The following is a 72,089-nucleotide window of genomic DNA, read 5'->3' on the forward strand; positions in this document are numbered from 1 at the left end:
TCAACAAAAATAACTTCTTAAATATTTGTGGAGGTGAATGGAGTCACACAACAACCACAGAACCATATTTTAATGAAGAAGCATACAAACAAAATCAAACAAACACAATTGCAATCCATAGCAGTGGACGAGGGTATGAAAAAATCAATAATACCATCATGGAACAAGAAACACTGCTTACAAAAGTATCCCCTGAAAACTCAGAATTACCTCTCCATTCGACTGAAGCAGACCGTGCAGTATACAGATGGCTGTGCATGTCATCATTATGTAACATTCCTAAAAAATCTTTCAAATCTTTACATCACTTCCTCAATAAGTATGTGAAAGGTAAAGACAAAATCAAAATGAAAGTGCTGCAAAATATGGATATGTGTCCAGTGCGCAAATACACAGGACTACAAGGACATTCATTAGCCTGCATTTCAGGACCTATTTGCAAAAGCACCTTCCATGATATCAAAAGGATATCAATACATCATTCAAATGTAAGAAATCTAGTGTATAAACTGTACCATGCTAAAAGTCCAGCTTTAGAATTAGCCAATTTAAATACCACTCTTCTGCATGGTACACCCAAATACCTACAAGAAGAAGTCGACCGTATCCAGAGAAAATATTTTGGAAGTGAAAGCCACTTACAAAATGCAATAGTTTTAAAACAGACTAGCAACAAATCTGCACATAGCAACCTTCTATTACACACATACAAAAAAGAAATACAAAAATTTAAAAGTACATCGGCTGAAGTACCAAACCATGTGTGTGGGTGTTGCCGCAGAATGTTTTACAAAAGGAACACAAAAACTATAGACATAACATACAAAAAAGAAGACAATGAAGATTCCAAATGGTTTGAATTAGTGCTCTACCTTTTAGCAGAAAACAAATACCAAATAAGTGAATCCCTAATATGTTGCAGTTACTGCACTACAAAACTGGACAACAACCAAACTCCTTCACGTGCTATCACAAATAATTTGGAATTATTCTCACTACCAAAACCCCTGCAACAACTGAATTTGTATGAGAGCATCATAATTCAAACAGTTTACCCATTTCAAGCAATAATACGCCTTCAACCAAAAACAGCAACATTACCTCCCTCTGAATTGGTGAAAGGCATTCATGGCAAAGTAGTTTATTTGCCATTAGATCTGACAGAAAATGTGCACACTCTAGGAGTGCAACGTCCAATACAGCATTCTTTAATTGTCTTAGTAAATGGTGTACCAACAAGAGAAAACATTTTTTGGCAACAACTGGTGGATTTACATACAGTTAGACAAGCCTTGCAATATCTGAAAGACAACAACAAATACTACAAAGAAATAAATATTGAAGAAAGCTTATGGGAAACAAATGAAATAATTCAAGAGTCATCAGAAACTGGTCAATTTGAACTTCTGGATCCTGCTGCAGTATCCACTCTTTTGGACCATTACACAATTCATCCATTGTACTTTAATGAGAGCATAGATGATGCACTAGAAACTTACCAAATGCGACAAACCAAAGGGTCACCAATGAGCATATGGGAAAAAAGTATAGAAGCACGTGCTTTTCCACTGCTATTTCCTACTGCAAAGGCGGAAGATACGATGATAGACCCACTCAGATTCCGGCATCAGAATACCGCTCATTACTAATGTATTCTCAAGATCCCAGATTTAGACAAAATGTGGAATACATATTCCACCTACTCTTTGAAAGTGAACTAGCAACCCTATGTTATGGAGTTGGACACATATTGAAAAATGGAACTCACTTTCAAAATATGTCAGCTATGCAATTAATACAAAAAGTGCAAGAAAAAGATGAGGTTTTACAATCAAGTATAACAAATCTGTTTGCAAACATGCGTGGTACAAAAGAATACTGGTTCCGACGGCATGGAGATGTACGCTGTATGATCAGAAACCTTGGACCACCCACTTGGTTTGTTACATTAAGTTGTGCAGAGCATGCATGGGAAGATTTACATGATTTCCTACGCATATCAATCAACAACAAAACCAACATAGATATACTAACACTTGGAGAACTTTGCTCTCTAGATCCTGTTAATGTGTCAATATATTTCCATCATCGTTTCATTGCTATGCTGCACTTTATTTGTAATAAAACTGTTCCTCCCCTCGGAGAAGTGCAACACTTCTTTTGGAGAAAAGAATACCAAGCCAGAGGAGCACCACATGTTCACATGCTTTTATGGATCAAAGGTGCACCTAAATTTGGTCAGGACAGTGATGCCACTGTTTTGCAGTTCATCCAAAAATATGTCACTTGTGAAATCCCTTCACAACGGACACATAGTGACCTTCATAGACAGATTTTACAATTTCAAAGACACAAATGTGGCAAATATTGTCATCGCAAATACAAAAGCAAAGGGAAATATTACACCAAATGCCGCTTTGTTTTCCCTAGACCAGTTACAGAAACAGGTGAAGTGAACAACTTCATGTCTTCAGTTCGACATAGTGTTAAAGGTAAATCACCTAAGAACACGTATTACATAAAAAGAACAGAAGAATCAAAATATATCAATGATTACAATGCAATCATTGCCCTCTTATGGAATGCAAACATGGATGTGCAGTACATTGCAGACAATTCCACTGCAGTTGCACGATATGTTACAGCCTATTTAACAAAAGCAGAAAAAACAGAGCTTCAAGACCTCTGGAATGACCTATCATCAGACAAAACATTATCTCAGAAATTGTACAGCCTACGCATAAAAATGCTCTCTAATAGAGAATGTGGCGCCTATGAAGCTGCAGATCGTTTAACCGGTACTGCTTTTTATGGAAAATCAGAAAACATAGTATGGCTAAGTCTTGGTCCTGCTAAATCTAGAAAACAAGTTCTGAAATCATATGACGACATAGACACAATTGCCAAAAATGATCCCAACAGCCAAGACATTTTAAAAAACTATTTACTGGACACACTGGACATACTACCTGAACAGGAGTACCACTTTGGAAACCATGTGTCTATACCACATAGCTCAAAACTTTACATACAAAAATAATATAAAACCCAATGAATGAAAAGGTAGATATAGAGTGACAGATTGTGAAGGCAGCTTAGTGAAACTTACCAAACAAATCTTAATTAATAATTTCAAATTATCATTAAAAACTCCTCAACAGAAAGAAATATATTACATGTCCCTGCTACAACTTTTTAAACCATGGAGAAAAGACGACGAGATACTAGATAACTATGACTGCTATGAAGATGCTTTCAAAGCAAATGAAAGCACTATCACCGATGTGAACCTTACGCAGTACAAAACAATGTTGCACAATGAACAGCAACACAAAGAAGAACTTCAATCCCAACTAGATAAGGACACTTCCAACAGTAGTCAGAATTCTGTAACAGGAAGTCAAGAACCACTAGGACAGCCACTAATAGCAAATGAGGCAGAATTAGCTATGACAGAAGTGGAAAACACCATGTGTCTCTATGAAGAAGATATAGAAGACTTAACTGTACTACAATCAAAACTTAACAAAGATCAGCGTACCATTTTTGAAGAAGTAACAAAAGAAATTGCACATGGTGTACAACACAAAAATAAAGAATGTACCTGCCAAAATTACAAATCTATACTGCTGTACGTCAGTGGTGAAGCTGGGTCAGGAAAAACATTCTTAATCAAAATCATCAGCAAGTTCCTTCAACAACTGACAAATGAAAAACTGTCAGCTGTTGTGGCTGCCCCCACAGGTTTAGCTGCCTCCAACATAGGCGGTGTCACTTTACAAAGATTACTACTCCTTCCAGTTGAACACCAAAATAAATTAGACTATTAAAAACTTTCTGCAGAAGCTGCAATGGAACTATGCAGAGTATTAAAACAAATGAGAATGCTACTAATAGATGAAGTGTGCATAGTCTCCAACCTAATGCTGGCTTTAATTCACCTCAGATTGCAAGAAGTACTTAAAACAAACTACGATGAACTCTTTGCAGGGAAACAGGGAAACACATTATCGTTTTCGGAGATCTTCTACAATTGACACCAGTGAAAGGTAAACCTATTTTTAAAACCTTAGGACACAAACTCTGCCGTAAAACTGTTGGGAGCATAGGAAATGTCAGCCTTTGGCAACATTTCCAATACAGAGAATTAACAGAAAACGCCAACATTTTAAAAAGTATTAGAGTTGGTGTACTATCTCAAGAAGCACAAGCAATATTGAAAAACCGGCACATTCATTCACTTTATGGTGATAACGCATGTGCTACTGATGTTATGGAACAATTAGCCCACAAAAATGTCAATTGTATGGCCTTAATGCCAACTCTTGCAAGCTGTTTTAAATTCAATTAAACAATGTTAAAAAAGAAATGCAACCAATAGTGGAAATTTGCACCACAGACAAACTGGACGTACATGGTATGACACTACTCATGTGTCAGCAAGCCACAACAAGACTAAATACCTTAGAACATTCAATCTCCAACACAGCTTGGTTGGAAAAAATATTACAATTATCCTTAAATTGTAGAGTAATGCTTAGATGTAACCTTGACATGGAGAAAGGGCTAGTTAATGGGGCACTGGGTACAGTTGTTGGCTTTCAAACATACCCACGTGACAACAACATTCAGTTTGTCAATATTTGCTTTGACAAACTTTCAGAAGTGAAAAGGATAGGGCGCTCAACAGCTCGATTCCTTCTCTTCAAAGACATGTATGTACGTAGAGAACAATTTTCGCTAACTCTTGCATATGCAGTCACCATTCATAAATCCCAAGGTCTTACCCTATACAAAGCATTGATAGAGATAGGAAACACAGGGGGTCATTCCGAGTAGGGCGGTAAGGGTTAACGGTCACCGGTAACGAGACCGGTGCCGTTAAACCCTTACCACCCTATTCCGAGTTCCCTTTGCGGGTTGGTACTTAACGCCTGCTTTTTGCAGGCGTTAAAAAACCAACCCCCAAAGGGACGTAGGAGCTAATTACGGCACCGTAATTTACGGTGCCGTAATTAGCGCCTTCCCCATTCCCATTGAGCCTTATGGGCCAAAAATGGGAATGGGGAAGGGCCCATGGTGAATGGGGAATTACCGCCAACCTTGGAATGGGGCGGTAATTCCGCCATTCACCATGGCGGAGTTAGAAAAATAACGGCGTCAACCAAGGCGCTAATAGCGCCTTGGTTAACGCCAGGGTCGGAATGAGGCCCACAGTCTTTAAAGAAGGCATGAGCTACATAGCACTATCACGCTTACGTACACTTGACGGTCTATTTCTAATCAACTTTGATGCAAGTAAAGTGAACCCTGATATTCCTTGCATTTTAGAATACAGTAGACTGCTTTTACTGTACACCCCCCATCTGAAATCATATCCTGTTCCAGAAAAAGGAAACCGTGGTAAAAGAAAACTAATTCAAACAGAAATGCAACAGAATCTGACGGCAAATCCTTCAAAGAAAACAAAAGAAGCTAAAACTTCATCAATTACCACAAGCAAAGAAGAACCTATTAGGGAAAGTAAATCAGGTACTTCTTCAAAGAAGGAACAGAAACTCTGAAGAAATCACTCAGAGACAAAACTAGCTGGTCCATTCAAATTTCAAATGAAACTGATGTAAGTTGCTATGCAAATGTAGCAATGAATATTCTATTTCAATTGCCACCAATTGTTAACAACATTTACTTACACAGTACAGACCAATTGTGTTTGGAAATGTTAGTCCTTCATAGAAACGCAACAAACAATCCTGACAACACGTATAGTGTTCACGGAATAGTGTTCACGGACTCTAGGCCCTCCCCACAACCACCTGATTGATGTTTGAGACTACAGGTGTATCTATAGTTGTGATATGCTGCAGTGGGTGTGGCCAGAGGCTAGAGTCTTGGGTGTAAGGCCATAGATATTTGAATGTATGGGTGTTCGGTATTTAAAAATCATAGTGGCTTATAAGTCCAGTGCTTATAACTTTGTTCTTGGGTGCATGGCCTAAGGCCATGCAACCAAGACTCTAGGCCCTCCCCACAACCACCTGATCGAGATGCGATACTACCGGTGTCTCTATAGCTGTCATATGCTGCGGTGGTTGTGGACAGAGCCTAGCGTCTTGGGAGTATGGCCTACGGCCTACGGCCTACGGCCATGCACCCAAGACTCTAGGCCCTGGACACAACCACCGCAGCATATCACACCCATGGCGGCGTATAAATCAGGAGCACACCCATAGAAACAAACATTTTAACTACGGCATGTGCTCAATTTTAATATTCGCTAACACCACGCGTGTCCTTAGAACAGTTTCAAGTTGCCTGCGCACAGCACGGACTGAAGTACTATCCTTATGAGACCCCTCATTTTCAGTACTTACAAACATCCTGGACAAGGCGGGCATAGGGAATACATCATTAACACCTGCCGCCTAAACAAATACAGTATTTCACCCATCTCTTACTCTCTGAACCTCCCCAAGCACTCTAACACACCAGAACAGTTTCCGAAACAGCAGTTCGCCTCTGGTTGCCGCCGCGCTGTCGGCGGATCCAAGATGTCGGGCGCATCCAAACAATCTGACGCACATCACGCCAGTCATGACGCCAGCCCCTTAGCCAATCGGTATCTTGTCCGCGGAGCGAACAGGGAAGTGTGACTGCGGAGCAGACATAGATATCACTAATTTCTTGAGACATACTTTTTGGTCGTTTTGAAGGAAACTACTGGACGGATTGTCACCATATTTACAAAAGCACTCTTTTGGGACCAAGCCCCTGCCGCAAATTTGGTGAAAATCCATCCAGCGGTTTGGCCTGTAGGCGTGCGCAAAGTTTTTCCCCCATTCAGTCTATGGGAAAAAAAGACGTTTGGGACCCACCCTATAACTTTCCCCCCCTGGACCAAACATCACCAAACTTTGCAGAACAATTCAGAGTGGCCCATATACTTTTTTTGCACAGTTCCGTGAGGATTCGTCCAGGGGGAGCGGAGTTATAAGCTGCCCAAAAAGTGCTCTTCCTATGGAAACAGCAACTTAACCATACATATATATATATATATATATATATATATATATATATATATATATATATATATATATATATATATATATATCTGAAAGTGTGTTCGTATGTTGGGGGTTGGCTCCAGCCCCACACCAGTTGGTAGGCTGTCATATTGTCCCAAGGTCGGCATACCAGTCTGGGGTGTACTGGCGATAGTGAAATCTGACCAACCCCACCCACTCGCCCTGCATAGGGCGGGGTCCGGCCCTGTTCTATCAGCATAGGCGATTTCGGGAGGATGGCGATTTTGCGACTATTCTAAAAATAGGAAGTAAGGACACAAGGTCGGCATACCAGTCCGGGAGGCACTGGCGATAGTGAAATTTGACCAACCCCACCCATTCGCCCTGCACACGACCGGGTCCGACCCTGTGCTATCAGTATAGGCTGTTTTCAGGAGATTGCTGATTTTGCGATTGTTGGCTCCAGCTCCAAAACAGTTGGTGGGCCAAAATGTTGGCCCGAGGTCAGCATACCAGTCTGGGGTGCACTGGCAATAGTGAAATTTGACCAACCCCACCCACTCGCCCTGCACAGGGTGGGGACCGGCCCTGTGCTATCAGTAGAGGCGATTTCGGGAGGTTGCCAATTTTGCAACTATTCTAACAATAGGAAGTAAAGACAGAAGGTCGGCATACCAGTCTGGGGTGTACTGGTGATAGTGAAATCTGACCAACCCCACCCACTCGCCCTGCACAGGGCAGGGTCCGGCCCTGTGCTATCAGTTTAGGCGATTTCTGGATAGTTGCCGATTTTCCGACTATTCAAAAATAGGAAGTTAAACAAGCTCGGCATACCAGTCTGGGATGTACTGAAAATAGTGAAATTTGACCAACCCCACCCATTCGCTCTGCACAGGGGTGGAGCGGGGTCCGGCTCTGTGCTATCAGTATAGGCGATTTCGGGAGATTGCTGTTTTTGCGATTTTTCAAAACTGCACAAGGCTATAGCAGACCCTCACATCCATACCCGGGCATCACTGGGTGGTACCGCTAGTATGTGATATACTGTAATGTATTAAAGTTTGGCATGATTACTCGTCCAGCGTAAGTCACTCCTTAAGACACAGGTCAGAGAATAAGCCAGCAGGTTCATGAAGAGTGAGTGGAAGTCGAACCTGCAGGTAGCGTCAACCGGTTGGGCCGCAAAAGTGGAGCAGTGAAAGCAAGAGGAGGAAGTGACAGGGGGTAGAGGATAAAGGCATAAGGGTTTAGTTTAAGGAGATCACGTGTCAGGACAGACCAATCAATCCAAGAACTACCAAAGACTCAAATATCATGGGAGTTGTAGTTTTCGTTTGGTTTAGTTATCTTGTTATTGTTTTTTTACTATGTTGCGAGAAGTAAAGATTGGAGATTAGCATAATTCTTTGCCTCTGTGTCTTTAATAGAATGATGATTTTCTTTAACGTTAGTGTTGAAAATTAGAATTATTTTTGTTACCTGTACGTGCACAGTAAAATATACTGGGCCTCATCACGAGTTAGGCACTGAGTGGGTGCTATTTCTGCTGAACGGAAATAGCGTTACCGCCGGGACCCATGGTACAAATAGTGCTGTATCATAAGTAGACGAGCATGCACATCGGTTCCCGGCAGTAACGTCAATTGAGCCCGGTAGAAACAGCGCAGAAGGTCTGCCACTGCCAAAAAATGCAGAGCAATTAGCGTTACCATCTGCCGACGGGAAACGCGTCACTGTTGGAACGGGAAGCACTGCGATGGCCATTTTGAAAATCACAATACATCAAATGTCAGAGCCCCCAGCAGCCATCCACTCAATCTAAACAGCTACAATGTCCCAGGAGAGGGTCAGGGGCAAGGCTGCACAAGATCAGCTCCGAAAGCCAAAATTTACAGAGGGGGAGCTGGTGGTACGGTGGAAGAGGTTGTCGCCCACCATGAGGAGCTGTGTGGTGTCAGGCCCTCTGCCCAGCACTGCACCAAAATCTGGCAGATGGTGAGCCAGAAGGTCACTGCAGTTGCCTGCGTCTCCCGGGGACGAATGCAGGAAGAGGTGGTGCGACCTGCGGGTCCATGTCCAGGGACTGCTGGCCCAGCAAACCACTTGCACTGATCAGTGGGAGGAAAAGTGCAGCTCAGTGCTTGATATGAAGGACATCAAGGGCTTCGGAGTTGCAGAGGTGGGTGCCAGCAGCCAGGATCAGAAGTTAAGTCAACCGCCACCCCCCCAAACATGTGCATGCAACAATGTCATCCCACCACAGTATGCCCCAGTGGGCAGGCACATGAGCCGGGCATTGCGACGGGGGCAGTGAGTGGGTGCCACATCAGCCACCCACCGCAGCATCCATGTGCCAGTGCACCACAAACCCAGGTAGGAGCACAGCAGCGCACCATAGGGACATGACAGTGCCATGTACCCTGCCCCCCCAAACCACACGCGTTGCCAACATTGGGCCATGGGGATCAGATGCATGCAAGCCAAGTAACAACAGGCCCAGCAACATCCTCTTGGCATCACCTCAGTGGCCAAATGCCGAGCCCCTACATGCCCCTCCTCCGGCACCCGTTCCCACCACTCTCAATCCAATTGCAAACACCCCAGACCAGGCCTGTGTATGAGAACAATAGTCTGTTGCCCCAAATATCACCATGTATACAAATCCATGCCAAAACACATGGGTGTATGTGTCCTAACGGCATCAAATATGTCCCCTACAGGCACACAAGCAACGACAGAGGCGTTGGAGGAGGAAGAGGTGAGTTACCCATCTGGAAGTACGCCGTCACGCAACACAGACCCGACCACCACCACCACCCTGGAAAGGGGCAGACATGCCACCCATAGTCATAGAACACAGCCCACTACAACCCCTCGCAGCAGGTGCAGGCCTAAACCTCCAGCCCAGCCCACCAGGAGCACACCAGTTACTGCAGACAATGACTCTGCCACTGTGGACTGTGGACACCGAAATAGAGGATACACCTGCATCCACCATGACATTGGAGTAACTGGGGGATAGCAGCAGTGACAGTGACCATGCGGCAGGGCCTGCAACCCCAGGGGGCAGTCTGCGCAGGCAACCCACCGCCATACCGGGGAGCACAACATGTAGCCGTTCGCGCAGCCAGAGCCCCCAGAGCCCACAATGCCCCAGAGACCACAGCTGGGTGACACAGTGACCGCGTATGCTCGGGTTTAGGCGTACTCTCCTAATTCCAGACCTAGGAATGCTAGGTGTATGAAACTCGGTGGGAGAGTGCCTTACACGCTTACAGTCTCCAAAGGCTGAAGTTGAAAATCGAGACAACGGCGGATCCAGGGCAAAAGTGACATACAAGCTGGGCGGTCCAGGAACATTTCTGAGCGGTCTCGTTTGCAGGCTAAGTTGGAGGTGCCGAGAATAGTGGGTCCAACTATTCCAATGGGTCAAAGCGCCCTTGCAAGCTTTCTAGGTTTGATCAGAAACAGGGGGTCTGATGGAACAGCAGACTCAGGGTACCAAACCTTCCAGTGTGTCACCAGCGGTTCCACGGCTCTGCTTCTTCAGTTCAGGAAACTTGGCTCCTTTACTAAGTTCGGTGTGATCTCAGAAGATCGACCTGGAATGGGTGTATGATGTCTTCTCTTATCCAAAATCTCCTTTGTGCCAAAAGGAAGAGAAACCAATGAGAGATCTGCTCACATACAGCCATCCCAGACGTGGACCAATCACGGACCATGGTAGTCCCAGTCATCCCAGCACACCAGACATCCTGGCACCCAGGATGCGTATTGGAACTAGATAGTTCCAGCCCACATCCTGGAGGCACACACACAAAGCATGCAGCAACCTGCAAAAGCTTCAGTTTGCACGGGGGTCTGCATGACTAAATAAGGAATTTCCCAGGTTTGCTCGACCTGGGGAAGGCAAAGGGAAAAGATGGCCAAAGGACAGAACAAAGGACCTTGTGGCATGGACATTTTAGGCACTGGCCACTGTCCTGGGACAAACGTTGTAAACGCGGTATGGACCATTGAAAAGAGTTGAAAATACACAAAAAGTAACAGCTGCCACCAGCTCTGTGCAAGGGACACTTGTACATTCACGAAAAAATCCTTTGAGGGTGCATAGGGCCTTAAAAATGAAAGAAACCCCATTGCACTGTACTGGAAGACACATTGTGCACTGATAAAATGTTGCTAAGAACTAGCAACAAAGTGAAAGACTAAGGGAAACAAATTCTCCCAGTACTGACTGTCTTAAGGGCATATCAGTTTCCCCATAACAAAATGAGCAAAAGCCCAGTGGAGTACAGCAGAAGGCTGGGCTCCACTGGCAAAAGTTAGGCTAGGATGGTCAGACTAGCAGCAAAAGGTTGGAGGGAAAATGACCCATTAATGGAAATCTTTCCTAACAAGTGTTTCATCCTATTGAGGAGGAGTGTGCGGTGAAGGCACTGGGGAACAGTATCAGGACCCTGAGAAAGCAAGGTGCTGAGAGCACAGCTACAAAGCCGTTAGAGCCTCTCAGATTACCTGCCTCATGAAATGTTGGGTTCCCATACCCAACTACTTTACCCCACTATGTAACTCTGACCTGGACTAACATGCAGGCGAAGGTAAGGTACAAGACCCCAGAAGGGTGGACTCCCAGAACCCAGGAAGTAGAGAATCAGAGATGGTGAGGGACATTTTCACCATTAGGACTGTGAGTAACTATACATGGTTCCTCAAGACTTACCACTGGAAATCCTTGACCTATCAGAAGCAAGGAGAAGCCATGCTTTTATTTCCACAAAAGTCTTACTTTGCAATTTCCTAGATATGGCCCAAGCTTGAACCAAGCCCTATTAAGATTTTATTGAACATGTGTGTACCGTCAGCCGGTTGCACATCCTACTCAGCTTCGTGGCATAGCTCAGAACCAAACCCTGGGTAAACGTTAATAAGTAGAGAAATCTGAAGGCCATTTGTTCAATCACCAAATAAAGCACAGACACAATTGGTTCTCACTCAGAGCACACTGCTGACGGCGTGGCCGCTGGCACTTTGCACCAACGCGAGCTAAACAACAAAAAAAAAAACATTCCCACTGTTCCTGCTTGTAAATTCATAGCAATTGTTTGTTATTAACCAAACAGGACAAACTTATACTTTAGCTGGTCGTTCCGCTTCATGTCACCAGAACAGCACCTTGTTCAATGCGGCTTCTGCCAATGTCTTCTATTTTTAAGCACCCTGGACAGGCTTGGTGTAATATTTCTAGTACAACAATGAATTTGATAGAGTAGGTGACAAAATTGTGCTTGCGAGTCATGCTTGATTAATTGACTACATCCAACCTGTGGATTAAGCATGCCTATTACTATATGCACCAATTGCGCTTCAGGTATACAAAATATTTTGCAATGCATACCGCGATTTTTCTCGATATTCCACATTCAGATCTGGCCCACTTATCATATCCTCGAAGTACAGATTGACCCAATCAAATTAGAAAGGGGCCAATATATTCCTAAAATGCATTGGTTTGTCAATCTTTTTCCATACAACTCTGATAAACTTCAGGCAACAAAGACAAAGACAGCTCTGGATTGCTCCTTCAAACTGAAGAGTTAATATTTACAATGCCCCTCCTTCCGGCATCCTCGTCACAGTCCTTACTTAATTGAGGGACAGTCTCCCAAAATTGACTTTCCAAACTACCCTTTCCCACATAAACATGGAGGATGTTCGAGACTGCTTAGTCCTTCCTCCGTGTTATTGAATGTTTTAGGTTCCTTCCTCTAACCCCTTTACAAGTCCCCTCCCTCCCCTAACCTCAGCCTGTTATGTTAGCTGTCTCTGTGAAGTGAAGCAGGGGCGTTGATGGGGGGGTGCTTAGGGGGCTATTGCTCCTGGTCGTTTGGTTGTAGCCCCGGATAGAATCTCAAGGTCTACAACCAAAAGGCTAGCTAGCCCCGAATCCCGACAATCCCGCCAGTGTAGCCCCAGATCTTTCCCAGACCTAGCAACACCCTTGCTGTGAAGGATTCTCTGCCCTTTCCCTTTGACAGATAAGTACATTTTTTTAATAGTCTATCAATTTAGGTTGTTGTTGTGATTATTATGTAAATAAACCAAATCAAAAGGAGGACTATTTTAAGGGTAATGTAACTGTGTATTGCCCAATTTCGTTTTCACACAATAATAACACAGTCCTATCGATTGTAAAGAATTTGTCAAAGAAAAGCCAATATGCCTAATTGCGCTTTCCGAATAGTCTCTTAGTGCACTGATGTTGTGCTAAAAGACACATGCTCCACCACTTAGGGCTTGGCATGTGTTGGCTGCCCCCCAAATGAAGATAAACATTAATTTTATTGGGTTTTCTCTGGGTAGGCAGGTGCAAAGATGAGTAAGTTAAAATTGTGAAGAAATTTCTTCAGCAAGGGTCTCTCTTGAGGTAGGACACCTCAGATTGAGAGGGGGTCCCTGGATGCTTTTAACAGGGTAGCCTCAAATTGAACGAACAAGGACTGTGCGGTACGTATTCAGCACTAGGTTAGAGTCGTTCTCTTAGCCGACCGGTTTCTGTGGTGCAAATAAGTGGGCCACATTCATCAGGGCTTATGCAGGACATCTGCGTGTGTGCCTGCTGTGAATCTCATAAAGCAGCACTGTCTGCATATCTTAACGTCCTCTCCCTGTAGGGATGACAGGAGGGGAGGGGAAAAGAGAGAGGGAGAGCAGCGGTAAATATCACATGCTGTCAATTCGAACTTATTAGAAGACATTGCACTGGTGTTTCAGGAGGGGGAAAAAAAGGGCTTACCCGCTCCGTGTGATCTGGTGGCTTAATCAAGAACGGTGAGACGGCCCGATACCTGGGGGCCAAAGGACAATAATTATTGTCTTTTTTGATGTCTAAGTACATCGGATCGGAAAAGAGTCAGTACAAAAAGTTACTTATTCTTCTAACCAAATTGAGTAGATCTCCTGTCTATCGCGGCACGCACTCGGCGTTGTCGCTACACGTTTAGCAAACATATATTTAATTAACATACTTCAGGACATCCTGGGTGCCCACGAAGGCGTGGCAGCAGTGGGAGAGGGCCATTAGTGGGCCACAGGGGGCTTACCTCTAAGCAGAGTTCAGTCCGTTTCACAGGCCGCGCGCGAGAGGGTTGGGTCTTCGCGGGCCGTGTGACTACACTGTTTATGTTACCAAGGATTGGCGCGCGGTCACATGATCGCGCGTGCCTGACTCTGGGATGGTCGTCCACAGTTGAAGGCTGCGGCCATCGCCAGGTCAGGCACCGCGGACCGCGGGTCCCCAAGAACTTAGCATCAAGTGTTTTGAATGAAAACAAGTCCCCAATCATTTTATCATGATTATTGCTGATGATGCCTGCATATATCATCCTAAACAGCCATTCATACATACAGCACTCATCACGAACACAAACAGGAGCGCCACTCCAGGGTGCACCAGAGTCAATCAGTCAAAATGACAATTAAGTTAGACAAACTGGCACTTTGGTTCATAACGTGGCCAGAGTTTGCCAGCTGGTTGCTTCATTCAGTCCGTCTTTGTCTGTTTTAAGCCGGAAGATCCAGAGTTGTTCACGTTTGAACAGTAGATTCTGTAGGTTCCCACCTCTTGTGGGGATAGACACTTTTTCAATTATGGTCCATGTAAAGTCTGCCGGGGTGTGTTTGGCAGCTAAAAAGTGTTCTACCATGGGTGCCGTGGTCTTCTTCGTGCGGATGCAGGATCTATGTTCTGCAAGGCGTGTTTTTATAGGGCGTGTTGTCATGCCTATGTAGCGTTTGTCACATGGGCATGTGATCATGTAAATCACGTTGCTACTGTTACAGTTGGTCAGGGTTTTCTGGATCCATGGGTAATGCCACCCTATGTTAATGGAGGTGGTTCTCTTGGTACTTGAGCAGGCATTACATGAGCCACATGGAGTGTGGCCAGTCGCTAGGTTCTGCCCCCACAGTGTGTTCAATCTGTGTTCTTTTTCTCTGTATGAATGTACCAGAGCGTCACATAGATTCTTCCTTCTCTTGAATGCAAACCTCGGGATTTCGATATTATACTGGCCCACATTCAAAATAGGCCATAGTTTCACGATCTCCTTTTTGATTTTATTGGCAATTGGGGAGAAGCTCATTACTGCAGTTATAGTGTTCTCGGCTTCATTGGGCTTGACATGCTGTTCCATAGTGACTTCTCGTGGGATGTTACTAGCTCGTTTTCGTGCCTGTTTGATAATTCGTTTAGGATAACCCCTATTACGGAGTTTATCTGCAAGGTTTGCTGATTGTCGGATGTAATCTATTCGTGTGGAGCAGTTTCTCCGGTATCTAAGGAATTGTCCAAATGGTAGATTCCTTCTGAGACTGGTGGGGTGGAAGCTTCCATATGTAAGAAGTGAGTTTCTGTCCGTAGGTTTATTGAATACTGTACTAAAGATGGTTGCATTCCGTATCTCCAAAGTGAGATCTAAGAAATGTACAGATTCCGTGCTGTGTATCTCTGAGAATTTAAGAAAAGGATTCTGCCCGTTGAGCCATAACATGAACATTGCGAGTTCTGACTCGGTACCTTTAAAAATTAGTAACACATCGTCAATGTATCTGGCCCAAAGGTCCAAACTGGGTAGCCATGGATTGGTTGGGTTGTAAATGATTGCCTCTTCAAAGTCTGCTACATAAAGGTTCGCAAGACTCGGGGCAAAGGTGGCTCCCATTGCGGTCCCAGAGATTTGTTCATAGAACGAGTTCTCGTAGATGAAGAAGTTTTTTGTTAGGGCAATTTCTGCCAGTTGCATCACCAGGGAGACTGGGGTTGTCATCGGAGGGTCTCTTTCCCGTAATATTTTGTCAATGACTCTGAGTGTGGCCATTTGCGGAATCTTCGTGTAGAGTGATTCGATATCTAGTGTTACCAAAATGTTCAATGTGGGATCAAATGGTCGGTCCTTAATGAGTTCCAACACAGCTGTGGTATCCTTCAGGTATGAACGCATCTTAGTCACTTCAGGTTTCAAAAAGTAGTCTACAAATTGTGACAGGGGTTCAAGGATTGAGCCTATCCCAGATACTATAGGTCTGCCGGGTGGTGGATTCCTTCCTTTATGTACTTTGGGGAGGGCATAGAAGGCCGGTTTTTTGGGGTGTTTCGGATTGAGGAATTCATATTCTTTGTTGCTGATGAGTTCCTCGGCGTGTGCTTCCTCGAGAATTGGTACTATCAACTGTCTGATAGCATCGGTGGGGTCCATGCCAAGTTGTCTGTAGCTCACACGGTCTTGAAGGAGCTCCATCACCATACGGTGGTATGCCGTGGTGTCCATTATTACCGTGGCGCCCCCTTTGTCGGCTGGTTTTATGGTAATGGCATCATTGTTGGATAAAGACTGGAGTGCCTGTCTGTTTTTCTTGGAAAAGTTCTTAAATCCTGGCATGATCTCTCGTTCCAATTCCTCCAGTTTCTTAAGGAGCGCTTTCTCAAACGTGATGGATTCTGGTGTGATAGCATTGGGTGGAGGGTAGAATGTGGATTTCCCTCTTAGGGTGGTGGCCTTCTTTTCTTCCAAGAATGTCATTTCTCCAAAGTATTGTTTTAATCTGATTTTTCTGATGAGTTGTGCAATTTCAATCCTGGTTTGGAAAGGGTCATGCTCGGCTGTAGGTACAAATGAGAGTCCTTTCTCAAGTAGGGCTTCTTCTTCTGGGGACAGATTATATTGTGAGAGGTTCATCACTAGGCTTTCTGTTCGAGTAGTACTGTCCTGTGACCATCTAGCGAATTGGTGGTTCATTCGTTCGATGCTAGTGCCTGTCCTTGGCCGCGTCCTTTGCTGCGGGTAACTCGAATGGATGGGTTCTGCCATTGCACTTGCGGTTGCCAATTTCCTCTCCCTCTGTTTTTGCTTTTCCTTGCCCTCTTGGAAAAAAAGGTCTCGATGGACCATTATTGTTTGGGGCTATTCCCCCCAGTGAGCTATTCGATCCTGAGGTGTTGGACCCACTCACTGAACTTCCACTTGAGAATGTCCATTGGTTTTGTCTTGCTCGGTTATTATGAATTCTTTTTCTGTTGTGTTGATTAACTTGTTGGCCCGGCGTAGAGGTATTGTTAGCAATCTGGTCTTCGTAGTATGCATCTGTGATGTAGGGATAGATTTTCTCTTGTGTGTAGGCGGCGGATTAAGCCCCCTTAAGCCCGTGCCCCACGGACGGCGGGGTCGGGGCAGGCGCGTCCGGCTGGCCGGCGGGCCATCTGGCCAGGGGGGTAGGACCAGATGGCCCGAGTGGCGGCCGGCGGACCAGATGGCCCGCGTCGTGGCCGGGGCGGCCGGCTCCTACATTTGTCTCCGGTCGGGTTCCGTATGTTACAGCAGGTATTGCTGGCACCCTACTTAAGTGATATTGATTTTATATTATTGTTCCCTTGTGTGTACTTCTGGGCTCCCGCTTTTAGGTGATTTATAAAGCACTGCCAAGCAAGTTCTTTTTCAAGGTGGAGTCCCGGCGGCTCCGATTGGTGTCTTGTGATCTCTGCTGGCAAGATAGGTCCGCGTACCATATGCCTGCCTAGTGTCCTGGTTTAGCCCAGAGGCTCTGGGTTTCCATGCTCTTTTCTGGGTCATCGTGTAAGAGCGTGGAGTTTCAGGGTTTTCTGGCTGTCCCAGCACCTCCGCCCTGTAAGGAAGGCATGTATCACAATTATGACACTGACACAAGAGCTACAAGTTTCAAAACCTTTATTACATTCTTGGGGTTTGGAAACAATCCTACATTGCCCTATAGCTACGATGGGAGTAGTCTCTACCATCAAATAATAAAGAAAACACAGTCCTAGTCAGTCTGTGTTAAATCAAAATGGCCTATACTAACAAAACCTAATGCCTGGCCTATCACTTATACAAGAATTGTGTAAAGGGGACTGTGTATGCAAAGGAAAGTCAGTGTTATAACATAAAGGATCAAGGTCGCTAAATCAGCTCCCCTCTCCACATTGGACAGCACGGAGTAAGGCGGTCCGCGTAGACACAATGACACACTCTGGCTCAGGTTATCAAAAAAAAGGCAGTACAAACGTGGGTCGAGGCCTGCTTGGCCTTTCACGTTAAAGTCACTTATTTTCAGTTCACCAAAAGTTCTTTCACTATTCAACAAAAATTCAGGTATGTTTTCTCTGTTGGGCTCGGACCTCTCAAGGCATCAACTGTTCACATAGGGCTCCCTCAGTCTAGCTCAGACCTCAACAGTTCACGTAGTTCTCGCTCAGTCGGGCTCGGACCTCTCAACATAAAGTACCTGATTCAACGTAGATACTCCCTCAGCCGGGCTCGGACCTTGCAATCACAGCACTTGCAGTGGTTACCTTCCCCAAGCTTCATTCACACTCATTAGGGGTTCCCATCCCCTTACTTATTTCCTGTTCCCGGTCTCCCTCTGTCGGGCTCAGAGCTTTCACTGATGTCGAAGATTTTTGAATTTGCAATGCCTTTTCAATAGACCTGCACAGGACCACTTCGACTTTCAATTCAGTTCTCCCTTATGTTATTTGCCCCAGTGCCTCTTGGTCTTGGTAGTTCCATAATACACTCAGAAAAGTTCAAAGAAATCATTCTCTTAAAGTAATAACCTTTTAACTTCCCCTTTAGATGGGATTAATCTTGACCATTGCACATTTCTTTCAGGAATCATCGTTCCTGGAAGCTCTGGCACACGTGGAAATGGCAAGGTAACTTCCACCGCCTCCTCCAAGATGGCCGCTTAGAAGAGCCAATTTCTTCCAGTCAGCGACCTTCTAGTTCTACACTCCCACCATCAGGGGGAGTCGCAGCATAAATACGGAGCTTGCCCATAGCTCGCTGCGTTGCTACTATTGTAGCATGTCTCCTGGAATTCTACCGCATTCATCTATGCTGACCTGGAATCCTGTGGTGCTTCCCGAACCCAGTAACTCTTTCCCACTTGCCTCTTTTTACTCGCTGGTCCTTTTACCGGCATCTGTTAATTGCGCTTCTCGCACATTCCCATTCTGCCTACCCTTCCCTTTTCCCACTGTTCTCCAGCTCAATCCCTGCTACCCTTCCCTGCCTACACCTTGTTTTGAAAAGGTTTCGCTCTGAACGTTGCCCGTTCTGTAGTCCACCTTCAGTGCACTGCAGGACATTTTCAGACGCTGTTACACATTTGCTAAAATTGCGCTCCTCACCCAAACTAACATTGGAAGGATAATTCCGTGCCCTCGCGTCAGTCCACCTCAGGTGCACTGTTGCGCGATTACAGCCGTGGTTGTTTATCCGAGCGCTCCTCGCCATACTACTACATATCAGGTGTAATTCCATGCCCACGTTTCAGTCCACTGTTTGTGTACTGTAACGGGTCTACTGTAGTGGTTGCCACATTTCTACCTCAGTCCTTCTCGCCACCCTTTGAGGTGGCTAGGTGCAGTTCTTCTTCCTGCAGGGTGCAAGGACTCTACTTGACATTTCAATGGTATTTAAACCATCATCCCCTTGAAGAAGAGGAATATTTGACTCCTCGTGTCCTCGGAAACCTTAAAGAACAGAGGACTACTCTACTCACCTTGTCCTCGGAACTGGACCCACTAGAACAGATTTAATCTCCTCCTGGAGTTTTTCCTGCTCTTAGGGTTATTTCCCCATTTCTACACGACCTTCTGTTGCTATTCAGAGGTCAGACAGAAACAGGGATTAGCCTACTCTGCTCTCAAAACCCACGTCGGCACCTTAGGTTAGTGAACTTACCCTACCTAACAATTTCATAGTTTGTTTGCTTTGTCGCTTTATGACAAGACATTAAACATTTTGCAGAGACTTTCGGGTGGGCTGTTTCCTTTCTCTGGACCACTCTGCAACTCTGTATCACTGGCTTCACAGTTATCGGTAACTTTTAAAGTTCACTACTTGTTTGCTTTCTTTCGCGTCTCATCAGCACACGCGCAATCATGAGATACACTGTTGCAGCTTCTATCTTTCCTTCACACAAGCCGGGATTTCACGTCTTTCGCTAACTCACCAGCCGTGTGCATTCCTTTCTTGTCATTGCTGCTTTGATTCACGAGTCAAGTTTGATACCACAGGCTTGCCCTGGCCTCCCCAACTCTGCCGTTCACCCGAGAGGGTAACTGGATTCCTTGAAACACAATGCAGGCTTCTTCTTGTCTGGGATTTGGTTTTCTCTGCGTATTCTTCACGGTTTCCCAGAGGCAACAACGTCCTGCAGGGATTTTCAGGGTTTCCCTACCCTTCACTCTTGTCCCTCGATCGGTCGTCCTGCTCCAATGGGTTCGCCTTTGCCCCGAAAGATCTGCTCCGTCTCATGTCCCACCTTGCTCATAGTGTGTTGCTAAATTCTGCCTTTTATCCATGTTGGGGGAGGTAATAAGTATCAGATGTATGTGATTAAGGTCAAGTGCCTGACTTTGCCTGACCTTATTAACGGGACATGTCCAATAATATATGCAAGTGTTAGCCTCTTTACTCTCAGTCCTCCTCTTCCTCGGCCCAGTGTTTGTGTAGAAAAGGGGGGAGTTGGAATGTTGGCGAATCCTATAAAATAGGATGGGGTATGGGCACGGGAAAGGGGGGTTTACTGCGTCTCACCATCAGCTGCCCCACCCCCACTCCTTGAAGATCCCCCACCCAGGTGATCCTCCTGCACTGGTCCATCCCCAAGGACTGGATCCAAAGGTGATGGCTGTGCCCTGGCAAGCTGAGAGAGAGATCCCCGGGGAATAATAAGTGAGACACTCTTTGGTTTCTAACAGCACAAACCTCCATGCTAGTGGCCAATCACATGAAGTTGTGGGCGGAGACACAGCATAGCAGGGAAATTCCACCCATATCTGGCGAAATACCATCGTGTTCGCCTTCTATTTCAAAAGTGGGCGGGAATTGTTGCAAAGGTGAGAAGGGCGGTGGGTGACCAGAGTCTTTAGTGGATATGAGCGTTGTAGAAAATTCCACCTTTTCACCATTTGAGGATCATGGTGTGGGCAGTGCTCTGCACACTTTTTGGTTGCTAGGCAACCTGGGTATACAGAAAAAGGGGGGAGGAATAGCAAAGCTGCGTTCAGTTCACTACATGGCCACCACTTGTGCCAACATTCGGGAAGTTCTTCATCTACCAGCTCCTGTGCCTACGACTCCAGAAGAGGATGAACTCTTTGGAGATTATATTGTGCCAGACCCTGATGAGTTTCCTATCCACAAGGCCATTCGCACTCTGCTGCGTAATGAGTGGGAAAACGTTGACCGCCCTGTCTTACCTTCTTGTGGTTCAATGCTGTTGAGAGTGAGTTTCCTCCAGTGCCCATAGTTGACTTATTAGCTTGCATCAGGGTCAGCCCTAGCAGGACATCGTCAGGTGTGGCTGTGCCCCTGGAAATTGGATGCTATGCAAAAACTCTGCTTTGCACCTTTCATTTCAGGGAAGTAAGTTTTCAGTTCTCAGATGAAAGATCTCATGAAGAAATCAGCAGAGGATTGGAACATCATCAATCCCATCTGAACCCCCACTGCACACATATGCCATTAAGATGGCTACCAGAACTGGCTACACAAACCAAGTCAAGACGCCCGTTCCAATAAGGGGGCCGTGACCGGTTGGCACTACCAGGTGATAAATCTGACCTTCCACATCTTCTGCAGCCGCTCCATCCGAGATGTCCTGACTATCTAGAAGACTATCTTCTATCAGGTGGGGGTCGCCTGCACAACTTTCTTCTGGTGTGGAGAGAGATGATCACAGATGAATGAGTCTTTAAGATTATTGCTATGGGATGTGCAATCTAGTTTTCTTCTCAACCTCCCCCATCAGGAACAGTGATCACTTCAGTGCCTCGCAATTACATCAAGTTTCAAACAGTGAAAGAGGGGATTGCCACCCTGCTGAGGAAGAACACGACTGCTTTGATACCTCACAGCCAGCAAGGGCAGGGTACATACTCAACATTATTCCTGGTACAGAAGCCATCAGGGGAATTCCGCCTTGTGTTGAATCTGAAGCCCTTGGACACCTTTGTGGCATAATACTGTTCAAAATAGTGATATTGGTGTCCATCATTCTCTTGATCAATCCGGAGTATGGGTTAGACATCCTTGGATCTAAGGGATGGTTATTTGGATGTTCCAATTCACACAAAGGACTAGGCGTTTCTGAGCTCAGGTTTGCATTCAAGGGGCAACACTACCAGTTACATGTTCTGCCGTTTGGGATGGCATAGGCGCCCAGGGTGTTCACCAAGCTCCTGGCCCCAGTGAATGGTCTATTGCATGAACTGGGTATTACATTGTTTCGATCGCTAGACGACTGGCTAAATGCTGTCTCTTATCTTTTTAAGGCCATGTCAGATGTGCAGGTGGTATGCAGAACCCTCCAGGAATTCGGGTTTCTACTCTACTGGGACAAGTGCCACCTCAATCCAACACAGACTTTACAATTCATTGGCACACGCTTCAACACAAGGGTGGCATGGATGTTCCTTCCATACGAGTGAAGGCTCAAACTGCAGGTGCGGTTATAGGGTCTCATGTCTAAAATTACTCCTGCGGCAAGAGAATGGCTGACTGTCAAGGCAGATCCTTGGAAGCATAATCATCTCAAGCACTTAGTAGAACATCTCCTCCGTCATTGGCCCTCCAATTCAACCTACCAATTCCTTGGTTCACATCTATCAGGAACAACATTAGTTGATGGTTAAACCAGGAGCATCTTCTTAAGGGTGTTCCTCTTGCTCCCTAGCCACTGTGATTCATGACAATGGATGCCAGTCACTTTGGTTGGGGCACAACTTTAATTGTACAGATACTATAGGCTCACCTGGGCAAGGGGAGTCAAGGCATTCATACAATTGGAGGGAACTCTTAGCAGTCCTTAAAACCCTTGTTCATTTCACCCCAGCTGTACAGGGAAAGCCTGTGTTGATCTACACAGACAACCAGGTCACCAAGTCATATCTAAATCACCAGGTGGGTAGCTGGGCAGATTGTTTAGTGGGCAGTGTATAATCTAGAAGCTCTGATAGCAGTGTATCTCCCGGGGAAGGAGAATACACCTGCCGATCATTTAAACAGACATTTTCCATCCTTGGTTCATTACACCCTCAACCCATAGATGTTTCATCTCTTACGTTCAAGGTTCAGGATGTTCACAATAGATCTGTTCATGTCAGACCAAGGCCACTTGCTTTCAATCTTCATACCAGCAGCCCAGTCCCCTCAAGCATGGAGGGTGGACACATTCTTCTTCCCATCGCCTCATGGTTGGCTTTATGCCTTTCCGATGATTGCATTGTTTACCCAAGTCCTAAGCAAGAGCAGGCAGGACAGAGTTGACAGTCTTGGCAGAGTAATCCTCTACTGGCCTCCCTCTCAGTGGTTGCCGATGCTATTGCAACTCACAGGCAGAGTGCCCTGGTTTCTTCCACTTGAGCCTCCTCACCTGTCATATCCGGAATTCCCACTGCCAGCTTTATGGAACCTCCACTTAGCAATCTGGACATTGAGAATTAGTGTATGTGCTGTTCCAAATGTTTCGTTCTGTGTATACAGGCAGCAAGGCAGCCAACAACCCGAAAGGTATACCAACATCACTGGCAGACCTTTGCGTCCTGAAAACAAAGAATGGGTTCTCCAAATCAGAGGCCAGCCCCTTTTAAAGTACTAGATTTTCTAAGGGGCGGGTTTCTTCTGGGTTTCTCCCTGTCCTCTCTCAAATGTCAATTGGGCTGCTCATCATGGTCTGGCACAATATAGTCTTCAAAGAGTTCATCCTCTTCTGGATCCGTAGGTATAGGCGCTGGTAGATGAAGAACTTCCTAATGTTAGCACAAGAGGTGGCCATGTAGTGCACTGAACACAGCTTTCCTGCTGCTGTTCCACCCCTCTTTTTTTGTATACCCAGGTTGTGCAGCAACCAAAAAGTGTGCCGAGCACTGCCCACGCCATGATCCTCCAATGGTGGAAAGCTGGAATGTTCTACAACGCTGCTTACAGACCACGCTTAGCCAATGCTGTCATGCCGTGGTCACAAGGTTCTCAGTCGGGGCCAATGGGCCCAGACCTGCCTACATTCCAAATAGATAAACACATAAATGTGCCTCACCCAATGCCCCGCTCACATCCATTAAAGACTCTGACAACCCGCCCGCCCTGCCCACTTTTGCCAACTTGTCCTGTCCACTTTTGAAATAGAAGGCAAATACTATGGTATTATGCCAGGTATGTGAGAGTAGAGCCCTTTGATATGATATGATATGATATGATAGGTTATTTATAACACGCTTAATACACAGAGATTTCTAAGCGTGGTCCCGGGATCGAACCTGTGTTGCTCCGTGTCGTCTTGCTTCCAAGGTGAGCACGTTGCCCCTGAGCTATCCTCCTGAGAGGATATCTCTAGAGGATAACTCGATATTTGGGTATCATGCATGCAATAGATGGGGATGCAGAATAACTCTGACACCATATAATCAAACCAACTCAGGAAGGTGGCAGAGGTTACTGTTTTAATATCAATTGTCTAAAACAGGGAGTTACAATGGACATCAACGGATGTTCGCTCGGGCTCTCAATACATTTTACATAAAAACACATTTATATACCAAAAATGTGTCATAGGTGATGTCACACTATGTGGAAAATGAGGAAAGCCTACAAGGGATGTGATAGACTCAAGGGGAACATCTAAGTATAGTTTCTATAAGGCGTGGGATTGTGATTGGATTTCTACTGTCAGGTGGACAACTTATGCCTACCTCTAAAACATGTCATCTTCAACACTATTAAGTACACAGTATGTCATTGGCACTCAAACTATAAGGCCATTCGTTATACCGCCCTCTACAATTGGTTGGCATGCTTGTGCCATGCCTGGACCATTCAGTTCACTTAGCAGCACATAAGCTCATACCCAGGTGCCAGGTGGTGGACTTGACTTTACCTCCCCACCCAATTAACCCAATGTCTCTCATCACCCATGCCCCCTGATTGAAGATTGTCTTTGAACTTGGCCTTGCAAAGTATTCTTGTCTCTGGGAATATAAGGGAGTGCGAGCACGCACTATCACTGTTCTAGAACTCCAAGCTGAACTCTATTTCCATCCTTGGTTCAAGTGACAGGAGACCACGATTTGGTCCCTTTTGCAGCATTTAAATGTCTTAAATGAATACAACTTTGCACGCCTGTCTTCTTTCTTTGCACCTTAACAAGGGAGGATTCAGCTTCTCACGTTCACTGACTTTGAGAATAGATCACCGGCCTGGGCTGTTTTTACTTTGACACCAGGCCAAACAGCCTCGCCACTCATATCCACAATCTCAGCTAATTCCTGCTGCAACACAGTTCTCAGCCTTTCCTCTCCATGGGTCTGGGCTTACTAAATTCATGGCACCAATGTTCAGCTTCTATACATTGGGGGCTTCCCCTGCAGTCTATTCACTACATATAGCCAGCTTCTAAAATGACTGAGTCTATTTACGTTGCTGCATCTGTACAGTTATTGAACGGCTTGCATTTTCTACAGTGCGTCACACACGTGCAATCTTCTCTTTGCATATGAAAGTACTCAATTCTTAACTTCATCATCAGTTTCTATAAGGTCCATACATTTTCTTCAGCCAGTATTCTCCGGGCGTCACGCTCGTCTCTCGTGACATCACCAACTCCGCCTTCACTCGTTTTCATATTCCTGCAGGGAGTTCCTCCCTCAGATGATCGTCTCTTCAGGAATACATTTGATAGGGTTTTCTCAGTGGGTATCTTATTTCACATATTCGCCCTGGTATTGTCACAACTGCTGGTGTCAAGCATGGCACAATCTCAGGTTTCCAACATATAGAAGGTAGGGGGCGGGATTTCCTGCAGAGGCATTCAACTGCTCCTCTATATTCTCCCCTCTGGTCGAGTCCTCAACCACCTCCTCGATTGTCTCCACATCTTGATATTTTCTCTTGAAGAAGTGCTTCTTTGAAGTCCAGATCTTCATCACCCCCCTCAGGGTGCAGGTTGATTTGACATGTTCATCTACAGTCCAGGTCATGTAGCTCCACTGTCCATTCGGATCACAATAGACCCATCGTCCCACGTATTTCTTATGATTCTTCGGATACAGAAACTTCGTTGCTTCAGGTGCTACGATGCTGGCCTCTATGTATTTTCTGACATCTTCATCAGCCAATTCGTTGGGTCCAAACCCTGATTCAACATAGATCATTATCTTCATTCCTACTGCTCTGTAATTATTTTCCTGCTCACACAGAATCCAAGCATCACTATCACTAATACTGCTCCAAGAAACTTGAAGATATTTGCCATCCACTGCGGAATCCATGAGATTATGGAAGCAAACCAACTGTCATCCGCAAAGTACTCTGTCTCGTCTTCCATCTGGTTATGCAGGTTTATCAACAGCGTTATGGCCTCTGTCAAGGTCCAATTTTCCTCATTGTAAGAAGGTATAAACGTGCAACATGATGGCCCAATTTTGTTGCAAACTCCTCCTTCCATTGCTGTGATCATGTCAAGGACATATCTGTTCTGCAGGGTCATTAGTCGCATGGCCCTCAGCTCTTCCTTAATAGCATTGAATCCCTTTATAGTGGTGTTGATTGTCTGCAAAAGTTCCCATCTGGTAATTTGCAACCATTTGGCATTAGCCATCGTCTGGATCCCAGGAATGAATATAGTCGTAATTATATTGAAGCAGTCTTGCTGAACAACCTGTGCTCATAAGGAATGGAATCAAATGCTTCTATTGACTTGGCTGAAAAATAATTCTCTCTTCTGGTTCGATTGAGACATTCAAGTGATCTTCTCCTTCTCAAATGGGCATCCACTTTTGGAAATTCTCCAACGTTCATGTCCCTCTGAGGAATCACTAATGCTGGAACATGGATGAGCACCAAGGAACATGTTCTTCCCCATTCCTTGGGCAACTTCATGTAGGCCCTATGCCCACAAGCCCAATATCGATCCATCAGAACAGCGGTCCCTGCTCCCATCCTGGAAACGTCAAATGTAGTTTTGCAGCCTTTTTTTATCTCCCAGATGATTCATTCCATGTCTTCGAAAGCATAATGTCGCTTTTGTCAATGGGATCACAACCATTGGACCTGATTCATCTTCTGCCCATGTCAGCAGTTTAGCATGCTGAGCCCATGACTTTAAACATCCGTCGTTCATTCTCTGCACCTCTTGTACATATTCTGACATTAGTAGATGAACTGTGCAGGACATCAGTCCTTCTTCCCATCCCTTCTTGGATTTCACTCGACTATAGACTAAGACTTCAGTTTGCTCCCAACATCTGTCAGAAACACCCTGTTAATGCTCCAGGGTGTGTGCCATGGCTGGCAGTTGAAATAGTCATGTAGATGATGATTCCCTGTTCCCAACCAGGAGATGGTGTTCCCCAGTAGGGGTAGTGTATTCAGACCGTAGACAGGGTGTTCTTGACGATGCGATGACTGATGAGTCTTGCAAAGCTTCCCCTGATCAGCTGGCATGAGGACGCCTAAATCCAAGGTTGTTGTTACAATGCCAGTACCCTGAACCGACGGGACTAGGATGCCTACAAGTTCCAAGATAGTGCTCAATGAGGAAGTCTCTTGTCTGAGCACAACAATTAAGAAGTTCCAAAATTCAACGTGGCCAAGGTATTTCCTGAAAGAGTTCTGTGTCGGCAATGAGCAAGCAATAGAAAACAATCCGTTAGGCAAAGGAGTCCGATGGCAATCCGGGTTGTGGTTAACTAGTGGTGACAGTAACAAGACCTGAGGCAGCAGAGTTCGACGGGACGGTCTGTTTCAAACATACCTGAAGACCAGTAGACAAGACAAGGGAAAACAGCGAGTAGCAAATCCGGGAGGCAGGTAAAATAAGTTAACCATAAAGCCGAAGGTTTTACGTAACAACTTCTCCATGGTAAACCCCAACGCGCACGCGTTGGAGGTCTGCCAAAGCTTAATTTGGCATGCAGATGTTTCCTTTTGCCTGATTTAAATGACAACTGGGAAGAAACAGGCTTGGAAGAGGGGGTAGTGCCACGTCCATGAACGCAGCGTGCCTTATGTACGACGATTGATGGTTTCCTGACAGTATCTTTCCCTAATGGACTCACCCACATCCCGGGAGGCAAGGAAACGAGACAAGAGATCTGGTGCATGCAAATTGGACTCAGGTTCCCAGGTCCGATCCTCTGGACCGTAACCTTTCGAGTCGATTAAGTACAGGCGCGCCCTGAGTGAGATCTTGGTATCGAGGATCGTGTTAACTTCATACTCCTCTGATCCATGTACTGTAACTGGAAGAGGACGGACTGGCAGTCTTGTGTCATCCGAACAAGGTTTTACCAATGATACGTGAAACACCGGGTGGATCTTCCATGATAAAGGTAACTCTAGCTTTCCGGCCAATGGACTGATAACTTCCTTAACAAGATAAAGACCTACAAAACGAGGCACCAAACACTTATACAAGAGGTTATACAGAGGTTTCTGGTGTAAAACCAAACCCGCATACCAGGACGATATGACGGGGCAGTTTTACGATGCCGATCTGCATAAATCTGAGACTGTTCCTGTGCATCTGCTAAATGGCACCGGACGTTGTCATGCAGAGCTGAGAGATCACAAACGCAAGGTTGGGCTGTCAGACAGGACTACAGGGTCCAAAGGCAGCGTTCACAGCTGTTGACCATACAAAGCAAAAAATGGCATAGAACCAGTGGAAGCATGAATTGAATTGTTGTAAGCAAATCCTCCAGTGACCAAAACTGAAGACCATGTTTTTGGTGTTGTAGAGTAAGGCACTGTAAATACTGCTGCAGTGTGGCGTTCAAGCATTCAGTTTGTTCATCTGTTTGTGTGTGGTAAGCGCTTGAATATCTCTCATCGATACCTAATGATGTTATGAGATACCTCCAAAAACGTGAGGTGAACTGAGCTCCCAGTCAGATATTATAACATCTGGGAGACCAAAAAACCTGAAGACATTTTGTAGAAACATTTCAGCAAGATTTGGAGCAGTAGGTAACCCTTGACAACGTATGAACAATGCCATTTTGGTAAAGAAGTCACACACGACTCAGATAGTGTCGTATCCCATGACCAATGGAAGCTCCATGATAAAATCCATGGAGATCATATCCCAGGGACGCACCGGAATGGGAAGAGGTTGCAAGAGACCCATAGGTCTGGCCGTAGTACCTTTTCGCTGGGCACAAACAGAACACAAGGCAACGTACTTCGCCACATCTCTATGCATGGAAGGCCACCAACACCAACGTCTTAGTGAGTCAGTGGTTTTTACGTTGACCAGGATGCGTGGCTAGTAGAGAGTCGTGACACCATTGCAATGCGATGTGCCGAGTACCAGAATCTGGTATGTAGATACGGCCCTGGACATAGGGCAAAGAATGGACAATATCCATATTGTATTCTGTGATCGACACAGGTTTATTTGAAACCTATTCCTGAATAGTGGATTTCAACGTGGGTTTTAGGGTACATCCACACACCACCTGTTTTGGCAGGAGAATGTTACCATCCCAATTACATGGTGTTGAAGACCCATCCATACATGAGAGTGCATCAGCCTTGGAATGTAATGAACCAGGATGATGCGTGAGCACAAAATTAAACATAGAGAAGAATTCATGCCATCTGGCATGACGAGCAGTGGTGCACTTAACCGATTGCAAGACCAGCAGGTTTCTATAGTCTGTATAGACCTGTACAGGAGTAGCCGTTCCCAAGAGATGGTGTCTCCAAACCATGAAGGCATCACGTACTGCAAATAACTCCAGCTCAGTAATAGTATAGTTCTGCTCATATTGAGTGAGCTTCCGTGAGTGGTATGCCACTGAATGCAGAAGACCTGAATCGGTACATAATTGAGACAAGACAGCCCCCACCGCCACATCCCAGGCACCCGCCTCGACATAGAACGGGCGTTCAGAGTCTGGATGCTGAAGCACAGGAGCCGTTGTAAATGCGGCTTTCAAGGTATCAAACGCCAGTCGTGCTTCTGTACTCCAAACAAACAGGTGCTTGTTGCTGGTAAGAGCAGTTAGTATGGCAACAGTAGCAGAAAAGGACCGGATAAACCGCATGTAAAAATTTGAAAAACCAAGAAACTATTGTAAGGCTTTACAGATGTAGGAATAGGCCACTCCAAGACTGCCTTCACTTTTGACTGACTCATTTTGACCACTTCACTGATGATATCATACCCTAAAAACTCCACCTCGTGGCATGAGAGATGCATTTCTCCAGTTTTGCATATAAGTGGTTGTCACGTAGATGTTGCAAAACTGCAGATACATGCTGTACATGAGATTCATAAGAAGGTGAGTAAATCAAGATGTCATCTAGGTACATGATGACGCATTGGTCAAGCATATCCCTTAGTGCATTGTTTATGAAACTCTGGAAAGTTACAGGGGTGTTACATAAGCCAAATGGCATAACCCGATATTCAAACAGACTATGAGGGTCATTACGAGTCGGGTGGTAAGGGATACTTACCGCCCGATTCCGAGGTCCCTTGGAGGGAACCGTAAGGAACGTGTGGTCTGACCACACATCCCTTACGGGTCCCGCTAAGGGACCAAGGCGCTAATAACGGGCTTGCCATTCGCGAGCCCGTTATTAGCGCCCTGCTGTCATGATGCCTACCCCCGGGGAACCAGACCAGGTCCAGCAACCCCGGAAGCAGGCATCAAGTTATTTTGAGCAAGCCCAAAAACCCCTGCTATGGGCTGTTTGGGTGTGGTCCTGGCGCCTATGGCGCCAGGCTCATATGGAGAGTCAGTCCTGGTTCCCCGGAGAGCCAGTCCTGGCGCTATAGGCGCCAGGCTCATAGAGTAGAACTTACCTGATGCAGACCATGTTGCAAGCTTACCTGATGTAGACCATGCTGCAGAGCTCCAAGCCAAATGAGGCTTGGAAGGGACTATTTTACCTAGGGACTATTTTTTACTCGGGTGGGGCTGGAGAGGAATACTTACCTGGGACTGCTTTGGGGGCTATTTAAACCATGCCCGAAGAGCAGCACACGCTTCGCGTTATTCTGCATCCAGCAGCGTAACGCTCACCGTGTCTGCAAGCCTGCATACAGTCTTCTGCCACGCCCGCCTCGAGTCTGCAGCTCCTAGAAAAAGGGAGGAACAGAAGGAGAAGAGGTTAGAATAAGAGCAAAACCTTCGATCCTTACCTGAATTCCGGATCCACCGCGCCTTCGAGCTGGAAGAAAGAAGCATTTTACACGCTCCGCCTCGCCTGCTGCAGCGTCGTGCTGAACTCACCGGCCTTTGCAGCATCCTCACGATCCACCGCATCCTTCTGCACGTTCCTGCCGCACTCTGGCACCTAAGGGGAACACAAGAACAGCAAAGGTGAGCCAAGGGAATAAACAGAGGCAATAATAACTACCCCCATAGACTTACCTGATTACCGCCAGGGGTACTATTCCTCTTCACGGGTCGGCGCAGTCTTCATTGCATCCTCGCCCTAAGGGGAACAAAAGGACAACAAGGTGAGACGAAGGGACAAACAAGGGGAATTCTTCTCACCACAATAGACTTACCTAATTTTACCACCGGAGGCATTATTCCCCGAACTTCATATTTTCTCTCCACACCTGAATAAGGGAGCAAGCCATAGGTTATGTTCTGGCCGTATTTTATTGAACTGTGTAGGATAAGCCAAATCCTTACCTGAACTTCGTCAGCTACCACGAGGAACTCTTCACTGGGGTCAAGCTGCAAACTGCAAGGATTTGGACAAGAGTGAAAGTCAGACATGTGAACTCTTATGAACTACATACTTTTCGGAGTCAATATTGTTCTGGAACTCACCAATTCCTTCGAGCCAGTGAAGCAACTGGTTATCAACGCGCCCCTGCGCTCAATGCAGGATGGAGAGCTCATCTTTTCAAACCATCAGGTGAGACTATAAGAGCGGACATCAAAGGTGATCTGTGGGAAGAACAGCGGGGGTGGGGGGATTTACGCTCAACCCCACGGGTGGTTAATTCCCTTTCTCCATTTACAGAAGAATATTCCTACGGGCCAAGCAAACGAAGCTAGGTGGGCCAGTCCAGTCCGTCATCTCGGCCCTACGCGTCACATTGGTGGAGACCGCAGCTGTCCACTTCAGACCGACGCCTCTGTGGGAGCCAGGTGAGCGTAACACCTCCCCATTCCCATTGAGCCCTATGGCGGCTCAAATGGGAATGGGGAATGGTTTGTTCAATGGGGACTTACCGGTCCTGCCAGGGTCGGACTGCACCGGTAAGTCCCTATTGAACAAGACACGGTATGGGAGACATAGCACCATGGCTACCGCCCATCTCATAATGACCCCCTATTTCTGGTTTTAAACACTATTTTCCACTCATCACCCCTCCGAATCTTCACAAGATGATATGCTCCTCGTAGATCTAGCTTCGTGAAAAGTACCGAGGACCCAAACTGATCCAGGAGTACAGTTATCAGCGGAATGGGATATTGGTTACGTATCATAACAGCATTCAAGGCTCGATAGTATATGCAGCACTGTAAATTCCTCTCCTTCTTTGGTACAAAGAATAGAGGGGAAGCGGCCGGGAAACGCGAAGGATGTATGAACCCCATTTACAGAGTCCTTGTCTAAGTACTCCTTTAGTACTGCATCTTCTTTCTGAGTCAGGGAATAAATCTGTCCTGAAGGTATCTTAGCACCCTTCACAAGGTCAATCAGACAGTCATATGCTCGATATGGAGGAAGGACCTCTGCCCCTACTTTGTCGAAGATGTCTTTGTAGAAATCATATTCCTTGGGAAGTGGCACCACCAACACACCTCCCAGCACAGAGCCAGCAATGAGCACCACAGTCTGTTGATCTGAAATCCACCGACCATGCTCGCCAGTTGACCACAGGGTTATGTAACATGAGCCATGGTAACCCTAGAATGATCTTAAACTGTTGTCCAGCAATAACATTGAATGTTATGACCTCAGAGTGACGAGGTGCAATGTTCATGGTCAAGTCAATGGTATGTTATGTGTAACGCTCACCTGATTCTCGCAGAGGCGCCGGTCTTGACTGGGCGACTACCGTATCTTCAAAGGTGATGTGTAGCACCCGGTTGGCTCTTTGGGCTGGACCTCTGTGCACTGTATGCCTGACGTGTAGAGTAAGATGTCTGCAGATAGAAAATATGGGGTTAATGAACTGGGGTTATTGGGGTGTCCCTATCTCTTTCCTCTTCTCCTCTCCTGTAGACCCCCAAAGGTTAACGCTCTCACCTTAGGTAAGTGAATGCCGAGCTCTCCATCTGCCTCGGGGCAGGGTGCTGTAACCAGTTTCTTCACTGGATAGGTAGCGCAGGCCTCTTGACTTCAGAGGACTGCTGTCCGTCGTTTACTGCACGAACGGTAAGTTTCGAGTCATTCAAATGTCTTTAAAGTCTTTAGTAATGATGTCTCTTGTTTTGCAGGGTTCCGGCGATGGCGGATGACGGGCTGAAGTGAGTTAAAGATGGAGCCCGTGTGATGAATAGAAGCGCCTGGAAGCACGTAAGTAAGCGCTTGTTGCCTGCTTCACTATGCGCTCTAACTGTCTTTTTATTTTGCAGGTACGAGTTCGGAGCGGCTGCAGGGTGCCGGAATACCCACTGGATTAGATGTGGAAAGGAGTAATGGCACGTGAGTATTAAAGTTCCCCAATGTCTTTAAACGCACCTTGTTTTGTCTTTCAGATGCGGGATGCAGCGCCGAAGGCCTCCGGAGCGTACGAAGAGTAGGTAAGCCTTTGCCTTTCAGATGCCGGAATGCTAACCTGTTCTTTCTTGTCTTTATAGGTGTTGCTGAAGACTGGATTCAGGATGGTAAGCCTTTGCCTTTCAGATGCCGGAATGCTAACCTGTTCTTTCTTGTCTTTATAGGTGTTGCTGAAGACTGGATTCAGGATGGTAAGCCTTTTTCCTTAGGCCCAGGACCGGATGCAGAAGACACGATGAGTGTTCTGCTGCAGAGGTTGCAGAATAACGCAAAGCAAGATTCATCCACCGGGTGTGGTTTAAATAGCCTCCTGTAGTGCTTAGGTGTCTCCTTCCACAGCCACGCCTAAGTAAGAAAAGAGTTCCTGGTAAGAAAAGAGTTCCTGCCTTCCAGAAGAGTTCCAGTGTTCTGAATCTAGGGAGTGGCTCCAGCCCCACCCAACAGGAAAAGTAGTTCCAAACAGAAGAGGATCAGAGGCTCAGCTGGCAGGCAAGTAAGCAGCATGGTCTGCTGAAGGTAAGTCCACCCAAGCATTATGAGCCCGGCGCTTCCAGCGCTGGGACTGGGCATATTTATGAGCCTGGTGCCACTGGCGCCAGGACTGGGTCCAAAAGGTCCCAATTGGGACTGGTTGGCACTCGGAACCTGGGTTATGGATCTGCTTCCAAGGGAGTTGGGAAAACCCTGACCTTTTGGAAGCAGAGATCATGACAGTACCCCCCCTCAAGGCCCCTCCCAAACCGGGCTTCTCCGGGGGTTTTGGCTTGTCAGGAAATGTTCGGTGAAATCTTTTGATTAGGCGAGGAGCGTGGACATATTCAGCAGGTTCCCAGGATCTCTCTTGGGGGCCGTAGCCTTTCCAGTCAATTAGGTAGAATAGTTAGATTTGGAGATCTTGGAGTCCAGAATGCTTTTGACTTCAAACTCGAGTTCTCCATCCACTAGGATAGGTTTTGGAGATTTGGTTAGTCGGGTTTGAGGTTGCACGGGTTTTAATAGAGAGACGTGGAAGACCGGATGTATCTTCATGTGCGGGGGCAAGTCCAACTTGATCGCTACTGGGTTTACTATGGTAGTGATGGAATAGGGACCAAGGTATCTTGGGTTGAATGTGCGTGGCCCTTTTAGAGATAGATATTTGGTGGATAACCAGACTTGATCCCCTACTTGATAGTGAGGGGCTTCCTTCCGATGTTGATCTGCTCCTTTCTTGTATTGTTCTTTAGCCCTTTGAAGGTGAGAAACAGCTTCCTTAAAGGCTTGGGTGATTGTAGAATGCAGGTAGTCTACTGCTGGTGTTTCAAGATCTTGGAGGGGATCCAACTCCGAGGTTCGAGGGTGACTGCCGTACAAAAGAAAAAACGGGGTTTTCCCAGTTCCTGAATGGACAGAGTTATTGTAGGCATACTCGGCTATCCAAAGGATATCTTTCCAAGTTTTTTCAGTTTGTTGCAGCATGCAGCGTAAATACTGTTCCAGAGTTTGATTGGTCCTCTCGGTTTGTCCGTCGGTCTGAGGGTGGTGACTGGTCAATAGTCTCACATCAATTTGAGCCGAACGACAGCAACTTCACCAAAAATGAGAAATAAATTGACTACCTCGATCCGAAATTAGAACCGAAGGAAAACCGTGCAGTCGGACGATGTTTTCGAGAAATTCTCGGGCCAGAGTTGCTGCTGTTGGCAAGCCTTTGAGCGGAATGAAATGCGCCATCTTGGAGAATAAGTCCACGATTACTAGAATCGTATTGTATCCGGAGCATGGAGGTAGATCGGTGATGAAGTCCATAGAAAGCGTATGCCAAGGGCGAGGTGGGATGTCAATAGGGCGTAAGAGGCCTGCTGGTCTTTCCTTTTGACTCTTGTTTTGGGCGCATACTCCACAGGACATTATAAAGTCTCTGATATCTTTTTTCCAAGACGGCCACCAGAAGTAGCGCTTGATCTTTTCTGAGGTCTTGGCTATACCGGGATGACCTTCCATTAAAGAGTCGTGATAACAAGAGATTACTTTTTTCTGTAAATCTGTGCTGGGTAGGTATAATCGTTCTTGGAAATACAATAAGTTGTCCTTTACTGCAAAGTCCTTTCCCTGCAGATGCCAATTCTGTATGTCTGCTGGAGTTACAAGTTGCCTGGCTTTATCCTTAACTTCCTCTATGGATTCTGTGGCGATTACACCCAGAATTCTTTGTTCGGGAATGATTGATATAGGTTTAGGGTTGACCAAGTGTTCTTCCACTCCCATCCGAGAAAGGGCATCGGCTTTACCGTTCTTTGTACCAGGTCGATAGGTAATTATGAAGTCAAACTCGGCAAAGAATAATGCCCAACGGAGTTGTCTAGAGGATTGGGCTTTTGCGGTCTTCAAATATTGCAGGTTTCGGTGATCCGTAATCACAGTAACGGTGTGTCGGGCCCCCAGCAGATAATGCCGCCAAGCCTTAAAGGCAGACTTGATAGCCAGAAGTTCCTTGTCAGTAATCGTGTAATTGATTTCAGGAGGCGAGAATTTGCGGGACCAAAATGCCACGGGATGCAACTGATTGGTTACCGGGTCCTTTTGTGATAGAACTGCCCCCATGGCAAGGCTTGAAGCATCAGTTTCCACGATGTAGGGGAGTTCGGGGCGAGGGTGTTTTAAGATTGCTGCAGAGATAAATTTAGTCTTCAAATCCTGGAAAGCTTGTTCCGCCTCGGTAGACCATTCAAAACGTTTGTTTTTCTTTAACAAGGCAGTGATGGGCTGGACTATTCGAGAGAATTCGGGGATAAACCTGCGGTAAAAGTTAGCGAAGCCTAACATGCTTTGCACACCTTTTACGGAGGATGGTGATGGCCATTTGAGAACGCATCGACCTTCTTTGAATCCATACGCACTCCGCCAGGTGATAATATGAATCCCAAGAATTCAACTTCAGTCACGTTGAAAACACATTTTTCCAACTTAGCGAAAAGTTTGTGTTGACGCAATCTTTCGAGGACCATTTTCACGTGTTTCCGATGTTCAGATTCCGATGAAGAATAAACGAGGATGTCGTCAATGTAAACAACAACACATACATCTATGAGCTCTCTGAGGACATCGTTCATAAAATATTGAAAGGCGGCCGGGGCATTGCAAAGTCCGAAGGGCATGACCTGATATTCAAATAGCCCATACTTGGTGCGGAAGGCCGTCTTCCATTCATCGCCCTCTTTTACTCGTACCAAGTGGTAAGCTCCTCTAAGATCCAGCTTTGTATATATGCATGCTTTTCTGACTTGGTCCAGGAGTTCAGGGATCAAAGGTAACGGATATCTATTCTTAACGGTGATCTGGTTCAGGGAGCGATAATCGATACAAGTTCTAAGGTCTCCTTCCTTTTTTGGAACGAAGAACAAAGCTGAAGAAGCAGGGGACTTGGAAGGACGAATAAACCCTTGTGCCAGGTATTGATCCAGGTATTGTCGAAGGTGAAGGTTCTCAGGCTCGGTGAGGGCATAAATTCTACTACAAGGAGGAGTAGATCCAGGTATCAGGTCTATCTGGCAGTCATAAGACCTATGAGGAGGTAGAGAGTTAGCCTGATCCTTCCGGAAAACATCTTGGTATTCTAGGTATTCGGGAGGTAACTGGGGAGTCTCTGAAGAAATTGCGGCCAGTGCAACACCAGGTGGAGGGTGACAAGTAGAGACACATTCTGGAAACTGGACCGTTCTTGCTCGCCAATCGATCAGAGGATTGTGTTTCTCTAACCAAGGTATTCCTAGAATAATCCGAAAATGAGGGGCCTTGACCACATCGAACACGATCTTCTCATGGTGTCCATCTTGACTTACTAGCGTCACCTCTTGAGTGGTATGCGTTACTGGCCCGGAGGCTATCTCCGTACCATCCACCGTAGTAATGACGTCCTTTACAGCCTTGGGACAAAGAGTTAGATTCATCCTCAAAACCATTTCATGATCCACATAATTGCCGATGGCACCGCTGTCGACGTAAGCTTCAATTGCATGTAATCGATCCGGATTATCAGGGCTAATGAGGACCATAGGTATCACGAAATGCGAGGTCACGGAACTGGTTTTCACGCTCGGCAAGAGGACCTCTATTCTTGTCGGGCGAGGTCGTTTCCCTGCTCAGAGTTTGTAACTTTGGTAACTGCAGCTCCTACTGCCTTCTTGGCAGGTTTCACCGGACAGTCTCGAAGAAAGTGCCCTGAGTTTCCGCAATATAGGCATAATTGCAACTGTTTCCTCCTTTCCCGCTCCCTTTGTGTTAGAGGACCTTTCAGACCCCCTATTTGCATGGGTTCCCCAGAGTCTACTCCTTTGGAAGGAGTTGGCGGTTTGGAAAATACTCGAGCATCAAACTTGGAACGATCGGCCTTCCTGTTCTGCAGCCTGTGATCAATTTGAACGACCAAGTCTATATAATCCGAACAGTCTTGTGGGGGATTCACTACTTGGGCTAAAACGTCTTTGAGCTCTCCACGTAGACCTCTATAAAACAGCGTAATCCTTTTGTCCTCAGGCCATTGAGTTTCCACTATTAGTCTATTGAAAGATGCAATATAAGCCAAAAGGTCTTGATTACCCTGTCGCAACGAAAGAAGCTCATTGTCCAAGGCCTGCCCCTGTGACGGTCTTGCGAACAGTTTTTCCATACTAAGCTGAAAGGCTTGAAAATCATGGAGAACCGGATCATCTTGATTAACTAGAGGGATCGACCAGTCTGCCGCATTGCCACTAAGGTACGAAAGTACAAAAGCTACTTTTGCTTGATCAGTTGAAAAGGCTGCTGGCCGGCATAAGAAGTGCAACCGGCACTGATTGATAAATACTGCAAACCTCTTTGGGTCACCAGAAAATCGTTCGGGCGGAGCCAGAGGTACATTCCCAGGTAGGTTGATCTGCACTGGATTCATAGAGGATGTTGATGGAAGATTTGCCCCTGATGCGGGTAACGGGGTCTGTCCGGCTTGTGACTGTAGCACTTGTCTAGCAAGATTGTCTGTTCTCTCCTTGGAAATAATTAGTTCCCTTCTTAGAGCATTCGTTTCCTGACGAGCTGCATGCACTTCTGCCCTTAGTTCCCCAAGTAACCGGGCTAGGGGGTCAGTATCCGAGGTTTCCATAGCGCCTGGGCGAGAGTTTTGCGGTAGGCTTTGCGTTCTGTAACGCTCACCTGATTCTCGCAGAGGCGCCGGTCTTGACTGGGCGACTACCGTATCTTCAAAGGTGATGTGTAGCACCCGGTTGGCTCTTTGGGCTGGACCTCTGTGCACTGTATGCCTGACGTGTAGAGTAAGATGTCTGCAGATAGAAAATATGGGGTTAATGAACTGGGGTTATTGGGGTGTCCCTATCTCTTTCCTCTTCTCCTCTCCTGTAGACCCCCAAAGGTTAACGCTCTCACCTTAGGTAAGTGAATGCCGAGCTCTCCATCTGCCTCGGGGCAGGGTGCTGTAACCAGTTTCTTCACTGGATAGGTAGCGCAGGCCTCTTGACTTCAGAGGACTGCTGTCCGTCGTTTACTGCACGAACGGTAAGTTTCGAGTCATTCAAATGTCTTTAAAGTCTTTAGTAATGATGTCTCTTTTTTTGCAGGGTTCCGGCGATGGCGGATGACGGGCTGAAGTGAGTTAAAGATGGAGCCCATGTGATGAATAGAAGCGCCTGGAAGCACGTAAGTAAGCGCTTGTTGCCTGCTTCACTATGCGCTCTAACTGTCTTTTTATTTTGCAGGTACGAGTTCGGAGCGGCTGCAGGGTGCCGGAATACCCACTGGATTAGATGTGGAAAGGAGTAATGGCACGTGAGTATTAAAGTTCCCCAATGTCTTTAAACGCACCTTGTTTTGTCTTTCAGATGCGGGATGCAGCGCCGAAGGCCTCCGGAGCGTACGAAGAGTAGGTAAGCCTTTGCCTTTCAGATGCCGGAATGCTAACCTGTTCTTTCTTGTCTTTATAGGTGTTGCTGAAGACTGGATTCAGGATGGTAAGCCTTTGCCTTTCAGATGCCGGAATGCTAACCTGTTCTTTCTTGTCTTTATAGGTGTTGCTGAAGACTGGATTCAGGATGGTAAGCCTTTTTCCTTAGGCCCAGGACCGGATGCAGAAGACACGATGAGCGTTCTGCTGCAGAGGTTGTAGAATAACGCAAAGCAAGATTCATCCACCGGGTGTGGTTTAAATAGCCTCCTGTAGTGCTTAGGTGTCTCCTTCCACAGCCACGCCTAAGTAAGAAAAGAGTTCCTGGTAAGAAAAGAGTTCCTGCCTTCCAGAAGAGTTCCAGTGTTCTGAATCTAGGGAGTGGCTCCAGCCCCACCCAACAGGAAAAGTAGTTCCAAACAGAAGAGGATCAGAGGCTCAACTGGCAGGCAAGTAAGCAGCATGGTCTGCTGAAGGTAAGTCCACCCAAGCATTATGAGCCCGGCGCTTCCAGCGCTGGGACTGGATATATTTATGAGCCTGGTGCCACTGGCGCCAGGACTGGGTCCAAAAGGTCCCAATTGGGACTGGTTGGCACTCGGAACCTGGGTTATGGATCTGCTTCCAAGGGAGTTGGGAAAACCCTGACCTTTTGGAAGCAGAGATCATGACATTATGTTACCAAACCTGAAATAAGTGTGGTTCCATCCACTGCATTAACCAATTCTGGGCAATCTTTAGGAACCACTGGCATACCCCACTCTAGCACATATTGTGCTTCAACATAATTACTGGTCGCCCCAGAATCCAGGATGGCCTCAGTCGACCAAGGCTCCCCAGAAGAGAAAGCAAGGGTGGTGGGTATAGTGAAAGGGACTGAAAATCTGGAGCCCTGGGACTTACTGCTCGACAAAGGGGCTCCCTCTATTGCCGGGCTCTGGCGTTTCCCTGTTTCTTGGGTTTTTTAGGACACAACCATAGGAAATGCTCAGAGGACCCACAATAGAAACACAAATTACTCTTCTTGCGATGTTCCCTCTCCTCAGAAGACAATGGACCATGAACCGGCCCAATTTGCATGGGTTCTCCATTTCACGTGGGAGGAACTGTCAAAGTGGGAGGGTGTCATGATCTCTGCTTCCAAAAGGTCAGGGTTTTCCCAACTCCCTTGGAAGCAGATCCATAACCCAGGTTCCGAGTGCCAACCAGTCCCAATTGGGACCTTTTGGACCCAGTCCTGGCGCCAGTGGCACCAGGCTCATAAATATGCCCAGTCCCAGCGCTGGAAGCGCCGGGCTCATAATGCTTGGGTGGACTTACCTGCAGCAGACCATGCTGCTTACTTGCCTGCCAGTTGAGCCTCTGATCCTCTTCTGTTTGGAACTACTTTTCCTGTTGGGTGGGGCAGGAGCCACTCCCTAGGTTCAGAACACTGGAACTCTTCTGGAAAGCAGGAACTCTTTTCTTACCTAGGCGTGGCTGTGGAAGGAGACACCTAAGCACTACAGGAGGCTATTTGAACCACACCCGATGGATGAATCTTGCTTTGCGTTATTCTGCATCCTCTGCAGCAGAACGCTCATCGTGTCTTCTGCATCTGATCCTGGGCCTAAGGAAAAAGGCTTACCATCCTGAATCCAGTCTTCAGCAACACCTATAAAGACAAGAAAGAACAGGTTAGCATTACGGTCTTCAGTGACAGCGCTTCACTTACCTGGTCCATCGGCTGTCACCAACGCCTCGCGCTGCATTCCGGCATCTGAAAGACAAAGGCTTACCTACTCTTCGTGCGCTCCGGAGGTCTTCGCACTGCATTCCGGCATCTGAAAGACAAAAGCTTACCAACTCTTCGCACGCTCCGGAGGCCTTCGGCGCTGCATCCCGCATCTGAAAGACAAAACAAGGTGCGTTTAAAGACATTGGGGAACTTTAATACTCACGTGCCATTACTCCTTTCCACATCTAACCCAGTGGGTATTCCGGCACCCTGCAGCCGCTCCGAACTTGTACCTGCAAAATAAAAAGACAGTTAGAGCGCATCGTGAAGCAGGCAACAAGCGCTTACTTACGTGCTTCCAGGCGCTTCTATTCATCACACGGGCTCCATCTTCAACTCACTTCAGCCCGTCATCCGCCATCGCCGGAACCCTGCAAAACAAGAGACATCATTACTAAAGACTTTTAAAGACATTAGAATTACTCGAAACTTACCGTTCGTGCAGTAAACGACGGACAGCAGTCCTCTGAAGTCAAGAGGCCTGCTCACCTTATCCAGTGAAGAAACTGGTTACAGCACCCTGCCCCGAGGCAGATGGAGAGCACGGCGTTCACTTACCTAAGGTGAGAGCGTTAACCTTTGGGGTTCTCCAGGAGAAGAGAAAGGGAAGAAGAGAGAGACATTCAATAACCCAGTTCATTAATCCCATATTTTCTATCTGCAGACATCTTACCCTTCGAGTCAGACATACAGTGCACAGAGGTCCAGCCCAAAGAGCCAGCCGTGTGTTACACATCACCTTTGAAGATACGGTATACGCCCAGTCAAGACCGGCGCCTCTACGGGAATCAGGTGAGCGTTACAGAACGCAAAGCCTACCGCAAAACTCCCGTCCAGGCGCTATGGAAACCTCGGATACCGACCAGCTAGCCCAGTTACTTGGGGAACTAAGGGCAGAAGTGCATGCAGCCCGTCAGGAAACGAACGCTCTAAGAAGGGAACTGATTATTTCCAAGGAGCGAACAGATGATCTCGCTAGACAATTGCTACAGTCACAAGCCGGACAGACCCCGTTACCCGCATCTGGGGGAAATCTTCCTTCTACATCCTCTATGAATCCAGTGCAGATCAACCTACCTGGGAATGTACCTCTGGCTCCGCCCGAACGATTTTCTGGTGACCCAAAGAGGTTTGCAGTATTTATCAATCAGTGCCGGTTGCATTTCTTATTATGCCGGCCAGCAGCCTTTCCAACTGATCAAGCTAAAGTAGCTTTCGTGCTTTCGTACCTTAGTGGCAAATCGGCAGACTGGTCGATCCCTCTAGTAAATCAAGATGATCCGGTCCTCCATGATTTTCAAGCTTTTCAGCTCAGTATGGAAAAACTGTTCGCAAGACATTCACAGGGGCAGGCCTTGGACAATGAGCTTCTTTCGTTGCGACAAGGTAATCAAGACCTTTTGCCTTATATTGCGTCTTTCAACAGACTGATAGTGGAAACTCAATGGCCTGAGGACAAAAGGATTACGCTGTTTTATAGAGGTCTACATGGAGAGCTCAAAGATATGTTAGCCCAAGTAGTGAATCCCCCACAAGATTGTTCGGACTATATAGACTTAGTCGTTCAAATAGATCACCGACTGCAGAACAGGAAGGCCGATCGTTCCAAGTTTGATGCTCGAGTATTTTCCAAACCGCCGACTCCTTCCAAAGGAGTAGACTCCGGGGAACCCATGCAAATAGGGGGCCTGAAAGGTCCTTTAACACAAAAGGAGCGGGAAAGGAGAAAACAGTTGCAATTATGCCTCTATTGCGGAAACTCAGGGCACTTTCTTCGAGACTGTCCGGTGAAACCTGCCAAGAAGGCAGTAGGAGCTGCAGTTACCAAAGTTACAAACTCTGAGCAGGGAAACGACCTCGCCCGACAAGAAGAGAGGTCCTCTTGCCGAGCGTGAAAACCAGTTCCGTGACCTCGCATTTCGTGATACCTATGGTCCTCATTAGCCCTGATAATCCGGATCGATTACATGCAATTGAAGCTTACGTCGACAGCGGTGCCATCGGCAATTATGTGGATCAGGAAATGGTTTTGAGGATGAATCTAACTCTTTGTCCCAAGGCTGTAAAGGACGTCATTACTACGGTGGATGGAACGGAGATAGCCTCCGGACCAGTAACGCATACCACTCAAGAAGTGACGTTAGTAAGTCAAGATGGACACCATGAGAAGATCGTGTTCGATGTGATCAAGGCTCCTCAGTTTCAGATTATTCTAGGAATACCTTGGTTAGAGAAACACAATCCTCTGATCGATTGGCGAGCAAGAACGGTCCAGTTTCCAGAATGTGTCTCTACTTGTCACCCTCCACCTGGTGTTGCACTGGCAGCAATTTCTTCAGAGACTCCCCAGTTACCTCCCGAATACCTAGAATACCAAGATGTTTTCCAGAAGGATCAGGCTAACTCTCTACCTCCTCATAGGTCTTATGACTGCCAGATAGACCTGATACCTGGATCTACTCCTCCTTGTAGAAGAATTTATGCCCTCACGGAGCCTGAGAACCTTCACCTTCGACAATACCTGGATCAATACCTGGCAAATGGGTTTATTCGTCCTTCCAAGTCCCCTGCTTCTTCAGCTTTGTTCTTCGTTCCAAAAAAGGAAGGAGACCTTAGAACTTGTATAGATTATCGCTCCCTGAACCAGATCACCGTCAAGAATAGATATCCGTTACCTTTGATCCCTGAACTCCTGGACCAAGTCAGAAAAGCATGCATATATACAAAGCTGGATCTTAGAGGAGCCTACCACTTGGTACGAGTAAAAGAGGGCGATGAATGGAAGACGGCCTTCCGCACCAAATATGGGCTATTTGAATATCAGGTCATGCCCTTCGGACTTTGCAATGCCCCGGCCGCCTTTCAATATTTTATGAACGATGTCCTCAGAGAGCTCATAGATGTGTGTGTTGTTGTTTACATTGACGACATCCTCGTTTATTCTTCATCGGAATCTGAACATCGGAAACACGTGAAAATGGTCCTCGAAAGATTGCGTCAACACAAACTTTTCGCTAAGTTGGAAAAATGTGTTTTCAACGTGACTGAAGTTGAATTCTTGGGATTCATATTATCACCTAGCGGAGTGCGTATGGATTCAAAGAAGGTCGATGCAGTTCTCAAATGGCCATCACCATCCTCCGTAAAAGGTGTGCAAAGCATGTTAGGCTTTGCTAACTTTTACCGCAGGTTTATCCCCGAATTTTCTCGAATAGTCCAGCCCATCACTGCCTTGTTAAAGAAAAACAAACGTTTTGAATGGTCTACCGAGGCAGAACAAGCTTTCCAGGATTTGAAGACTAAATTCATCTCTGCACCAATCTTAAAACACCCTCGCCCCGAACTCCCCTACATCGTGGAAACTGATGCTTCAAGCCTTGCCATGGGGGCAGTTCTTTCACAAAAGGACCCGGTAACCAATCAGTTGCATCCCGTGGCATTTTGGTCCCGCAAATTCTCACCTCCTGAAATCAATTACACGATTACTGACAAGGAACTTCTGGCTATCAAGTCTGCCTTTAAGGCTTGGCGGCATTATCTGCTGGGGTCCGACACACCGTTACTGTGATTACGGATCACCGAAACCTGCAATATTTGAAAACCGCAAAAGCCCAATCCTCTAGACAACTCCGTTGGGCATTATTCTTTGCCGAGTTTGACTTCATAATTACCTATCGACCTGGTACAAAAAACGGTAAAGCTGATGCCCTTTCTCGGATGGGAGTGGAAGAACACTTGATCAACCCTAAACCTGTACCAATCATTCCCGAACAAAGAATTCTGGGTGTAATCGCCACACAATCCATAGAGGAAGTTAAGGATAAAGCCAGGCAACTTGTAACTCCAGCAGACATACAGAATTGGCATCTGCAGGGAAAGGACTTTGCAGTAAAGGACAACTTATTGTATTTCCAAGAACGATTATACCTGCCCAGCACAGATTTACAGAAAAAAGTAATCTCTTGTTATCACGATTCTTTAATGGAAGGACATCCCGGTATGGCCAAGACCTCAGAAAAGATCAAGCGCTACTTCTGGTGGCCGTCTTGGAAAAAAGATATCAGAGACTTTATAATGTCCTGTGGAGTATGCGCCCAAAACAAGAGTCAAAAGGAAAGACCAGCAGGCCTCTTACGCCCTATTGACATCCCACCTCGCCCTTGGCATACGCTTTCTATGGACTTCATCACCAATCTACCTCCATGCTCCGGATACAATACGATTCTAGTAATCGTGGACTTATTCTCCAAGATGGCGCATTTCATTCCGCTCAAAGGCTTGCCAACAGCAGCAACTCTGGCCCGAGAATTTCTCGAAAACATCGTCCGACTGCACGGTTTTCCTTCGGTTCTAATTTCGGATCGAGGTAGTCAATTTATTTCTCATTTTTGGCGAAGTTGCTGTCGGTCGGCTCAAATTGATGTGAGACTATCGACCAGTCACCACCCTCAGACCGACGGACAAACCGAGAGGACCAATCAAACTCTGGAACAGTATTTACGCTGCATGCTGCAACAGACTGAAAAAACTTGGAAAGACATCCTTTGGATAGCCGAATATGCCTACAATAACTCTGTCCATTCGGGAACTGGGAAAACCCCGTATTTTCTTTTATACGGCAGTCACCCTCGAACCTCGGAGTTGGATCCCCTCCAAGATCTTGAAACACCAGCAGTAGACTACCTGCATTCTACAATCACCCAAGCCTTTAAGGAAGCTGTTTCTCACCTTCAAAGGGCTAAAGAACAATACAAGAAAGGAGCAGATCAACATCGGAAGGAAGCCCCTCAATATCAAGTAGGGGATCAAGTCTGGTTATCCACCAAATATCTACCTCTAAAAGGGCCACGCACATTCAACCCAAGATACCTTGGTCCCTATTCCATCACTACCATAGTAAACCCAGTAGCGGTCAAGTTGGACTTGCCCCCGCACATGAAGATACATCCGGTCTTCCACGTCTCTCTATTAAAACCCGTGCAACCTCAAACCCGACTAACTAAATCTCCAAAACCCATCCTAGTTGATGGAGAACTCGAGTTTGAAGTCAAAAGCATTCTGGACTCCAAGATCTCCAAATCTAAACTATTTTACCTAATTGACTGGAAAGGCTACGGCCCCCAAGAGAGATCCTGGGAACCTGCTGAATATGTCCACGCTCCTCGCCTAATCAAAAGATTTCACCGAACATTTCCTGACAAGCCAAAACCCCCGGAGAAGCCCGGTTTGGGAGGGGCCTTGAGGGGGGGTACTGTCATGATCTCTGCTTCCAAAAGGTCAGGGTTTTCCCAACTCCCTTGGAAGCAGATCCATAACCCAGGTTCCGAGTGCCAACCAGTCCCAATTGGGACCTTTTGGACCCAGTCCTGGCGCCAGTGGCACCAGGCTCATAAATATGCCCAGTCCCAGCGCTGGAAGCGCCGGGCTCATAATGCTTGGGTGGACTTATCTGCAGCAGACCATGCTGCTTACTTGCCTGCCAGTTGAGCCTCTGATCCTCTTCTGTTTGGAACTACTTTTCCTGTTGGGTGGGGCAGGAGCCACTCCCTAGGTTCAGAACACTGGAACTCTTCTGGAAAGCAGGAACTCTTTTCTTACCTAGGCGTGGCTGTGGAAGGAGACACCTAAGCACTACAGGAGGCTATTTAAACCACACCCGATGGATGAATCTTGCTTTGCGTTATTCTGCATCCTCTGCAGCAGAACGCTCATCGTGTCTTCTGCATCTGATCCTGGGCCTAAGGAAAAAGGCTTACCATCCTGAATCCAGTCTTCAGCAATACCTATAAAGACAAGAAAGAACAGGTTAGCATTACGGTCTTCAGTGACAGCGCTTCACTTACCTGGTCCATCGGCTGTCACCAACGCCTCGCGCTGCATTCCGGCATCTGAAAGACAAAGGCTTACCTACTCTTCGTGCGCTCCGGAGGTCTTCGCACTGCATTCCGGCATCTGAAAGACAAAAGCTTACCAACTCTTCGCACGCTCCGGAGGCCTTTGGCGCTGCATCCCGCATCTGAAAGACAAAACAAGGTGCGTTTAAAGACATTGGGGAACTTTAATACTCACGTGCCATTACTCCTTTCCACATCTAACCCAGTGGGTATTCCGGCACCCTGCAGCCGCTCCGAACTTGTACCTGCAAAATAAAAAGACAGTTAGAGCGCATCGTGAAGCAGGCAACAAGCGCTTACTTACGTGCTTCCAGGCGCTTCTATTCATCACACGGGTTCCATCTTCAACTCACTTCAGCCCGTCATCCGCCATCGCCGGAACCCTGCAAAACAAGAGACATCATTACTAAAGACTTTTAAAGACATTAGAATTACTCGAAACTTACCGTTCGTGCAGTAAACGACGGAGAGCAGTCCTCTGAAGTCAAGAGGCCTGCTCACCTTATCCAGTGAAGAAACTGGTTACAGCACCCTGCCCCGAGGCAGATGGAGAGCACGGCGTTCACTTACCTAAGGTGAGAGCGTTAACCTTTGGGGTTCTACAGGAGAAGAGAAAGGGAAGAAGAGAGAGACATTCAATAACCCAGTTCATTAATCCCATATTTTCTATCTGCAGACATCTTACCCTTCGAGTCAGACATACAGTGCACAGAGGTCCAGCCCAAAGAGCCAGCCGTGTGTTACACATCACCTTTGAAGATACGGTATACGCCCAGTCAAGACCGGCGCCTCTACGGGAATCAGGTGAGCGTTACAGAGGGATAGGTGGCAAGCCTCTTTTCTCCCCCTTTCTTTCAGCCTTCCGTGCGTCTATCTGGAATACCAGATCCAACAACTCGAGAAACGTGGTGGGCACAACAGGTACTGTAGCTAGGGAGTCTTTCAATGGGTCTGACAGTCCTTTATAAAACAAGGCCGCCTTCTTTTCGTCGGGCCAACGGGTCTCAGCCACTAGCTGATTAAACCTAGCTAGGTATGCCAGAAGGGGTGTGTGTGTCCCTGCTGTAAACCAAGCAACTCCAACTCGGTGGCCTGAGACTTATAACGTGTGTCGAAGACACGACTCATAGCGTAAATCAAGGCATTGCAGTCATATAGCAAATGTCTGCCTTGCTCCAACAAGGGATTGGCCCATACTGCTGCCGTGCCACCCAAATATGACAATACAAACGCTGCTTTAGTGGTAGAATCTGGGAACGAAGTTGGTCGGCACAAGAAGTGTAATCTACACTGATTAATGAAGGTCAAGAATGTCTTTGGATCTCCACTGAACCGTTCTGGTGGTGCCAAAGGGAACTTTGCCGCCATATAATCAGGAACGGTTTCCTGTCTGGCTGGTGTTCCACCAGAACCAGAAGCTGACGCTGAAGCAGGGGCCTCTGCCCCTCCTGACCGCATGCCAGCCTGTATCGCATCAATACGGCATTGGGTGGAATTTTGAGCTGCTGCCATGTCAGCACGTAGTTCAGCTACCAGCTGAACCAGGGTTGCCAGAGGGTCATTGGCGGCGTCTATGGTATGTAATAGGCTTCTGAATATGTCGGAAATACCCCGTTAATGTTCCAGGGTGTGTGTTACAGCTGGCAGTTGAACTCGTTGTGTAGATGACAATTCCCCGTTCCCAACCAGGAGATGGCGTTCCCCGGTAGGGGTAGATGCAATGACTGATGAGTCTTCTAAAGTTTCCCCTGATCCGCCATCACGAGGATGCCTAAATCCAGGGTTGTTGTTACAATGCCAGTCCCCTGAACTGACGGCACGAGGACGCATACAAATTCCACGGTAGTGCTCAATGAGGAAGTCTTAAGTCCAAACACAACAATTAACAAGTTCCAAAATTCAACATGACCAAGGTATTTCCTGAAAGAGTTCCGTGTAGGCAATGAGCATGCAATGGAAAACAATCCATTAGGCAAAGGAGTCAGAGGGCAACTCGGGTCGTGGTTTACTAGCGGTGACAGTAACAAGACGTGAGGCAGCAGAGTTCGAGGGATGGTCTGTATCAAATATACCTGAAGTTCAGTAGACAAGACAAGGGAAAACAGCAAGTAGCAAATCCGGGAGGCAGGCAAAATTTGTTAACCATAAATCCAAATGTTTTACGTAACACAAGAAAGCCGCTGATTCAAACACATTCAGAAGCACCGTTCCAGTGTTGGTGCAGTGCTTTAAAGGAGAATCAACTGACCCCCTGTACGCGATCCTGCCATAGCGGCGTGCGTGATGACAAGTGAGCAGGGCACCAACTTCTCCATGGCAACCCCCAACAGGCACAGAAAGACGTGCTGTGCGTTGGAGGTCTGCCAACGCTTAATTTAGCATGCAGATGTTTCCTTTTGCCTGATTCAAATGACAACTGGGAAGAAACAGGCTTGGAAGACGGGGTATTGCCACATCCATGAGCGTGACGTGCGTTATGTACGATGACTGATGGTTTACTGACAACATCCAGGCCATCCAGCAACTTCTGTTCTATCAGGTCAGTTCATCCTCTTCATCTGTTTAATGACTACCTCTTCCTGGTCTGTGGCAGGATAAGTAAGCATCTTGCTCTTCCATTCAGGTTCCTTTTCCATATGTTTAGTCTTGATATAATAATCCTGGCATGGAGACAACCATTTCCATCTCCATCGCAAAGTGGCCCAACTTTCCTGGAATTGTCCTCTGGTCATACGTGCTGCAAGATGAACACGGCACCTGGCATCATGTTCTGGGACTTCTCTGGAGATTAAAGTTTGTACTGTATTCATGGCATAGTATCTGAGAGCACAGACATAGCAACTCTCCTTAGATGTTTTCTCTCCCACTTTTCTCATCTGCTGATACCACATGTTATTATCCAAGTGTGCTGCATTGTCTACATAGGTATTTATCCACTCATTATCTTCCTCTGCTCTTCTCTTATGTCTTACAAAGTCAGTATATGCATAATATTTATGAAACAAATCAAAAACAGTTCTCACAGTGGGGAGAACCATAGGAACCTCTACCTCAGTGGAAGTAAGCAAATCAAGCAGTTCAGGAGTGGGGCGAATCATAGAGGCCTCTGCCTCAGAGGGAGTACTAGTACGATAAAGACTGTGAAAAAGAAGGAATAGAAAGAAAAAGTGAAATCGTGCAGGCATATAGTATGCACAAAAAAATAGGCAACCACCTTTTGCACCATCCTGGTACTTGTTGTTCATTCTCTAGAACTGTGCCAACTTCTATATGTCTCATCTTTAATAGAATGTTTCAAATTTCTTTACACTTGTACCTGTACTATTTGCTGTATGATTGCAATGAGGCACCTTCTAATCACATGGCCATTCTTAGGATACTGTAAAAAAAGAGTGAATATCAGCGTCTCTTCTGACAAGAGCAGGATAAGCTTGAAGTATAAAAACAAAAACAGCAAGCACAAGCCGATTCACACCACTATCAATAAGTACCATATGGTTAACTGTTTAAAACAGGTATGCACCATGAAATGAATCTGGATACTGATCTTGTTTCCAATTTCAGATTAGGCATAACTTTGATGCTTCAATGTGCTTCTAAAGTTCTTTTTTGGCCTACTAATATTCTCAGCAAGTCCTTGCACTCCTGCTAAAATATCTATAAGGAGTGTCCTCCGAATTCTAGTCCAAGCTAAATCTGCATCATTCACAGTTCGTTGCTTTGTCCTTCTTCTGCTTCGTCATCGATCGGGTCTGCACATGCTGAAATTCTTCTTCTTGTCTTGCTTCTGGATCAGCAATGGTGGGAGGGAGGGTCTCACCTTTGTAGAGTTTCACATCGCCCAAGTGAAGTCAAGCTCGTCTTCCTTGGACCTTTACAGCTGAGGGGGTTATATTCTCAACGCAAAAGAGGCCATTAAACCTTGGCTCATACCACTTTCTAGTAAAGTTCTTTACCAAAAATAGGTCAACAACATATAACTTCGGTGCCAATAGAAATTCAGCTGCGTTGGTTGTTGAATTTTCTTCATCTGGGTTCTGAGACTGACCCCCCTGGCGCTTGAGTTGATCTGAAATGAGAGAGATACTAGAGGTCATACATGTCAAATAATCATGCAATGAATCACCTAAAGTTTTAGCTACACTCTGGGCATCACTTCTACTCCTAGACGGAGGTGTAAGAGGCATACCAAGAGGGCCGTCCTGTCACTAGCTTGCGAGGGGCGAGGTGATGTCTGATCCTGGCTGTTTCCGAAGGGCATTTGAAGCTAAGAGTAAGCAATATGGCCATCCCTTCTCAGGGAAATCATTTTGGGGTTGCCAGGGGTCGCAGTTGCGACCCTGGATGTCTCCCTTGCTACCCCTAAAAAAAAAGAAAAACAACTGTTTTAAAAAAGAAAATGTAAGATCCTGGACTGTGGCCAGCTCCATGTGGCTCTTTATTTTTGGAGTGGCTGAGTTTCTTGTTCAGGCCTCTTTAAGAAAAGAACAGGGGATTCCACATGTGTAACACTTTGAGCAGTGACCCTAAATAAGAAAGAATAGGAATAATAAATAATTTGTCTTTCTGGAATTCTATCCAATAATTGCTAGACTCATAAAGGTTTATTTCAGGCACACTTCATGGAGTGAGTCACTGATTTAGTCTGTTCTTAAGCACCTCAACTCAACCTTTCATCCTTTTGAAGTCGATAAATGAGTACCACCACAGGTTGGGTGATAATGTATGTATATTTGTTCTATATAATGACCTTAAGTGTAAGTGCTATTTAATAACATATAATTTTTATTTGGCCTTGGACGTCTGCTTGCATTCACAGTAATTTGGTAATATGGGCTTATACACACTGATATTAACAATACATATGGGGATCCATTCTTGTATGAAATGTATATAACATTATAGTGATATTGCAACCATATTTTACGTAGTGTACTTAGGAACAATATGTGATACCACTTCCTGTTTTGACAAGGGGTGAAAGGTTGTGTTCCATTGCTTCCCATGATGTCACTTTGGTGTCAGGAGGGGGGTCAAATGACATCACTTCCTGTGATGTCATGAGAGGTAAAAGGTTGTGTGCTGTCACTTCTGCTGCCCCAGACATTTTGGTGAAATGACATCCCTGTCCCTGCTTCAAAGTCAATTTAATCTTGGCAATATTTTGTTTCAGAAGGCCGTTGAGTCTCTCACATATCCTGTTCACTTGCAGGTGACAAGCAGAAGAAAATGTGTGTTTAATGTTCAGTAGAAAGCCTATTTGTTCAAATAGCTCATTACAAAATGTGGTTCATTGTCAGATCTCAGCACTTCACGCACACCCCATCTCGGAAAGACCTAGCACACTAAAAACATTGCTGCGCAAGTGGCATCAGGTTGTGCACATGGACCTGCCTTGATCCACCTAGAAAAGGGATACACCACCACTAATAGATACCTATATCCATTACATACTTGCAGCATATCGACATAGTCAATATGAAAATGCTGAAACAGACCATTCGGTCGAGGTATTACCCCTCTAATTGTTCTCAGTGTATGCCCAGCAGTAAACCTTTGACATACAACGCAGTTTACCATAAATAGTACAACGTGCTCCAACAAATTTGGAATTAACCAGTCTTCTGCAATCGTAGCAGCATGACTCTTCCTAGTTACATGCACAGGGTAATGCAGCTTTTCAAGCGGGTTTATAGTTAATATGTCGAATGACATATTTTCGAAGGCAATAATGTCGAAAAAAATGATTTCGTTTTTTTTTTAGTGGGGGGTGCCCCCAAACTCCCGTTTTATGAAATTTACAATGTATTTTTATTAGCTAAACCCAAAAAAATAGATTTTTTTTTTTACATTTTTGCATTCTAATTTTTTTTTTCGACATTTTTTACTGGATACCGTTCAAGCGCAACCTTTAATAATGCTACTTGCATCACCGGCTTCCCAGTGCTGTCTTGTTGGCATAATGCTTCAGTGGGGGATAACGAACACCCCCTGCATTGCCATATTTCCTGCTAGTCCTGCGGTGCACTCCCTGAATCTCCATTAGTTGGGTTATCAATAATTTATTAAACCCTCCTTGCATCAACATGGTTGAAACTACTTTCTCTTTAACATTCTTAGTATCAAAACTCTACTTATCTGGAGAATATGCAACCCTTCTGGCTTCTTCATCTGTGGCTTCGTTCCCGCAAGAGATTATGGGCCTCATCACGACTTGGGCGGTAATGGTAACGCTATTAGCGCGGGTGATATTAGCCCTACCGCTGAACTCCCCGGCGCTAATAGCGCCGGATCACGAGTTTGGCGGTAATGTAAGTCCCCATTCCCCACTGAGCCCATTCGGGAATGCCCCATTCCCCATTGGGCTCAATGGGGAATCTTCGCGCAAATACCGCAGGCGGATTTCCCGCCGGCGGTAATAGCGCAAATTTTCGGCGGATTTCCCCCCAGCTCAGAGCTGGGGCGAAATCCGCCAAAGCCCTGATTCGGCAGACCCTTAAATCCGGCGGTAATAGCGCTACCGCCGGATTTAAGGGTTACCGCTGAAGTCGTGATGAGGCCCACAATCTGTTCACTTAGTGTGAGCTGCACATTTAATGACCACTATGGCCACTGGGAGTTGTGGAGCCTTAATAAGCCTGTCCAATAAGGATGTGTGCAGCACTGGAGTGCCGTCCACATGGAGGTAGCCCCTCTTTTTCCAATGCACTGTTAAGCTCACCTGGTATCCACAGGGACGCCACCCAACCGGGTTACTCGCTGGTATGCTTCTCAGCTTTGCCCTGATATGGTCTGCGGGGAAGGTTCTTGCGGTAGAATTAGGTGTGCTCTCCGTCCTGCCTTCTTTGCAGGGGCGCGTTGTCTTTCATGGGCGATCGCGGTCCAGTTACTTCAATGACGCTGGCCCGTTTGATATTGTTCAGGTAGGTATTTTAGCTGTTCTTTAGTTTTGTTGCTATCCTGCATGCCTTTCTTTGCTTAAAATGTCTCTTTTTTCTCCCTAGGTATGTGGAGCTTCAGCTTGGCAAACTGGCTTGGTTGAGCCCCGCTGGTAAATGATGGCGCATTAAGAGCGCTATGATGCGGTAAGTAAGCGCTATGCGCAGCTCTACAAAGTTTTGCCTTTGCTAACCTGTGTTTTCCTTCCTTGTAGGTCGCAGTGTTCTTCAGCGCGAATGGAATGTCCGGAGTGGTGCCAGCCGAGAGGCGACCAGCCAGGTAAGACTTTTGAGCAGTTCGTAATTTGTAAATGTCTCTACTGCTTTCTTTAATGTTGCCTCTATCTTCCTCTTTTAGGTCGTTCTGTCCGGGAGGCGTGCAGATTCGAGGAAGCTGTTCTCAGTAGCTGCGAGTGTTTAAAGATGAAGACTGCCCCAACAAAATAGTCCAGGTAAAGTAGTCCCTAGGCTACCACACCCAAAACACTAGACTGCATAGCTTGGTTCTTAGGAACCAAGCTATGTGGACGCCTCCATGTTGGCTGACAATACAATAAAGTAGTTCCCAAGCACATTGTTTTTCATGGTGTATGAGCCTGGCGCCATAGGCGCAAGGACTGGCCCATGAGGGCTTTTGAAGAAGATGCCAGGATCTGGAGGCCCGAGTCCTGACTCCACCTGGGTTTGCCAGAGGAGGTTTTGGGCGAGGGTCGTGACAGCACTCCCCCCCTAAGGCCCCTCCCATGGTGTTCTTTCTGTCTGGCCCAGGTTTGGTTGGGAAGTTCCGATGGAATTTCCTGATTAGACGTGGTGCATGGATATTCTCACTGGGCTCCCAGGATCTATCTTGTGGTCCAAATCCTTTCCAATCGACGAGATAATATAGCTTGGTCCTAGAGTATTTAGAGTCCAAGATATCTTTGACTTCGAATTCTAGTTCTTCGTCAACAAGTATGGGCTTAGGTGGTGTCCCAATCTGCGTGCCGGGTGGCATTGGTTTCAGGAGGGACACATGGAATACCGGGTGGATGTGTAGATTAGGTGGTAAATCCAGTTTCATGGCTGCTGGGTTGATAATTGCCTTAATGGTATATGGTCCTAAGAATCTGGGATGAAAGGTCCAGGTTCCCTTGATGGGTATGAATTTAGCGGCTAACCAAACTTTGTCTCCTATTTGATAATCAGGGGTCTTTTTCCGGTGTTGGTCGGCGAATCTCTTTTGTTTTTCTTTGGCATGAATAAGGTGTTCCTTTGCCCTTTTGAAAGCCTGAGTAATGGTTGTGTGGAGAGTCTTAATCGCTGGCATTTCCAAGCTGGCTGGAAGGTCTAGTTCAGAGGTACGTGGATGTCTGCCATAAAAGGTATAGAAGGGCGTTTGTCCCGTGCTTGAATGCAAAGAATTGTTATATGCATATTCGGCTATCCATAGTAGGTCTTTCCAATTCCTTTGTTCGTGGTGCAGCATGCACCGTAAATATTGCTCGAGTGTGTGATTTGTTCTTGCGGTTTGGCCGTCCGTTTGGGGATGGTGACTGGTAGATAGCTGAACGTCGATCTGCGCCATTGCACAACATTTTTTCCAGAAGTTTGAAACAAACTGGCTGCCTCGAACAGAGACCAGAACCGAAGGGAAGACATGTAGCTTAAGCATGCCCTCCGGGAAAACTTTTGCTAAAGTGGCTGCGCCTGGGAGGCCTTTGAGAGGCATAAAATTGGCCATCTTCGAGAATAAGGCCACAACTACGAGGATGGTGTTGAACCCTTGGCTTGGAGGTAGTGTGCCATGGAACTGGAGGAATGTCCAATGGTTGTAGTAGACTAGATGGTTTTTGTTTCTGTGATTTATTTTGTGCGCAGACACTGCAGGACTGAATATACTGAATGATGTCCTTACACCAGGTAGGCCACCAAAAGTTCTCTTTCACCTTAGCTAGGGTTTTGGCGATCCCAGGATGCTCTTTGATCAGTGAATCATGATAGTTTGAAATAATATGCTGTTGTAATTCCTTCTTGGGTACATATAGGCAATCCCTAAAAAAGGGCAGATGATCCTTGATGGTATAGTGTTTTCCTTGAGTTTGCCATGCGAGGTAGGCATCAGGATTCATTGTCCGTTTGATTTCTTTTCGTAGTTCTGCTTGTGTTAAGGCTGTCGTGATACCCAAAAGTTTGTCTTCAGGTATAATAGGTACTGGGTCTGGAGTTATATACACTATTTCATCTATGCCCATGCGAGATAAGGCATCCGCCTTTCCGTTTCTGACTCCTGGTCGAAATGTGATTACATAATCGTATTCGGCGAAGAAAAGGGCCCACCGTAATTGGCGCGAGGACTGGGCCTTGGCTGTTTTGAGATGTTGCAGGTTTCGGTGGTCTGTGAGGACTGTAATGGTGTGTCTGGCCCGCAGAAGGTAGTGCCTCCAGGCTTTAAAGGCAGATTTGATAGCCAGGAGTTCCTTGTCCTTGATGGCATAATTAATCTCTGGAGGTGAAAACTTTTTCGACCAGAAGGCCACAGGATTTAGCTGGCCGGTTTCTGGGTCTCTCTGTGAAAGGACAGCCCCCATTGCGAGACTGGACGCATCAGTTTCAACGACATAAGGGAGGTCTGGACGAGGATGTCGCAGGATTGGAGCAGAGGTAAACCTTTGTTTAAATTCCTGACAGGCTTCTTCTGCTTCTTCGGTCCAAGCAAACTTTTTATTGTTTTTTCGTAATAGTACTGTGATTGGGTGCACAACCTGAGAGAAGTCTGGGATTAACCAGCGGTAGAAGTTTGCAAAGCCCAGCATGCTTTGTACCCCTTTCAGAGACGTTGGTGAAGGCCATTTCAGAATGGTATCTACCTTGTGCACGTCCATTCTGATGCCTCCTGAAGTAAGGATAAAACCAAGAAATTCTACTTCGGTGATGTGAAAAAAGCATTTTTCAAGCTTTGCAAACAAGCGATGTTGACTGAGCTTGGTGAGGGCTGAACCATTGTGCCTGACATGATCTTGTTCCGAGGCTGAGTATACTAAAATGTCGTCTATGTACACTAAGGCGCACACATCAGTTAACTCCCTTAAGACGTCATTCATGTAATACTGGAATGCAGCAGGAGCGTTGCATAACCCGAAGGGCATGACTTGATATTCAAACAAGCCGTAATTAGTACGGAAGGCGTATCCGTACATATCCTTTTCTGACTCGGACCAGGTGGTACGCTCCTCGAAGCTCCAATTTGGTATAAATCTGGGCATCTTTAACTTGGACTAGCATCTCAGGGATAAGTGGCAAGGGGTAGCGGTTCTTCACAGTGATCTGGTTCAATGCGTGGTAGTCAATACAGGTTCTCAAGTCTCCTTCCTTTTTCGGTACGAAGAACAAAGGACTGGCTGCGGGGGACTTCGAAGGACGGATAAATCTGTTTGCAAGGTACTGGTCTAAATAGGATTTCAAATGAAGGTTTTCTGGTTCTGTGAGAGCGTAGATCCTGCTGCAAGGGGTTTGTGCACCAGGAATAAGGTTGATCTGACAGTCATAGGGCCTGTGTGACGGCAATGTATTGGCTTGGTCCTTTCGGAAAACATCCTGGAAATCATGGTATTCAATTGGCAAGGTATTAGTTGTTCACAGGGTTGATACTGTTGCTCCGGGAGTCATGGGGATACAGACGTCGGGTTTCTCCTCTTGGTAATAGCAGGCAGAGGAGCAGTCACCGGGGAAGGTTAGTTTTCGTGGCCGCCAGTCTATCAAAGGGTTGTGAGCAACCAACCATGGCATCCCTAGTATTAGCCTGAACTGAGGTGCCTTGATGTGATCGAATGAAATAGACTCCCGATGTCCGTCCTGGCACAGCAAGGTTACCCTGGCTGTGCACTGGGTTACTGGTCCGGAAGCGATTTCTGTCCCATCCACGGTGGTTACCTTGTCCATAGTTGGCTTAGAACACAAAGGAAGCCCCATCTCTGCTGCCAGTTCTTGATCAATATAATTTCCAACTGCTCCTCTATCAATGTATGCTTCAACGGCATGCATTCTTGACGACTGTTGGTGGTTAATTAAGATCACTGGTATTGCAAAGTGCGAGGCCAGCAACTCTTTCTTCTCACTCGACAAACTGACCTCTACGTTTGTCGAGCTTGGTAGTACCTTTTCTCTGGGCACAAACAGAACACAAGGCAACGTACTTCGCCACATCTCTATGCATGGAAGGCCACCAACACCAACGTCTTAGTGAGTCAGTGGTTTTGACGTTGACCAGGATGCGTGGCTAGTAGAGAGTCGTGACACCGTTGCAATGCGATGCGCTGAGTACCAGAATCTGGTATGTAGATACGGCCCTGGACATAGGGCAAAGAATGGACAATATCCATATTGTATTCTGTGATCGACACAGGTTTATTTGAAACCTATTCCTGAATAGTGGATTTCAACGTGGGTTTTAGGGTACAGCCACACACCACCTGTTTTGGCAGGAGAATGTTACCATCCCAATTACATGGTGTTGAAGACCCATCCATACATGAGAGTGCATCAGCCTTGGAATGTAATGAAATTAAACATAGAGAAGAATTCATGCCATCTGGCATGACGAGCAGTGGTGCACTTAACCGATTGCAAGACCAGCAGGTTTCTATAGTCTGTATAGACCTGTACAGGAGTAGCCGTTCCCAAGAGATGGTGTCTCAAAACCATGAAGGCATCACGTACTGCAAATAACTCCAGCTCAGTAATAGTATAGTTCTGCTCATATTGAGTGAGCTTCCGTGAGTGGTATGCCACTGAATGCAGAAGACCTGAATCGGTACATAATTGAGACAAGACAGCCCCCACCGCCACATCCCAGGCATCCGCCTCGACATAGAACGGGCGTTCAGAGTCTGCATGCTGAAGCACAGGAGCCGTTGTAAATGCGGCTTTCAAGGTATCAAACGCCAGTCGTGCTTCTGTACTCCAAACAAACAGGTGCTTGTTGCTGGTAAGAGCAGTTAGTATGGCAACAGTAGCAGAAAAGGAGCGGATAAACCGCCTGTAAAAATTTGAAAAACCAAGAAACTATTGTAAGGCTTTACAGATGTAGGAATAGGCCACTCCAAGACTGCCTTCACTTTTGACTGACTCATTTTGACCACTTCATTGATGATATCATACCCTAAAAACTCCACCTCGTGGCATGAGAGATGCATTTCTCCAGTTTTGCATATAAGTGGTTGTCATGTAGATGTTGCAAAACTGCAGATACATGCTGTACATGAGATTCGTAAGAAGGTGAGTAAATCAAGTTGTCATCTAGGTACATGATGACGCATTGGTCAAGCATATCCCTTAGTACATTGTTTATGAAACTCTGGAAAGTTGCAGGGGTGTTACATAAGCCAAATGGCATAACCCGATATTCAAACAGACTATGAGGGTCATTACGAGTCGGGTGGTAAGGGATACTTACCGCCCGATTCCGAGGTCCCTTGGAGGGAACCGTAAAGAACGTGTGGTCTGACCACACGTCCCTTACGGGTCCCGCTAAGGGACCAAGGCGCTAATAACGGGCTTGCCATTCGCGAGCCCGTTATTAGCGCCCTGCTGTCATGATGCCTACCCCCGGGGAACCAGACCAGGTCCAGCAACCCCAGAAGCAGGCATCAAGTTATTTTGAGCAAGCCCAAAAACCCCTGCTAAGGGCTGTTTGGGTGCGGTCCTGGCGCCTATGGCGCCAGGCTCATATGGAGAGTCAGTCCTGGTTCCTCGGAGAGCCAGTCCTGGCGCTATAGGCGCCAGGCTCATAGAGTAGAACTTACCTGATGCAGACCATGTTGCAAGCTTACCTGATGCAGACCATGCTGCAGAGCTCCAAGCCAAATGAGGCTTGGAAGGGACTATTTTCCCTAGGGACTATTTTTTACTCGGGTGGGGCTGGGGAGGAATACTTACCTGGGACTGCTTTGGGGGCTATTTAAACCACGCCCGAAGAGCAGCACACGCTTCGCGTTATTCTGCATCCAGCAGCGTAACGCTCACCGTGTCTGCAAGCCTGCATCCAGTCTTCTGCCACGCCCGCCTCGAGTCTGCAGCTCCTAGAAAAAGGGAGGAACAGAAGGAGAAGAGGTTAGAATAAGAGCAAAACCTTCGATCCTTACCTGAATTCCGGATCCACCGCGCCTTCGAGCTGGAAGAAATAAGCATTTTACACGCGCCGCCTCGCCTGCTGCAGCGCTGTGCTGAACTCACCGGCCTTTGCAGCATCCTCACGATCCACCGCATCCTTCTGCACGTTCCTGCCGCACTCTGGCACCTAAGGGGAACATAAGAACAGCAAAGGTGAGCCAAGGGAATAAACAGAGGCAATAATAACTACCCCCATAGACTTACCTGATTACCGCCAGGGGTACTATTCCTCTTCACGGGTCGGCGCAGTCTTCATTGCATCCTCGCCCTAAGGGGAACAAAAGGACAACAAGGTAAGACGAAGGGACAAACAAGGGGAATTCTTCTCACCACAATAGACTTACCTAATTTTACCGCCGGAGGCATTATTCCCCGAACTTCATATTTTCTCTCCACACCTGAATAAGGGAGCAAGCCATAGGTTATGTTCTGGCCGTATTTTATTGAACTGTGTAGGATAAGCCAAATCCTTACCTGAACTTCGTCAGCTACCACGAGGAACTCTTCACTGGGGTCAAGCTGCAAACTGCAAGGATTTGGACAAGAGTGAAAGTCAGACATGTGAACTCTTATGAACTACATACTTTTCGGAGTCAATATTGTTCTGGAACTCACCAATTCCTTCGAGCCAGTGAAGCAACTGGTTATCAACGCGCCCCTGCGCTCAATGCAGGATGGAGAGCTCATCTTTTCAAACCATCAGGTGAGACTATAAGAGGGGACATCAAAGGTGATCTGTGGGAAGAACAGCGGGGGTGGGGGGATTTACGCTCAACCCCACGGGTGGTTAATTCCCTTTCTCCATTTACAGAAGAATATTCCTACGGGCCAAGCAAACGAAGCTAGGTGGGCCAGTCCAGTCCGTCATCTCGGCCCTACGCGTCACATTGGTGGAGACCGCAGCTGTCCAGTTCAGACCGACGCCTCTGTGGGAGCCAGGTGAGCGTAACACCTCCCCATTCCCATTGAGCCCTATGGCGGCTCAAATGGGAATGGGGAATGGTTTGTTCAATGGGGACTTACCGGTCCTGCCAGGGTCGGACTGCACCGGTAAGTCCCTATTGAACAAGACACGGTATGGGAGACATAGCACCATGGCTACCGCCCATCTCATAATGACCCCCTATTTCTGGTTTTAAACACTATTTTCCACTCATCACCCCTCCGAATCTTCACAAGATGATATGCTCCTCGTAGATCTAGCTTCGTGAAAAGTACCGAGGACCCAAACTGATCCAGGAGTACAGTTATCAGCGGAATGGGATATTGGTTACGTATCATAACAGCATTCAAGGCTCGATAGTATATGCAGCACTGTAAATTCCTCTCCTTCTTTGGTACAAAGAATAGAGGGGAAGCGGCCGGGAAACGCGAAGGATGTATGAACCCCATTTACAGAGTCCTTGTCTAAGTACTCCTTTAGTACTGCATCTTCTTTCTGAGTCAGGGAATAAATCTGTCCTGAAGGTATCTTAGCACCCTTCACAAGGTCAATCAGACAGTCATATGCTCGATATGGAGGAAGGACCTCTGCCCCTACTTTGTCGAAGATGTCTTTGTAGAAATCATATTCCTTGGGAAGTGGCACCACCAACACACCTCCCAGCACAGAGCCAGCAATGAGCACCACAGTCTGTTGATCTGAAATCCACCGACCATGCTCGCCAGTTGACCACAGGGTTATGTAACATGAGCCATGGTAACCCTAGAATGATCTTAAACTGTTGTCCAGCAATAACATTGAATGTTATGACCTCAGAGTGACGAGGTGCAATGTTCATGGTCAAGTCAATGGTATGTTATGTTACCAAACCTGAAATAAGTGTGGTTCCATCCACTGCATTAACCAATTCTGGGCAATCTTTAGGAACCACTGGCATACCCCACTCTAGCACATATTGTGCTTCAACATAATTACTGGTCGCCCCAGAATCCAGGATGGCCTCAGTCGACCAAGGCTCCCCAGAAGAGAAAGCAAGGGTGGTGGGTATAGTGAAAGGGACTGAAAATCTGGAGCCCTGGGACTTACTGCTCGACAAAGGGGCTCCCTCTATTGCCGGGCTCTGGCGTTTCCCTGTTTCTTGGGTTTTTTAGGACACAACCATAGGAAATGCTCAGAGGACCCACAATAGAAACACAAATTACTCTTCTTGCGATGTTCCCTCTCCTCAGAAGACAATGGACCATGAACCGGCCCAATTTGCATGGGTTCTCCATTTCACGTGGGAGGAACTGTCAAAGTGGGAGGGTGTCATGATCTCTGCTTCCAAAAGGTCAGGGTTTTCCCAACTCCCTTGGAAGCAGATCCATAACCCAGGTTCCGAGTGCCAACCAGTCCCAATTGGGACCTTTTGGACCCAGTCCTGGCGCCAGTGGCACCAGGCTCATAAATATGCCCAGTCCCAGCGCTGGAAGCGCCGGGCTCATAATGCTTGGGTGGATTTACCTGCAGCAGACCATGCTGCTTACTTGCCTGCCAGTTGAGCCTCTGATCCTCTTCTGTTTGGAACTACTTTTCCTGTTGGGTGGGGCAGGAGCCACTCCCTAGGTTCAGAACACTGGAACTCTTCTGGAAAGCAGGAACTCTTTTCTTACCTAGGCGTGGCTGTGGAAGGAGACACCTAAGCACTACAGGAGGCTATTTAAACCACACCCGATGGATGAATCTTGCTTTGCGTTATTCTGCATCCTCTGCAGCAGAACGCTCATCGTGTCTTCTGCATCTGATCCTGGGCCTAAGGAAAAAGGCTTACCATCCTGAATCCAGTCTTCAGCAACACCTATAAAGACAAGAAAGAACAGGTTAGCATTACGGTCTTCAGTGACAGCGCTTCACTTACCTGGTCCATCGGCTGTCACCAACGCCTCGCGCTGCATTCCGGCATCTGAAAGACAAAGGCTTACCTACTCTTCGTGCGCTCCGGAGGTCTTCGCACTGCATTCCGGCATCTGAAAGACAAAAGCTTACCAACTCTTCGCACGCTCCGGAGGCCTTCGGCGCTGCATCCCGCATCTGAAAGACAAAACAAGGTGCGTTTAAAGACATTGGGGAACTTTAATACTCACGTGCCATTACTCCTTTCCACATCTAACCCAGTGGGTATTCCGGCACCCTGCAGCCGCTCCGAACTTGTACCTGCAAAATAAAAAGACAGTTAGAGCGCATCGTGAAGCAGGCAACAAGCGCTTACTTACGTGCTTCCAGGCGCTTCTATTCATCACACGGGCTCCATCTTCAACTCACTTCAGCCCGTCATCCGCCATCGCCGGAACCCTGCAAAACAAGAGACATCATTACTAAAGACTTTTAAAGACATTAGAATTACTCAAAACTTACCGTTCGTGCAGTAAACGACGGACAGCAGTCCTCTGAAGTCAAGAGGCCTGCTCACCTTATCCAGTGAAGAAACTGGTTACAGCACCCTGCCCCGAGGCAGATGGAGAGCACGGCGTTCACTTACCTAAGGTGAGAGCGTTAACCTTTGGGGTTCTACAGGAGAAGAGAAAGGGAAGAAGAGAGAGACATTCAATAACCCAGTTCATTAATCCCATATTTTCTATCTGCAGACATCTTACCCTTCGAGTCAGACATACAGTGCACAGAGGTCCAGCCCAAAGAGCCAGCCGTGTGTTACACATCACCTTTGAAGATACGGTATACGCCCAGTCAAGACTGGCGCCTCTACGGGAATCAGGTGAGCGTTACAGAACGCAAAGCCTACCGCAAAACTCCCGTCCAGGTGCTATGGAAACCTCGGATACCGACCAGCTAGCCCAGTTACTTGGGGAACTAAGGGCAGAAGTGCATGCAGCCCGTCAGGAAACGAACGCTCTAAGAAGGGAATTGATTATTTCCAAGGAGCGAACAGATGATCTCGCTAGACAATTGCTACAGTCACAAGCCGGACAGACCCCGTTACCCGCATCTGGGGGAAATCTTCCTTCTACATCCTCTATGAATCCAGTGCAGATCAACCTACCTGGGAATGTACCTCTGGCTCCGCCCGAACGATTTTCTGGTGACCCAAAGAGGTTTGCAGTATTTATCAATCAGTGCCGGTTGCATTTCTTATTATGCCGGCCAGCAGCCTTTCCAACTGATCAAGCTAAAGTAGCTTTCGTGCTTTCGTACCTTAGTGGCAATGCGGCAGACTGGTCGATCCCTCTAGTAAATCAAGATGATCCGGTCCTCCATGATTTTCAAGCTTTTCAGCTCAGTATGGAAAAACTGTTCGCAAGACATTCACAGGGGCAGGCCTTGGACAATGAGCTTCTTTCGTTGCGACAAGGTAATCAAGACCTTTTGGCTTATATTGCGTCTTTCAACAGACTGATAGTGGAAACTCAATGGCCTGAGGACAAAAGGATTACGCTGTTTTATAGAGGTCTACATGGAGAGCTCAAAGATGTGTTAGCCCAAGTAGTGAATCCCCCACAAGATTGTTCGGACTATATAGACTTAGTCGTTCAAATAGATCACAGACTGCAGAACAGGAAGGCCGATCGTTCCAAGTTTGATGCTCGAGTATTTTCCAAACCGCCGACTCCTTCCAAAGGAGTAGACTCCGGGGAACCCATGCAAATAGGGGGCCTGAAAGGTCCTTTAACACAAAAGGAGCGGGAAAGGAGAAAACAGTTGCAATTATGCCTCTATTGCGGAAACTCAGGGCACTTTCTTCGAGACTGTCCGGTGAAACCTGCCAAGAAGGCAGTAGGAGCTGCAGTTACCAAAGTTACAAACTCTGAGCAGGGAAACGACCTCGCCCGACAAGAATAGAGGTCCTCTTGCCGAGCGTGAAAACCAGTTCCGTGACCTCGCATTTCGTGATACCTATGGTCCTCATTAGCCCTGATAATCCGGATCGATTACATGCAATTGAAGCTTACGTCGACAGCGGTGCCATCGGCAATTATGTGGATCATGAAATGGTTTTGAGGATGAATCTAACTCTTTGTCCCAAGGCTGTAAAGGACGTCATTACTACGGTGGATGGGACGGAGATAGCCTCCGGACCAGTAACGCATACCACTCAAGAAGTGACGTTAGTAAGTCAAGATGGACACCATGAGAAGATCGTGTTGGATGTGATCAAGGCTCCTCAGTTTCAGATTATTCTAGGAATACCTTGGTTAGAGAAACACAATCCTCTGATCGATTGGCGAGCAAGAACGGTCCAGTTTCCAGAATGTGTCTCTACTTGTCACCCTCCACCTGGTGTTGCACTGGCAGCAATTTCTTCAGAGACTCCCCAGTTACCTCCCGAATACCTAGAATACCAAGATGTTTTCCGGAAGGATCAGGCTAACTCTCTACCTCCTCATAGGTCTTATGACTGCCAGATAGACCTGATACCTGGATCTACTCCTCCTTGTAGAAGAATTTATGCCCTCACCGAGCCTGAGAACCTTCACCTTCGACAATACCTGGATCAATACCTGGCAAATGGGTTTATTCGTCCTTCCAAGTCCCCTGCTTCTTCAGCTTTGTTCTTCGTTCCAAAAAAGGAAGGAGACCTTAGAACTTGTATAGATTATCGCTCCCTGAACCAGATCACCGTCAAGAATAGATATCCGTTACCTTTGATCCCTGAACTCCTGGACCAAGTCAGAAAAGCATGCATATATACAAAGCTGGATCTTAGAGGAGCCTACCACTTGGTACGAGTAAAAGAGGGCGATGAATGGAAGACGGCCTTCCGCACCAAATATGGGCTATTTGAATATCAGGTCATGCCCTTCGGACTTTGCAATGCCCCGGCCGCCTTTCAATATTTTATGAACGATGTCCTCAGAGAGCTCATAGATGTGTGTGTTGTTGTTTACATTGACGACATCCTCGTTTATTCTTCATCGGAATCTGAACATCGGAAACACGTGAAAATGGTCCTCGAAAGATTGCGTCAACACAAACTTTTCGCTAAGTTGGAAAAATGTGTTTTCAACGTGACTGAAGTTGAATTCTTGGGATTCATATTATCACCTAGCGGAGTGCGTATGGATTCAAAGAAGGTCGATGCAGTTCTCAAATGGCCATCACCATCCTCCGTAAAAGGTGTGCAAAGCATGTTAGGCTTTGCTAACTTTTACCGCAGGTTTATCCCCGAATTTTCTCGAATAGTCCAGCCCATCACTGCCTTGTTAAAGAAAAACAAACGTTTTGAATGGTCTACCGAGGCAGAACAAGCTTTCCAGGATTTGAAGACTAAATTCATCTCTGCACCAATCTTAAAACACCCTCGCCCCGAACTCCCCTACATCGTGGAAACTGATGCTTCAAGCCTTGCCATGGGGGCAGTTCTATCACAAAAGGACCCGGTAACCAATCAGTTGCATCCCGTGGCATTTTGGTCCCGCAAATTCTCGCCTCCTGAAATCAATTACACGATTACTGACAAGGAACTTCTGGCTATCAAGTCTGCCTTTAAGGCTTGGCGGCATTATCTGCTGGGGGCCCTACACACCGTTACTGTGATTACGGATCACCGAAACCTGCAATATTTGAAAACCGCAAAAGCCCAATCCTCTAGACAACTCCGTTGGGCATTATTCTTTGCCGAGTTTGACTTCATAATTAACACTTGATCAACCCTAAACCTGTACCAATCATTCCCGAACAAAGAATTCTGGGTGTAATCGCCACACAATCCATAGAGGAAGTTAAGGATAAAGCCAGGCAACTTGTAACTCCAGCAGACATACAGAATTGGCATCTGCAGGGAAAGGACTTTGCAGTAAAGGACAACTTATTGTATTTCCAAGAACGATTATACCTGCCCAGCACAGATTTACAGAAAAAAGTAATCTCTTGTTATCACGATTCTTTAATGGAAGGACATCCCGGTATGGCCAAGACCTCAGAAAAGATCAAGCGCTACTTCTGGTGGCCGTCTTGGAAAAAAGATATCAGAGACTTTATAATGTCCTGTGGAGTATGCGCCCAAAACAAGAGTCAAAAGGAAAGACCAGCAGGCCTCTTACGCCCTATTGACATCCCACCTCGCCCTTGGCATACGCTTTCTATGGACTTCATCACCGATCTACCTCCATGCTCCGGATACAATATGATTCTAGTAATCGTGGACTTATTCTCCAAGATGGCGCATTTCATTCCGCTCAAAGGCTTGCCAACAGCAGCAACTCTGGCCCGAGAATTTCTCGAAAACATCGTCCGACTGCACGGTTTTCCTTCGGTTCTAATTTCGGATCAAGGTAGTCAATTTATTTCTCATTTTTGGCGAAGTTGCTGTCGGTCGGCTCAAATTGATGTGAGACTATCGACCAGTCACCACCCTCAGACCGACGGACAAACCGAGAGGACCAATCAAACTCTGGAACAGTATTTACGCTGCATGCTGCAACAAACTGAAAAAACTTGGAAAGACATCCTTTGGATAGCCGAATATGCCTACAATAACTCTGTCCATTCGGGAACTGGGAAAACCCCGTTTTTTCTTTTATACGGCAGTCACCCTCGAACCTCGGAGTTGGATCCCCTCCAAGATCTTGAAACACCAGCAGTAGACTACCTGCATTCTACAATCACCCAAGCCTTTAAGGAAGCTGTTTCTCACCTTCAAAGGGCTAAAGAACAATACAAGAAAGGAGCAGATCAACATCGGAAGGAAGCCCCTCAATATCAAGTAGGGGATCAAGTCTGGTTATCCACCAAATATCTACCTCTAAAAGGGCCACGCACATTCAACCCAAGATACCTTGGTCCCTATTCCATCACTACCATAGTAAACCCAGTAGCGGTCAAGTTGGACTTGCCCCAGCACATGAAGATACATCCGGTCTTCCACGTCTCTCTATTAAAACCCGTGCAACCTCAAACCCGACTAACTAAATCTCCAAAACCCATCCTAGTTGATGGAGAACTCGAGTTTGAAGATCTCCAAATCTAAACTATTTTACCTAATTGACTGGAAAGGCTACGGCCCTCAAGAGAGATCCTGGGAACCTGCTGAATATGTCCACGCTCCTCGCCTAATCAAAAGATTTCACCGAACATTTCCTGACAAGCCAAAACCCCCGGAGAAGCCCGGTTTGGGAGGGGCCTTGAGGGGGGGTACTGTCATGATCTCTGCTTCCAAAAGGTCAGGGTTTTCCCAACTCCCTTGGAAGCAGATCCATAACCCAGGTTCCGAGTGCCAACCAGTCCCAATTGGGACCTTTTGGACCCAGTCCTGGCGCCAGTGGCACCAGGCTCATAAATATGCCCAGTCCCAGCGCTGGAAGCGCCGGGCTCATAATGCTTGGGTGGACTTACCTGCAGCAGACCATGCTGCTTACTTGCCTGCCAGTTGAGCCTCTGATCCTCTTCTGTTTGGAACTACTTTTCCTGTTGGGTGGGGCAGGAGCCACTCCCTAGGTTCAGAACACTGGAACTCTTCTGGAAAGCAGGAACTCTTTTCTTACCTAGGCGTGGCTGTGGAAGGAGACACCTAAGCACTACAGGAGGCTATTTAAACCACACCCGATGGATGAATCTTGCTTTGCGTTATTCTGCATCCTCTGCAGCAGAACGCTCATCATGTCTTCTGCATCTGATCCTGGGCCTAAGGAAAAAGGCTTACCATCCTGAATCCAGTCTTCAGCAACACCTATAAAGACAAGAAAGAACAGGTTAGCATTACGGTCTTCAGTGACAGCGCTTCACTTACCTGGTCCATCGGCTGTCACCAACGCCTCGCGCTGCATTCCGGCATCTGAAAGACAAAGGCTTACCTACTCTTCGTGCGCTCCGGAGGTCTTCGCACTGCATTCCGGCATCTGAAAGACAAAAGCTTACCAACTCTTTGCACGCTCCGGAGGCCTTTGGTGCTGCATCCCGCATCTGAAAGACAAAACAAGGTGCGTTTAAAGACATTGGGGAACTTTAATACTCACGTGCCATTACTCCTTTCCACATCTAACCCAGTGGGTATTCCGGCACCCTGCAGCCGCTCCGAACTTGTACCTGCAAAATAAAAAGACAGTTAGAGCGCATCGTGAAGCAGGCAACAAGCGCTTACTTACGTGCTTCCAGGCGCTTCTATTCATCACACGGGTTCCATCTTCAACTCACTTCAGCCCGTCATCCGCCATCGCCGGAAGCCTGCAAAACAAGAGACATCATTACTAAAGACTTTTAAAGACATTAGAATTACTCGAAACTTACCGTTCGTGCAGTAAACGACGGACAGCAGTCCTCTGAAGTCAAGAGGCCTGCTCACCTTATCCAGTGAAGAAACTGGTTACAGCACCCTGCCCCGAGGCAGATGGAGAGCACGGCGTTCACTTACCTAAGGTGAGAGCGTTAACCTTTGGGGTTCTACAGAAGAAGAGAAAGGGAAGAAGAGAGAGACATTCAATAACCCAGTTCATTAATCCCATATTTTCTATCTGCAGACATCTTACCCTTCGAGTCAGACATACAGTGCACAGAGGTCCAGCCCAAAGAGCCAGCCGTGTGTTACACATCACCTTTGAAGATACGGTATACGCCCAGTCAAGACCGGCGCCTCTACGGGAATCAGGTGAGCGTTACAGAGGGATAGGTGGCAAGCCTCTTTTCTCCCCCTTTCTTTCAGACTTCCGTGCGTCTATCTGGAAGACCAGATCCAACAACTCGAGAAACGTGGTGGGCACAACAGGTACTGTAGCTAGGGAGTCTTTCAATGGGTCTGACAGTCCTTTATAAAACAAGGCCGCCTTCTTTTCGTCGGGCCAACGGGTCTCAGCCACTAGCTGATTAAACCGAGCTAGGTATGCCAGAAGGGGTGTGTGTGTCCCTGCTGTAAACCAAGCAACTCCAACTCGGTGGCCTGAGACTTATAACGTGTGTCGAAGACACGACTCATAGCGTAAATCAAGGCATTGCAGTCATACAGCAAATGTCTGCCTTGCTCCAACAAGGGATTGGCCCATACTGCTGCCGTGCCACCCAAATATGACAATACAAACGCTGCTTTAGTGGTAGAATCTGGGAACGAGGTTGGTCGGCACAAGAAGTCTAATCTACACTGATTAATGAAGGTCCGGAATGTCTTTGGATCTCCACTGAACTGTTCTGGTGGTGCCAAAGGGAACTGTGCCACCATATAAACAGGAATGGTTTCCTGTCTGGCTGGTGTTCCACCAGAACCAGAAGCTGACGCTGAAGCAGGGGCCTCTGCCCCTCCTGACCGCATGCCAGCCTGTATCGCATCAATACGGCATTGGGTGGAATTTTGAGCCGCTGCCATGTCAGCACGTAGTTCAGCTACCAGCTGAACCAGGGTTGCCAGAGGGTCATTGGCGGTGTCTATGGTATGTAATAGGCTTCTGAATATGTCGGAAATACCCTGTTAATGTTCCAGGGTGTGTGTTACAGCTGGCAGTTGAACTCGTTGTGTAGATGACAATTCCCCGTTCCCAACCAGGAGATGGCGTTCCCCGGTAGGGGTAGATGCAATGACTGATGAGTCTTCTAAAGTTTCCCCTGATCCGCCATCACAAGGACGCCTAAATCCAGGGTTGTTGTTACAATGCCAGTCCCCTGAACTGACGGCACGAGGACGCCTACAAATTCCACGGTAGTGCTCAATGAGGAAGTCTTAAATCCAAACACAACAATTAACAAGTTCCAAAATTCAACGTGACCAAGGTATTTCCTGAAAGAGTTCCGTGTAGGCAATGAGCATGCAATGGAAAACAATCCATTAGGCAAAGGAGTCAGAGGGCAACTCGGGTCGTGGTTTACTAGCGGTGACAGTAACAAGACGTGAGGCAGCAGAGTTCGAGGGATGGTCTGTATCAAATATACCTGAAGTTCAGTAGACAAGACAAGGGAAAACAGCGAGTAGCAAATCCGGGAGGCAGGCAAAATTTGTTAACCATAAATCCAAATGTTTTACGTAACACAAGAAAGCCGCTGATTCAAACACATTCAGAAGCACCATTCCAGTGTTGGGGCAGTGCTTTAAAGGAGAATCAACTGACCCCCTGTACGCGATCCTGCCATAGCGGCGTGCGTGATGACAAATGAGCAGGGCACCAACTTCTCCATGGCAACCCCCAACAGGCACAGAAAGACATGCTGTGCGTTGGAGGTCTGCCAACGCTTAATTTAGCATGCAGATGTTTCCTTTTGCCTGATTCAAATGACAACTGGGAAGAAACAGGCTTGGAAGGCGGGGTATTGCCACATCCATGAGCGTGGCGTGCGTTATGTACGATGACTGATGGTTTACTGACAACATTCAGGCCATCCAGCAACTTCTGTTCTATCAGGGCAGTTCATCCTCTTCATCTGTTTAATGACTACCTCTTCCTGGTCTGTCGCAGGATAAGTAAGCATCTTGCTCTTCCATTCAGGTTCCTTTTCCATCTTTTTAGTCTTGATATAATAATCCTGGCATGGAGACAACCATTTCCCTCTCCATCGCAAAGTGGCCCAACTTTCCTGGAATTGTCCTCTGGTCATACGTGCTGCAAGATGAACAAGACACCTGGCATCATGTTCTGGGACTTCTCTGGAGATTAAAGTTTGTACTGTATTCATGGCATAGTATCTGAGAGCACAGACATAGCAACTCTCCTTAGATGTTTTCTCTCCCACTTTTCTCATCTGCTGATACCACATGTTATTATC

Source organism: Ambystoma mexicanum, chromosome 2p (genome assembly GCF_040938575.1).
Source record: "Ambystoma mexicanum isolate Mex_15411 chromosome 2p, UKY_AmexF1_1, whole genome shotgun sequence".
NCBI classification, from domain to species: Eukaryota; Metazoa; Chordata; class Amphibia; order Caudata; family Ambystomatidae; genus Ambystoma; species Ambystoma mexicanum.